This window comes from Canis lupus, chromosome 33 (assembly GCF_003254725.2).
Source record: "Canis lupus dingo isolate Sandy chromosome 33, ASM325472v2, whole genome shotgun sequence".
NCBI classification, from domain to species: Eukaryota; Metazoa; Chordata; class Mammalia; order Carnivora; family Canidae; genus Canis; species Canis lupus.
Genome location: NC_064275.1, coordinates 1,545,716 through 1,617,804, shown reverse-complemented (window position 1 = coordinate 1,617,804; position 72,089 = coordinate 1,545,716). Strand labels below are relative to the sequence as shown.

Genomic DNA, 72,089 nt, shown 5'->3' with positions numbered 1-72,089 from the left:
TCAGAAGTTGATTTCTCCTCCGCCACTGCCTTCCAGCCCTCACATATAGTTTCTGCATCTTTGGCAGGAAAAAGGCAAGGGAAGATGACAAAATGACATGCCAACTTAGTCTCGCATTTTCATTTTCATTTTTATTTTATTTTCTTATTTTTCTCACTAAACTTTTGTTTTAATGGGTCTCAAAATTCTGTGGTAGATTTTTGGTCAAGTTGTTGCCATTAAAAAGTTCTTATTTTAAAAACTAATAACTTAAAACTGCCACACGCACATACAAAAAACAAATGGCCCACAAAACCTCCTCCTTTCCTTCTGAAGGTTTTCCGGTGCATCGTTATCAGGAACAGTCTTTTACTATCAGACTGAAATGGCCAATTGACACAAGCCGTTCCGGGACCTGCTGCCTCCGCGGATTAAGCCTGCGGTGCCCCGGCTCGCGGATAACATGCGCTCGGCCTCCGAGCTCCCGGGCAGCCCCGCGGACCTTGCGGCTCCAGCTGCCTCTTGTCCACTGCTTTGATGACACCCACAGCCACCGTCTGTCTCATGTCACGAGCAGCAAAACGGCCCGGAGGAGGATGGTCAGAGAGGCTCTCAACACACGGAGGCTTGCCAGGGACCGTTTCAACAATGGCAGCATCCCCAGATTGCAAGAACTTGGGACCATCTTCCAGCTTCCAGATAGAATGACGATCTATCTTCTCTTCAGCTCAGCAAACTTGCGAGCACTGTGAGCCGTGTGACAGCCCAGCCCAGGTGCATACCCAGCCCTGACTTGGCCTGGACGGGCCAGGATGATCACCTGAGCCGCGAAGCCAGCTGCTTCCATGGGTGGCTCATTTTTGCCGTCACCAGCCACGTTGCCACCACGAACGTCTTTGACAGATACGTTCTAGACATTGAAGCCCCCATTGAGTCTCCAAAAGAGCCTCACTCAAAGCTTCATGGTGGATTCCGACAGGCTTTACTTCAGTTGTAGCACTGACCAGAGCAAAGGCCACCACCATGCCAGGCTTACGAACACCAGTCTCTCCTCGGCCCACTGGGACAGTAGCAATACCACCAACTGTGTAGACGTCCAGGAGGGGCCGACGCAAGGGCTCATCAGTTGGAGGAGCTGGCGGCAGGGTGCAACCCAGAGCTCCAAGCAGTGTGCTTCCACGGGCACTCCCATCGTCACTGGGGACTTTCCATCCCTTGAACCAAGGCGTGTTAGCACTTGGCTCCAGCGTGTTGTCACCATTCCAACCAGAAATTGCCACACATGCTACTGTGTCGTGGTTGTAGCCAGTTTTCTTAATGTAGGTGCTGACTTCCTTAACGATTTCCTCATATCTCTTCTGGCTGTAGGGTGGCTCAGTGGAATCCATTTGGTTAACACCAACATTTAGTTGTTTTACACCCGGTGTGCAAGCCAGAAGGCCATGCTCACTGGTGTGCCCATCCTTGGAGATACCTGCTTCAAATTCACCAACACCAGCAGCAACAATCAGGACGGCACAGTCAGCCTGAGATGTGCCTGTACCCGTGTTTCTGATAAAGTCTCTGTGTCCTGGGGCATCAGTGATGGTCACATAATACTTGCTGCTCTGGAATTTCCACAGGGAGATATCAGTGGTGATACCACGTTCACGTTCAGCTTTCAGTTTATCCAAGACCCAGGCATACTGGAAGGAGCCCCTTCCCATCTCAGCAGCCTCCTCAAATTTTTTGATAGTTCTTTTTTCGATCCCACCATGTTGGTAGATCAGATGGCCAGTAGTGGAGACTTGCCCGAATCTGCGTGTCCAATGACGATGATGGGAGTCTTTTCCTTTCCCATTTTGGTTTAGGTTTAGCGGTGGTTTTCATGACACCTGTGTTCTGGTGGCAAACCCTTTGTGAAAAAGTAGTCTCGCATTTTTAAAGAGTTTTCTGGAATCCATACTTAGAGATTTCTGCTGAACTTTCATTGGTCAGAAATAGAAGACAGGCTGTGAGGTATAATTGTTTTCAGCGATTCTAAACATCTAATTTCTGTTGGTTAACAAAAGAAAGGAAAATAGACATCGGGTAGTATGATGGTTAATTTTTATGTGTCACCTTGGTCAGGCTATGGTGCCCAGGTGTTTGGTCAAATACAAGTGTTGATGTTGCTACAAAGGTATATTTTAGATGTGGCTAACGCTTAAGTCAGTAGACCTGGAGTAAAGCAGATGATCTTCCACGGTGTGAGTGGGCTTCATGCAGTCAGTTGAGGCCTTAGAGAAGACAGGCCTCCTGAGAGGAATACATTCTGCCTCCAAACCCAAGACTGCGAGCAAAGTCAACTCTTACCTGGGTTTTTAGCTTGCTGGCCTGCCCTGCAGATTTTGGATTTGCCAGTCCCCACAGTCATGTGAGCCAACTTCTTAAAATAAATTTTTCTTTATCTACATATACAGCTTATTGATTCCGTTTCTCTGAAAAACTAATTTGGGCACTGAGAGTGGTTCTAGGAGAACCAAATCTTAAAGATAGTTTTCCAAATTGATTTTGACATTTCTGGAATTGGTTCTCTAATCTGATTAGATGTAAAAGCATTAATGGCTATGTTTTCAGTAGTAAATGATAGTTCATGGTGTGATGTGGCAAAAAGACATGCAAAATATCATCTGGGATGCTCCTAGTCAAATACTTAAAGAAGGCAAGCATTTGGGTGGCCACGTATTTGATACCTTACAACATTTTTGTCAAACTAACAAGTACAATCAAACTAACAAGTATAAATCAGCTGGTTGCTCCTAATCGTGCTAGAAAAAGTAGGGAAAGAAAAGGATGAGCTCGAAGATTTGAATTCCCAGGCTAAGCACCACATAAATGATGTGAAACTTTCTATGTCTTCTCTGGCAGAAACCTTTCTCTCCTGCAGCCACAGAGATTGCTGAGATCCAGACCCAGGGTCTCATCCTGCTACTGCCTGAATGACAACACAAACTGAATTCCAAGTCTCATGGAACATGTCTTGGTAAAGCGAGGGCATTGACTGGGAAGGAATGAAATCCTTCAGGAAGGATTTTTTTTTTCCTGCCGCATGAGATTATTTTATTAAAAAACTCAAAGGAGCAGAGTGTGGAACACTGTTTGTCAGTCTCCAGCCGTGGATCTGTGTGCATACATCCGCCCACATGCCCACATGATCTCTTACACCTGGGTTAGCTCAGACTCCGGCTGTGGCTCCATCAGAAAGTGCAAGGCCCAGGCCACGAGCTGGGGAGGAAGCCTGACAGCTTGGACTTGGGCACACAGGGAGGTGCAGGGTGGCTCGTACTCATACTGGAAGGCGGAACCATCACGATGCCTCTTTGGAGGGTCCCAAACGGGACTGGATTCCAGGGCTCCTGTGGCGTTTTTTGTCCTTGGAGAGTGATGCCAGTTCTTGAGGGGCAACCCTAGCTCCTTGAACTCCAGGCTGGGTTTCTGGGCCTTGGTCACAGTGGCCTGATGTGGGCTGGATACATGGCCAAGGGATGACAGACTTGGGGTGCAGCTCAGGAGTGGGGAACTGGGTACAGGGTTAGAGTGTGGGGAGCCAGGGGGCAGGGGGCCATGGGCTGAACAGATGGCTGGTACAGCCTGGGAGCTGCTCTTCTGCACTAGGTCTGAAGCTGCCAAGGACAGGGCAGGCAGAAGGCTGATGCTGGCACCACTTTCCTCTGAGGACACGTGGCTGGGTAAAGCTGGGGTTCCTGAGGAAGTAGGTGAGGAAGGAGAGATGATAGTCAGCGATAGGTCCTGCAAAGCTGGGTCTGGTGGGGGCAGCTCTGGAGCCTGGGCCCTGGGGCCTGGGCCCAGAGAGCTCAGAACTCGCTGGTCATTCTCCGAGATGTGCAGCCAGGAGCTGGGGACAGTGTACACAGCTTCTCCCGCAGCCCTATAGCGGGTGGAGGCCCAGCGGGTGAGTGGGGGGCGCTGTGCAAGGGCCTGTCAACATCAGAATGGAGCCATCTGGGAAGATCCTGATGAGGCTTCGGACAATGAACCTCTAATAATCCTGAGTCTTTTTTGCCTATAGATCCGGCCGTTCCACCTCCACCTGGGGAGGCTAATGCTGATGTGCCCGAGGAACCCCCAATGGCCTCCTGTAAAGCAGTTGCCCTGCAAAACATTGCAGATTCTCCTTACGACCCACCCGTCACAGCCCCTTTTTGCTTCTAGACTAAACACTTCCCAGCAGGCACTGAAAGGTGAGGTACAAAGTATGACCCCAAGGAGGTGCTCTCAAAGAACTAGAAGATGTTTCCAGTTTATACAGACAGAAAGCCAGGGAATATGTGTGAGAATGGACACTAAGGGTTTTGAATAATGGTGGAAGGAACGTAACATTGGATCAAGCTGAATTTATTGATAAGTATTAATAAGCAGAGATTCTGGATTCAATGTTGCAGCTCAAAGGGTTAGACAGGGCTCTACAGTTTGTTTGGTTGTTTGGCTGAGATACGGGCCAAAAGGTGATCTCTATTCACTCAGTTGAAATACCAGAAGTGCCTTGGAATATAGTAGAGGAAGTAATAAAAAGGCTTACAGAGATGAGAATGGAGTGGAATTATCGTCTAAGATCTGCTCACCTACCCTAGGTGCATCTAAAGAACACACCCGTCAGCACAACTCTGAGAAATAGATTTGTGAGGTGCCATCGACGTCCAGCATTTTCGAAGACCTCTGTGGTCTCTGTTCTCTGTAGGTCAGGAATGATATGAATTGGGAAATCTAAGTTCATGGCGCTTGTTGGATCTTGGGTGGCAACAGCCGGGAAGCAACCGTCAATCATCACAGGCGGGGTGGGTGAGGCTATCATAAGGGACAGCGAGGTCAAACCAGTAATCAGAATCTTCTGACTTGTAAAGATTTATGGCATTGGCTGGTTGAATCATGGTGTTCCTAGAAGTGAAATACATGGGAAATCTACTAAATTCTTACTGGGTCTGTATGCACAAAAGTGTTATAGGCCCAAGTAAATAAAAGTCTTGCATCATAAAAACTTGAATCATAAAAACAGAGAGTTATAGTCCTTCAATTATTTCCAAGACTCGAGCCAGTTTATAGACCCAGAACCCCATAAATGAAAAGGAGGCTGAGTCCCCTTGAGTAAAGACTCAGCTACACCACCCCTTACTCTTTATACCATTACTCTTACTCCCAGTCTTCCCTAAAGGGACCTACAGCCTTTTACTGGGTGACTGTGCATTGGGGAAAAAGTAATAATCAGACTTTTTAGGGATTACTAAATACTGGCTCTGAACTGACATTATTTCCAGGAGACCCAACATGCCACTGTGACCTACCAGGCAGAGTAAGCTTTGGAAGCCCAGTTGTTTTGTTGTTATTTGTTTGTTTGGTTGTTTTTAGCTCAGATCCATTTCAGCAGGTCCAATGGGTCCCTTAGCCCATCCTGTGGTTATTTGTCTAATTCTGGAATGCATAATTGGAATAGACATACTTAACAATTGGCAAAAACCCCATACTGGTTTCATGATATGTGAAATGAGGGTTATAAGTTGGGAAAGGCAAAGTGGGAGACTTTATGTAGGACAATAGGAACTCAAAAGCCATATCTCATTTCTGGAGGGATTGCAGAAATCACAGCTGCCATGAATGACTTGAAAGATGCAAGGGTGGTGATTCCACTATATTCCCATTCAGCTTGCCTTTTGGCTGTGCAGAAAACATGAATTTTAGAGAATGACAGTGGATCATTGTGAGCATAACCAGGTGGTAGCTCCAGTTGCAGCTGCTGTACCAGGTGTAGTTTCATTACTTGAGCAAATTAGCATGTTCCCTGGTACCTGCATGTCTTGATCTGGCAAATAAGGTTTCTTCATCTGTGTTAGTAAAGACTAGCAGAGTAGTTCGATTTCAGCTGCCAGAGCCAACAATATACATTCACTATCCCACCTTAGGGATATATCAACTCTCTAGCTCTATGCCATAATTTAATTTGCAGGAATCTTGATCACTTTCCCTTCCACAAGATATCCCACTGGTCATTAAGTTGATGACATTATGCCATTGAGTGCCATTGAGCAAAAAGCAGCAACTGCTCTACGCTTACTGGTAAGACATCGCATATCAGAGGGTGAGAAATAAATCTGACAAAAATTCAGGGGCCTTCTACATCAGTGAAATACCTAGGGATCAAGTGGTGTGGGCCATGTCAAGATATCTGTTTTAAAGTGAAGGATAAGTTGTTGCATCTGGCCCCTCCAACAATCAAAAAGGAGAAGTAAAATATAATGGGTCTCTTTGGATTTTGGAAGCAACATATTTTTCTCATTTGGGTATGTTATTCCAGCCCATTTACCAAGTGACCAAAAAACTGCTATTTTGATAGGGGTTCAGAGCAAGAGGAGGCTCTGTGACAGGTCCAGTCTGCCATACTAGCTGCTCTGGCACTTGGGCCATGTGATCAGTAGCTCCAATGTGCTTGGTGTGTCAGTTGCAAATAAGGATTTCATTTGGAGCCTTTGCAGGCCCCTATAGATGAACAACAGCTTGTCATCTTCTGTGGATATTACTCTTCTTTTGAGAAACAGCTTTTGGTTTGCTCTTAGGCCTTAGTAGAGACTCAGTGCTAGCCACGAGCCACCATGTTACCAGGCAACCTGAAATGTCATCACGTACTGGATGTTGTTGGACCCACCACACCATAAAGTTGGGTACACACAGCAGCACATCACCATCAAATGCAAGGAGTGCATATGGACTTGGGGTCAAACAGGCTCTGGAGGATCAAATACATTCTGTTAAGAAAAGACCCAAATACCCATGGTGCCCACCCCTGTTATATTGCCTTATTTCTCATGGCCTGCAGCTATGGCTTCATAGGAAGTTCTTTATGATAAATTGACCGAAAAGGAGAAAATTTGGGCCTGGTTTAGAGATGGGTCTGTATGCTAGGCAGACACCACCTGGAAGTGGACAGTTACAGCACTATAGCCCTTCTGTGGGACATCTCTGATGGGCAGCAGTAAAGGGAGATCCTTTCGGTGGGCAGGACTTTAACACCGTATCTGGTTGTTCATTTTTTGTGGAAGGAGAAATAGCTAAATATGCGATTGTTTATCAATCCGTGGGCTGTGGCCAATGGTTTGACAAGATAGTGAAGGACTCGGAAGGAAAATGATTGGAAATGAATAAGAAGGAGATCTAAGGAAGAGGTATGTGGGTAGGCCTCTCAGAATGGGTAAAAAGTGTGAAAGTATTTGTGTCCCATGTGAATGCTTACCAAAGAGTGACCTCAGTAGAGGAGGATTTTAATAATCAAGTGGCTAGGGTGACCCATTCTGTGGATACCAGTTAGCCTCTGTTCCTGGTTGTCCTTGTCGGTGCCCAGTGAGCTCATGAACAAAATGGCCATGGTGGCAGATTATATATGGGCTCAGTAATGTGGACTTCTACTCATGAGGGCCAACCTGGCTACAGCAACTGTTGAGTATCCAGTGTGGCAGCAGCAGAGACCACCATGGAGCTTCTGATGTGCAGACGTTCCCTGGAGTTATCAGCCAGCTACCTGGGGGCAGGTTGATTACACTGGGGCACGTCCATCATGGAAGGTCAGCATGTTGTTCTTCCTGGAATAGACATTTATTCTGGGTACAGATTTGCCTTCCCTACATGCAGTGGTTCTGCCCAAAGAAGCTGGACCCACCGAATGCCTTATTTACGCTCCTGGTATTCCGAATGGAATTGATTCTGATCGAAGAACTCCGCAGCAAATAGGCCCGTACTCATGGAATGTATGGGCCTTACTAAGATCTACCTGGGTGAAGCGGCTGGCTTGATTGAGTGGCGGTGGAATGGTCTTTTGAGGACTCAGTTGTAGTTCTAGCTAGGTGGCAACCCCTCATACGGCCATGGCATGGTTCGCTGGAGTTTGTATATACTCTAGATCGGTGTTCAACATATGGGGCTGCTTCTCCCACAGTCAGGAGTCATGGATCCAGAAATTAAGGGGCAGAAATTGGGAGCAGAACCACTCCTTATTACCTCTAATGATCTGATAGTAAAACTTTTTCTTCCTGTCCACATGCTCTTTATACCCTTCTGGTCAAGAAATCTTAATTCCAAAGGTAGAAATGCTTCCACCAGGAGACACAAAAATGTTTTTTTCACTGAACTAAAGTTAAAATGGCCACTTAACCACTTTGAACTTCTTATGCCTTTGAATCAACAAATAAAGAGATATTTACCATAGATGATTGATTCTGATTATCAAAGAGGAAATTGCACTACTGCTCTTCTATGCGGTTAGGAAGAGCGTATCTGGAATATAGGAGCTTCCTTAGGGCATCTTATAGTACTACCGTGCCTTGTGGTTAAAGTCAGTAAAAAACTACAGCTTGGTTTAAGCAGGACTCATAATGGGCCAGACCCTCAGGAATGAAGATTTACAAGTACTTCTACCTGCTAAAGAACCATGACCAGCTGACATGCATGCTGATTGCAAAAGGAATACAGAATAGCTATTGAAGAAAGTAGTTATAAATTCCACCTATGGCCTTGTGACCAGGTATGGAAACAAGGACAATAATTGTTATAAATATGCGTGTGTATAGCAATATATTTGTTTTTTTCCCTTTTCTTATCTTCTCATAATACCATAAGATGTATTAAGTTTACATCGTAATAATTAAATTGCAGGTTATAGAACAGAAGAGTGAACATCACCTAAGGACTTCACATATTCTCCTGGAAAGTTTTTGTGTATTTTCAGATGTACACAGGGGAATGAAAGGTATAAATATGGCCTCATTATTGTCTTTACTTTGAGAATGAGTATATTTAAAGAGATGTATGTGGGTGCCTAAGTGGACCAAGAGTGGACACTCATGATTAATTGTATGTGTCAACTTGGCTAAGCTATAGTGCCCAGTTGTTTGGTCAAATACTACTCTAGATGTTGCTGTGAAGGTATTTTTTAGATGTGATTAACATTTAAATCAGTAGCCTTTGATAAAGACAATTACCTCCCATGATATGGGTGAGTCTCTTCCAGTCAGTTGAAGATCTTAAGAGTAAAAAACTGAAGTCCCCAGAAGAAGAAGGAATTTTGTTTCTGGAGTGCCTTTGGACTCAAGACAACAACAACAACAACTCTTCCCTGGATTTGCAGCCTGCCAAACTGCCCTGCAGATTTTGGACTTGCCAAGTTCTACATTCACATGAGCCAATTCCTTAAAATAATCTCTCTATATATATATACATCCTATTGGTTCTGTTACTTTGGAGAATCCTGACTAATATAACTAGCAGTGTCTGCCAGAGTAGACTTCAGAAGTGTTTGGAATTTTTTTCTTTATGTTATAGCTTTACATTTTATATTATACGTTTTTCAACTATGATGCACTTAAAAATAAAAGCTATTTACATGGAATAATGTTACTATTTTATGAGTGAAGGAATTAAGACTCTTGAGTGGCCAAGTGAATTTCTACAGATGATATAAACCATAAGTAGCAGGCTCAGGATTGACACTCATATTCTAGAGCCACAAATAGCAGAGGGGCTTCGCAAGGGGCAGTATTCACTTACACCTATTAGTTTCGACTTGGGCAACATTATTGCTAATTTATAAAATGGACATAATTGAATCTAAGATCAAAAGATTGAAAACTGATTAATTGTATGTTCTAGTCATCTGGGTAGTACCGTATATTTAATAATTTATGTTGCTATTTCTTATGAAAATGAAAATGCTTTTTATAGTAAATCCATTACTTTTATAAAGAAATCATCTTTATTTTGCTTAAAGTTAAAATGCTTTTATAATAAAAGTAATGGTTTGGAAAATTTTTGCATTTTTTAAAGGGTTTTTAAATGATTAGGTTTAATTAAGAAATCTTTAAAATAAACCTTAGAAACACTTTTTAAAAATCTAGATATGTAATCTTTACTGATAAGGCAAAATGATGTCTAGGCACCCTGGGTTTAGGATGCTTCAGGTTTGAGAAAATCAGTGAAGGGTGATACCAAGTATGAATTCATGCTTCAAAAAAATCTAAGAATGCCTTTAGGTTTTTCTTGAAAAACTCCAGTATTAATGTTTAGAAAGCACTTATAAAGAGTTTTATCTGTAATTTCCCCCAAAGAGCCTTTTGGAAAATGATTGATTGGCATTTGGCAGACATACTTTATTGCGTTATAGTTTTGTTATGGTCTTTTAAGCTTCAATATTAGGGAAAAAAAATTTCAAAGTATGCACTTCTGTATTATTCCCAAAGGTAATAATAAGAGGATTAAATACAATCAGTTTTCTGAGTCAGGCACAGCCATAAATATGGTATTGAACATATGTTGAAACAGTCTATAAGCTTTCAGAGAATGAAGAATGAGCTAAAGATTTTTTTACTCCTAAATTCCTTCTATTCAAGAGCGAAAAGCAATTAGAGGATGCCAAAAACTGTAGATTCAGGTTCAGTAGCCACCGCTATCATGGCAACTTTGGTGCTGAAATCCAATTCAGATACATCCCATGTATGGAATAATAATGTCTTTACTAAAATCAAGAGTTTCTTTTATTTTTTTAAGATTTTATTTATTTATTCATGAGAGACCCAGAGAAAGAGGCAGAGACACAGGAAGAGGGAGAGGCAGGCTCCACGCAGGAAGCCCAGTGCAGGACTCGATCCCGGGAGCCAGGGATCATGACCTGAGCCGAAGGCAGACGCTCAACCACTGAGCCCCTGAGATGCCCCTAAAATCAAGAGTTTCAACAGACAGCAGAGAGGTGCTAAAAGCAGCTCTGTAATTTTTGATAGATTTTTTAAGTTTAAAAGTCATGCTGGTTGGTAATTTGATCACCAATTTTTGGAACAAAAATGTAATTCTGACTATATATTTGAATTCTAACGCTATAAGGGTCATTTTTACTGGAAGTCTAGAACTTAGCAGCAGCGTTGGTGTGGCTGACCACTTCTTCTACATTGCCTTTTAAAATTTTATTTCCAAATCACCGCACTTGATTGGTTTTCTTCCCAGCTCACCAGTTGTTCAGTTGCCTTTGTCAATTCCTTCTCTTCTTAACAGACCCATTCATGCGGGCATGGCTGAGGTCCTCGTTTGTGGGCTTCTCTTTTTTAGCTAGATTCATGGTGATTTCATCTAGTCTTATAACTTTGAAAGCTTTATTCTGATGACTCCTCAATCTTTATACCTCTTGGCCAGATCATGCTCCGACACTACAGACCACATGGCCGTTTGCCTACTCAGCATCTTCACTAGATTATCCGGTAGGCATCACAAATGTAACACGTATAGAACGTTTAACATTCCAAATAATGTGTCCCCTGGACGTCTGCTTCACTTGCATTCTTCTTCGTGTGCACGCTGAAACCCCTAGGGTCTCCTTTCTTCCTCTCACATTCTAGAGCAAATCTCCTAGGCAATGACGGTGGCTCTATCTTCAAAAAGTGTCCTCTGCTGTCACCTCCCTGGTCTGCATTGCCCTCATCGCTTGCCTGGTCCTGAGTTATCCCTGCAAAATGTAATTTGGTCAAACTACGTCGTGTCTCCATTTCACTCAGATTAGAAGCCTGAGTCCAGAGAATGGCCAACATGTTCTCTGGCGTCCTGGGACCCGGCCCCACTGGGCCAGCTCAGCACCCCATCCCGGGCCTCGAGCCTGCTGGATATGTTCTTGTCTTAAGGCTTTTGTTCTATCTGTTCTACCAGATGTCAATTTTGCTGACCGCACCACCTTGTCAATATCTCCCCATTTTCAGTGGGGCCTAACTGACCGCCATAATTAATACGAAACCCCGACCTCCCCCAACACTTCCTCTCCTGCTCCTCACTTCCCCAAACTTGATCTTTTGATTCCCTTTACCAGGCTTGATTATTTAATTTTTTTCCATAGAATTACTCTTGATGCCTTTCCCCAACTAAAATATAAGCTCCTCAGGAAACTCTGGCGTTGGTCACTGATGTGTCTAAGCATCTAGATCAGTGTTAGGCACTTACGTAGACATTGGAAATAATTTTTGAATGAATACATAAATTAATATGGGAAAAGGTACATATCCTGGCCCAAATTTCATCTGCAGGCAGGAAAAACTAAGTAGACAGTGAGTTTGAAGGAGACAGTAGTTTGGGGGGAAAAAAAGGTTTTCTCTTTGTGCTCTAACAAGTTCAGTTTACTCTATTATCTCTTACACATTTAATAATTTTTATGTAAAAATATTTAACATTTTCGTATTACCTATCATAGATAACAGAGTACATAGTTTTGTATTAAAGGGAAGAAGACCCCATGATTGCTGTAGAGAAACAATAGGGCTGCACAGAACCAATGCAGGCATTGCTGTGATCTGAGGAGGGACCAAAGCTCCAAACCCGGGAGGACTTCAAAGATAACTTCAAAGCACCTGAGTTTTAAACCGGGTATAATGTCTGGCGTGATCTGGCAGGTTTTGAAAGGATAACGTTCTGTCTGAGTTATGATAAAACGTCATAAAGATTTATGTGTTTCTTGAAGCTTATGATTTGTATATTTCCTTCATCTTTCCTTCATTCGTTATTATAAATCCCAGCTGTTATTGCATGCATTTTTAAAGGACTGTGTGCTATATATTTTCCTGCTAGAGACTGTTTGGATGTTTTCAATCCATGAAGTGTATTCACATTTTGAAAACTTCACAACAGAAAGGGACTCCTTAGAGAAGAGAAAAAAAAAATCAAGTCATAGCATATATTGTTAGTATCATTAAGCATTAGGAAAGCATAGCTCAGTGTTAAAAGTGTCTAGTCCAACTGGGAATTAAAAAGAGATGAGGGAATTAAATGGAAAACAGCAGAGATGTCCTGGGACCCCAGGGGGCTAAAAACTCAAAAGAGCGTTGGCAAAAGTAGTTTTTTAAAGTGTTAAATTGTTTACTATTTCTTTGAGAATTGAGTATGTGTATGTCAACAGTAGAGTTTTCAGAGACACCCTTTGGGCTAACGTAAAGCAAATTGCTTAATTAAATTTCTTCAATAATTAAGCATTTTTGGCTCATGTGAAAATATCCATTTTTGATATATGATAGGTTTAATTTATTCTCGTTTCTTAACATACTGAAAGGCAATAGCAATTGCTTTTGAGTCACTATGAGACAATTTTAAGAAACCAGCACAACTGTTAACTTTTGACACTTTGTAGTTGGAGTGGGAACCTCACCCTAAGAGTGATGCAGGGGCAGGTAGGGAGCCAGCATTCGTATGCCATTTTTCTCACCTGAATTATTTTATACTAGCAGTATTACTATGAGATTATGGTGATAAATAAAATCGTTTTGAGATTGTTTCTATGAAAAAAAAAAGAGAACATTGAAAAATGCCATTGTAAAATATGAAATCATTGGCATTAACATGAAATTGGCCTTCTTACAAAACCAAGATTAATAGGACAGTTTTTGTTTTTTAACTGTTCTAATTTCTTTGTGATTTTAGTCATGCATCAATTAAATCAACTATACAATGTGTGCATCTGTATGAAGTCCATTTGAAATCATCGTGCATAAATGTCCAGCCTTTAATAAAATATGCCAAAACAGAAAAAAATATTTAATTGCTTTACAAACAATATGGGATTATATATAATGTATTGAGTATATGGGAAGAAAGTGAAATTTTCATCTTATTCTTTAGATTCAGTATTATTTTGTTTCCTAATACACAATCATATCACAATTATTGTCAATACTATTGAGAATGGTATATAAGTAATTGTGATATTTTACATATTAGGAAGCAAAATAATACCAAGCTTTTTTCATCTTAACAAAATTAATAAAAAGCTTTCTGTTAAAAATATTAATGTTTTCTTATATGAAAAATACAAAGTATTACAAAACAGTTTCAGTGTGCAAAGACTAAGACTGTGGTGTGCTGTCTAAAGTGATTTATGATCTTCCAATGCTTACAGTGCTGTCAAGTTTCAGTTCTGGATCACACTATTATAACGTGTCAAACAATTTTAAAAATACTCCAACAGTTGACTACACCTGTTTCCACTTTGCAAATCCTTTCAAGTTCATAGCACTTTGATCGAAAAGGAAATATTTAACTTCTGTCTTTCTTTTTCGATCTAAAAGTTGAAAATTTTTTCTTACTGTAGTTTTTGTATAATATATTAACTTGGTGGGATAATAAATTGTTGAGATTAGTAAGTCTCTTTTATTTGATTATTTGTAAAGAGATTTTTCACAGAGTTTCATTTGGGTTGTTTCCAATGAAATGAGTAGACCAAAATGTAGTAAAATTTTACTAAATCATATTACCATGTCCTAATGCATAAAATCTTTTAACACATAGTCAAAATATTTTGGGTATGCATCTCTAAATTTGACATATATATTTTATATACATGCTCTCCATTTAAATATTTAACAGCATCTTATGGTTAGGCCGAAAGTAGGACACGTTCAGCATGCAGTTATTATTTAGCATTTTGGCCAGCTTACTTATTTTTGACGGCTTCGAGCAGAACGAGGTTCTTGTTATCTTAACATTTTCATGTGACCTAATTGTCATTGGAAGTCACCATTTCTCTGTCCAGTTACTGCTAGTAGGCTGAAATCATGGAGAAGAAATGAAGCCATCATATTATTAATTCCCTCACAAATAGCACATGCATTTGATTAATGCTGAATTGCATTAGGAAGGGTGTAGGGATACATTTCAACTGTGAAAATAACAACATAAATTTTCCTAAGAAGACACTTCTCAGTGTCTTCTGCAGATAAAAAAAAAAAAATGTAGAATGCTGCAGGTGAATTTGACAATGTTTACTCAGAAGAATATTGTTTTTTTTTTCACTATGTATTAGATTTTATGGATATGGATTCCGTTTTCAGACATTCTCTAGTTTGGTGAGGCACTTTGAGAAGTTTTCTTTTTCAGTTCACTGTGGAATTTTAATAAAGGGCTTGACAGTGTCTTAGCCAGATAAGTTATCAGATAAATATTAAAAAATCAAATGTATCTAAAAAATCTCCCTTGGCAAGAATATTGTAAAGGTGGAGAGAAATTTCAAAATATATTATTAAAATGCCCAAAGATGATTTCTAAGGGTGTAATCTAGTGTGTAACTTAAAAAAAAAAAAAGATTTATTTATTATTTAGGTAACTTCTTAAAGCTATAAAGTACTTTTTTAAAAAAATGAAGACATTCATTAATTTAAAAAAATTCCATCTTGAGAGTAGGAATCATAATTTTTACTGGAGGGATCCCTGGGTGGCGCAGCGGTTTGGCGCCTGCCTTTGGCCCAGGGCGCGATCCTGGAGACCCGGGATCGAATCCCACATCGGGCTCCTGGTGCATGGAGCCTGCTTCTCCCTCTGCCTGTGTCTCTGCCTCTCTCTCTCTCACTGTGTGCCTATCATAAATAAATTTAAAAAAATTAAAAAAAAATAATTTTTACTGGAAAGAACATAATTTTAAAAGGCACTTCAGTATTTCCACAATGGATCACTCAGATATTCACCAAGAATGACTTTTGTGCTAGGCCTTTGTTGAGATGTGTTTATTGTTATTTAGAAGTTAGGCTCTGAATGAAATTTGCAGGCATAAGCAATAGTTGCTTATGCTTTATAGACCCACATAATGAACAAAATAGAGAGTTTTAAATATTTATATATATTAAAGATTATATATTAAATATTTTATTTATTTATTCATGAGAGACAGAGAGAGAGAGAGGCAGAGACACAGGCAGAGGGAGAAGCAGGCTCCCTGCGGGGAGCCCAGTGTGGGACTCAGTCCCAGGACCCCTGGGTCCCAGGATCGTGCCCTCAGCCGAAGGCAGATGCCCAACCACTGAGGCACCCAGGTGCCCCAAAATTATATTTTCTTATTTATGGAAAATGAGACAACCTTTAAAACTCTGAAATATTTTCCAAAGAGAGTAAGACCTGCAACTCTCGGTAGGGCAGAGCTGTTAAATCAATGATTTGCAGGAAGAAGAAAAGATACACATCGCTTCCAATATTGGTAATCTTTCCACTGTCTCGTCTTATGGAATGGTTAATTAAATATTCAGGTAGGCTTAATTACCACAACTTGTTAGTTCTTTCTTTCATTATGATGAACATAAATAGTGCAAGTAATAGCATAAAAACTAGGAAAAGAAACCCGTTTTCAGTAAATCATTTACTAGGATGGAATTTAGCATTTAGTATAATAGCCTATGCTCCCTTTTATATTCAAATTATTTTTTTCAGTTGCTCTTTTGTCAGCCTAGTTTGATTAACTGTTAGGGGTAAGTACATAATGTACTTGTATGTTTAAAAAACATGTTCTAATTCAATTCATTCATTGATTCCAAATGACCTTTCTATCAAAAACTCCAAGTTTTTTTTTTAACTTTACTTAAAAATAGTATTTTAAAAGTAAAATATAATATTCATAGTTATAATTTGGATACCTTGTCCAAGGGTCCATCCCTCAGGGCATCAAAAACATCACTTCTTGCTTCATTTCATACTCTCCCTGCCATTGGCAGCACCAGCTCACAATCTCCATTATCGACCACATACTACATGCTATTCTTTTCTCACCATGTTTTTCCCCTTGTCTCATTTTTCCTGCGTTAAGCCAACCCATTCACAATTTTTCTGACTTGGTCTTTTGGAGTCTTTTTTCCTATTTTGTCATTTCCTTCTTTTTCTTGACCTCAGGCCTATTATGTCTTTTGAATGCTACTTTTTTGACCTTGTCGAAGTGCATTAAATTATATCTGAAATTTTAAACCACATAATATGCTATTAGGCCTAAGGATGGCTTTCCATTCTGGCCCACATGCTGGAAAAAAAAATATAGGAGACCATATTAGTTTGCCAGGCCTGCCCACACAAAGACGGGGTGGCTTGTACAACAGACATTTTTTTTTTCTCACAGTCCTGGAGGCTAGAAACCTGAGATCAACGTCTACAGGGCTGTTGCTTTAGAAACTTTTTTCCTCAGTTTGTAGATGGTGTCTTCCTTTGGTGTCTTCACATGGCCTTCCCTCAGTCTCTGTTTTAACACCGCTTTTCATAAGGACACCAGTCATAATAAATTGGGGCTCACCCGTATGATCTCATATTATCTTAATTACATCTTTAAAGGCCCATCTCCAAATGCAGGCACATTCCGAGGAGCAGGGCTTCAGTCTTCAACATATGACTTTGGAGGGGATACAATGCGGCTGAAAATACCGATGGAGAGCTTGTTCCTTTTCCTAAATAACCTTTGAAAGAAATCTAGGTTTCTCATGAGCTCATCTTCCTGGCTGCCCAAGGGATCTCCCTCTGCACCCCCACCCCAAATTCCATATCTCATTTTATGATGAGGACTCTAGCAACGTGCACACACTCTTCTCAAAAACTACTTATCTTGTTATAGTTCCTAATATTAGTTTAGAGTTATCTAGTTATTAATTCCTAATCTCTGGTGGAAAGCTAAAAAAAAAAAAAAAAATCTTGTTGTGCCACATGAGATCATAAAGGCCAAGCTGGTAAACTGTTCCACATTCTGGATAGTGTATTTCCTCTACACCGGGACACTCTGAAAATGCACACATTTAATATTAAAGCAAGAATAATGGCAGATTATTTGTGGTGCAGGATACATACTTTGGGGGATTACCTAAGTTTCAGGAACCTTTAAGTCATGTCACAAATGTAGTCTTTAACTGCATATTTCTTTGTCATTACATAGGGTCATCTTAGATGACCTTCATTATTTATGGGAAAATGTCCTGTTTGCTGCTTGATTTGCAATTTTCCCTTGTGAAAAACATGGATCTTTAAACTTCAGTGAGTCTCTGTTCTTGAGGGATGTAGAATGATGACAATCAGGCATCCTTGTCCATATGACTTCTATTGTTGAGCCAAATCAAATAAAATTAGTAATACCAAGCACTGACTGTGTCCAAAATAATAATACATTTGTGTCTAACTGATTGTGCTAATATGATAAGAAGAGACCTTTCACAATATGCCCCAGAATCACGGGATTTCTCCCAACCCTCTGGGGGCTGTTTTTCAAACTAATGGAGACACGGAGTAGCATAAACACGGCTTTCCAGGTGTAAGCTGCAGAATGGAATAGGCGTTTTTGAGGTGAAAATATTGAAATATCTGGAATATTTTAATACTTGATGAAAGATACTTGAAAGCTGGTGCATATGGTAAGCATCATACCTACCCAAGTATTTTTCCTTTCTACCCTCACCCTTGGTAATTTTCAAAATGTGTGGGGTTAAGGTGGGAATTATATAAGCATCTGGACCCTGTTTTTCCTGAAGAGAGAGCAAAAGGTACGAAATAGGGAGCACTTCTGTATGTTGGTGTATATTTACAGATCACTTTGGGTATTCCCCATGATTTAGTCACAGCTTGATTGAAGGGTGATGATGTTTACAAATGAGTGTTTCCTTTTCTGTGAAGTTTCAGGCTTGGTGCTTAGGCATCTTCAGGAAGACAGTCCAACAGCTGCTGCCTTCCTGATGAGCTGTAGGGATCAGAGACAGGCAGGTAGAAAAGGAAGCAGAGACACAGCACATGGCCAAGTGCAAGAGGGAGCCCTGACTCACCTTCAGGGCACAAACCTCTAGGCCCTGGCAATTCTTTTCACTCTAGTTCCCACCAAAGACATCATATCTGATTTCTTCTTTTTTTTTTTCCCCCCAAGAGAAGTTTCCCTAAATAGGATGCTCTGATTTTAGCCAAAAGCTGATTCATGTCCTTAGAACTGAAGGAACATCTGCTGGAAGATGTGATTATGGTTTCAAAGCTGGAAAGTAAAGTATGTATTAAAATAAATATCTTGATTTTCTTCAAAAGGAGATTACTCAGATCTCATGTAGGCAGACTGTTCAAATCCTATTTAGACAAATTAGTTATGTCACAACAAAACAGCTTACAAAATTTTAAAAAAATTAGAAATATTCCATCTTTGGGTACCACATACATTTCTATCAGTAGTTGACTTTACAAAACTCCCACTTTCACTTTTCTTAATTTTGAGATGTCAATAAATGTTATATTACAGTATCTTATTGCTTATAATTATCATTTAATGCTATATCTCAAGCACCTGATGAATCATATTCTTTCAGTTTTCTACTTAAATATCTAATGTTGCTGACCTAAATAATTTAATAAAACAATGATTACTTAAAATAAAATGATGCTGCTATTTTTATATTGTGGGAATACTTTAAAAATCTTGCATGAAATTGGCCTACTCCAATGTCTACACTGCACAAAGTATTACACTAATTGACTATAATAACCCAAGTATTTTAGTCATCATAGTCTCTTTAGGATGTAATATTAATAGTTAGCACATTACGTAGCCAGATTTATATAATTCCAGTTAGACAGGCACCCTGATTATAAATTCAGTGTTTTAATTTGCCCTGGGTGTGAAACATACTTATATATTATTTTTAAAACTCAAAAATAATGAGCTTGTTGAGAAGCGTTGGCATTATCCATTCTCAAAACAGTCGACAAGAACCTAGCTGTCTCTCTCTCTCTCTCTCTCTCTTTTTTTAAAGCCCTTCTCCCTTGGGAATGTAAAGTTATTACACAGTTGTCTCAGCTGCTACTTGGCATTCAAACCAGATCCTTGAGCTGCCAGACATTTCTAAATCCCACTCTCTCCACTTTTCCCAAGCAGTCCGCAGCTACAGTGCGGCACCAGGAGCTGCCCCTCTCCAGGGCCCGCCGGGCTGGCAGCAGCAGGGACCCGCAGCCCCGCGTCCAGTCCCCCAGGAGGCCTGCAGCTCAGCCCCACGTCTAACTGCCCGCTCTTCTGAAAGGCCAATTTATATTCCACATTCATTCCTCTAAAGGTCTCCCTTCAGGACAGAAATATTCCAAATCCACAACCCAGGAATTTCACAACCTCATGAAGCTTGTAGCGCTATGTGTGGCAATAAATTAGTTTTTTTCCTACATCAATGAGGAAATGTCCCTCTCATGACCTTAAATGCTTTGCAACGGGTTCAGACGGCCAGGCTTGGCTTTTTGGAGACAGTGGAAGAAGCAGTGATAGCGTCCCCCTTCCCCCCACTTAATCAGACGTGTCTGTGTGCATGTGCGTGCAAACGTCTGAGGCAGGAAACCAAATTTAAAAACCTGCTATGTTGTGTTGAATGTGAAAGTGACCAGGAACTTGTCTTTGAGGTCTATATTAACAGACATTTTATAAGAAGGCAAAGTTAATATGCCCCTGGAGCTACTATTGAAATGACTTTAGCTTTATGGTCTTTTAATGTGGGACCTTTCAGCCTGGAAATGAGGTGGATTTTCCATCCTCTGACTTAAATCTCTCAGCAGGGTAGCTTCCCCACTATCCTCGGAGCAGCTGTTAGTGGCAGGAGGAAAAGTGTCCTGCCATAAAATTGATTGCTTCCAACTACACTGCTCTACAGCCCTCCGCAGCTCCGCTTTTCGTTGGGTCTCTTAGCACCTGCTCCCCAAAGCACCAGATCTTATCTCCAATTGGTCTAAATGCAAATTCCAAAAAGAGAATGGATGCCCAGAAAAACCATAAGGTGGTTCTGTGAGAATTGTGAGGAATCGAGTGGCTGCTCTCGCTGAGGTCTTTATGAAGATAACAGGAAAGGTCTGCCAAGGCAGGGGTTTTATTGTGATTAAGATCTTAGTTCTAAATCAAGACACGGCAGCCGGGCTCCCTAAATCATTCCCCGGTAGACACTGGGGAGAAGGACAGAATGCATTAAGTGAATTTCCAGCAATATTGAGCCTTACAAATTTCCCTGGTCTTCCTGGAAGCCTCACATGTGGATAAGTAACACCTACTTGATATTTCCTTTCAGATTCCTGAGGATCAGTTGTCAACCTTTTGAAATGTCCCTTTCGGTATAAGACAGGAGCTGGTATTGTCATAATTCGGTAATATAAGAGAAGCAGCTCAGCCTTAAGCGTCAAGAGTGATTGGTGTGATGGCAAATTGTTAATCTTCATTTTAAAATGCCACAATACTTCATTTTGGCAATTAATAACTGTCACCGAGTCCTCATACATGGGATTCTGGTTGTAACTTACTCCGATCTAAAGTTAAAGTAATATTCAAATCAACTTGCAGACAACTTTTCCTGATGAAATACTTTGAATTATTAATTCTTATCTTAATAGAGTCTGTGTGTTGCTGTATCATTCTCAAAGATGTGTAATGTGATTTGCACATACTTTTATTTCATTTTTTTTTCTGGCTGGATTACACTTAGAATATTATAAAATCGTGAAAGCTAGTTAGACATAGCCATTATATGTGACTTTTAAAGTATCCTACCAATAACGTGGAAATTTGAAACCACTTATCCCTTCCCGAGCCATTTTACTGAAATGTAGTTTTTGATTTTTTTTTTTTTTTAGAAAAATACCTTCCAAGTTTGGAGTTAAAGCAATTTATTCTAGAAAAAGGCATTATGAAATACATAGTAATTGGCTAAGCCAGAAAACAGCAATGCAATAATTAGTGGGAGAGAAATATGTGTCCAGTTTAGAATAAAGACACAGAGTTTATTTCTCCTTCAAGGAAAACTATCTAAGACAGTACAACAATTTTGCTATTTTGTAAGGATCGAAAGACATATGAATGGTTAGATGGAAAAAATACAGGAACTGGATTTGACCAGGGTTGTTAATATTACTCTTAGGGCATTCTGTTTGGGAGTTCCTTGCACATAGCAGTGGGATTTCAGAGAAGATAATTTGACCATTGACAGAATTATGTCACTCCTAAGACTGTCTGGTTTAGGAAGTCATTATTTGCCTCACAGTTCTTGCTTACCAGTGGACTCAGCAGGTTTCCTTGATACAGATAATTTCACATTAATTTTCACTGAAGATTTTGTATTAAAAGGTGAATGTGCTGATATAGTCAAACATGGAATTTTAACATACAAATCATTCTCCATTTTAACGTGATATTAAATTAGTTTATGTAAGAAGATGGCAGGTAAATGCAATTTCATGTTTGGATCAGAACAAGAATATTCAGGGGCATGGGAATAAAACAAATAGGTGTTTGTGAACAAAAATCTAATGGTCTAATTTCTGAGGAACAGACAATGTGGCTACAGAATCTCCTCATTGAAAATCGTAAAATGGAATATGAGAAGTAAGACTGACTTAAGTCTACCTAAACAAAAATGTACTAGGTTGGGTTGCCTGAGTGGCTCAGTGGTTGAGCATCTGCCTTCAGCTCAGATCATGGTCCTGGGGTCCTGGGATTGAGTCCTATATTGGGCTCCCTGCAAGGAGCCTGCTTCTCCCTCTGCCTGTGTCTCTGCCTCTCTCTCTCTCTCTCTGTGTCTCTCATGAATAAATAAATAAAATCTAAAAAAAACCAACCGTCCCCAAAAATGTACTAGGTCTATTATTCTAATATGCCAGTTTCAATGGGAGAGGAATCCTATGATGTAGTGGATTAGAGCTGGAATATTGGTAAGGTGAAACGGATAGGAAGAGTTGGGTGCATCAGAATATGTTTCCCTAGAATGTTTTAAAAAATTAGCATGTGTCAGACCATGTTTACTTCTGGACATTGAAAGATAAGACCCTTTGTCAAGGTCTATAAGGGAAGTTATTTCTAATAGTTATCTATTGCTATATTACAAATTATCTTGAGACTTAGGGACTGAAAACAATAAGCATTTATTCTCTCATAGTTTCTAGGGTCAAAGATTTGAAGATGGCTTAGCTTCATGGTTCTGTGTCAGAGACCAGTCAAGTTTTTAGCTGGGGCAACTATCATCTGAAAATTTAGTCACGGCCGAAGGATTTACTTTCAAAATGGCTCAATTCCATGACTTTTGGTAGAAGGTCACGCACAATTCCTTGATGGTTTTTTTTTTTCGCTGGAGGTTTCAGTTCCTGGCCACATGGACTTTCACATAAAGTTGCTTGAATGTCCTCATGAGATGGCATCCAGCTTCCACCAGAGCCACTAATTCAAAAGAGAGTAAAGAGAAATTGCAAAGTCTTTAATTATCTAATCTTGAAAGTCACAGACCATCACTTTTCCAGAGTCTGTTTGATAAAAGCAAGTCCCTAATCTGGCCCACTCAAAGGGAAAGGAATTAAACTCTACCTCTCAAAGAGAGGCATATCAAAGCATTTGTGGATGTATTTTAAAACCGCCACTCTCTTTTGCTCTCATTTCACTTAAAATTTTCTAAATGACACTTTGTTCTATCTCAATGTATTCTTCAAGATTGTTATCTTTAGTCATTGCTTCCAAAGCTTGGATACAATGCTGTCTTCAAATGAGCTGAAAAGCACAATTTCACAATGACAGCTTTCTTATCTAAAGAAATAAAAATTCCTAATTAAAATATTAAAATGTCAAAGAAAGTTTACATTGAAAACATATCAGGTAACACATCTGATTCACTAGATATATGGATTTTATAAGCCATGGAGTGGATTGTGAGCCCTCAGAAACATAACGGTCTTTTATAAAAAAAAAAAAATCGCTGTGAAACATGGTTTTCTATAGACCACAGACACAAAATAACATATTAAACTTTTTAAGTTTTATTATTTGATAAACTGTATTTTAATGTTAGAATTATTTGAATACAATTATCTCAGAAATTCAGTATATATCCAATTTTGCTTAGGACTCAGTCTTGCATAAAATCACTCAATGTAAGAGTATTCAAAAGTATTGAAAATGAATAATTCTAAAAATTTTTTCTCACCAATTTAAAGGTTAGTAATTAATCCTTTTCTTAAATGCTGTTTAAGGATAGACTCGCCTTTAAAAACACTAGATTTTCACATAGTCTTTTTGTCACTCGATAATCAATATGGTATCGCTGTCCTCCAAAATTTTAGAATCATGTAATGTTATTTAAATTATATGTAATGCATTTAAAGATGTGATTAATAAGCATTTTTGTAAAATTGCAATTTAAAAAAGCAAAAAATTGCTTTTTAAAAGTGTTTCTATAGATAACCCAATTCTATATGTATGTGAATAATTTCACCAATTTTATATAGGACAAAATTTTAAGTTCCTAAATGGAATTTCTATATTTTTCATATCTATATAAGAATCAAAGTTATGCTAAAAATCAATGAAAAAGATATTAAGTCATAAGATCACAGATTATGTTTGTTGATTTATGTGTGTGTGTGTGTGTGTGTGTGTGTGTGTGTGTAGAGGGGGAGCAAATGAGAAGTGAGAAAAGGTGAAATATTACAAATAATATTGAAATTTGTTTTTAAATGTACTGCTGGGCTTAAGGTCCAGACAAGATGGCATTGGACCAGTTTCTCCCCACTAAGTCCAACTATTAACCTCAGACATAGTTCTATTTGTTTTTTTAAGATTTTATTTATTTATTCATGAGAGACACAGAGAGAGAGAGAGAGAGGCAGAGACATAGGCAGAGGGAGAAGCGGTTTCCCTGCAAGAAGCCTGATGATCTCAGACCCTGGGATCACACCCTGAGCCACAGGCAGATGCTCAACTGCTGAGCCACCCAGGCATCCCAACCTTGGACATAATTCAAGGGACAACTCAAGGAGAATTCTAAAATGTGGCAAGAAAAAGACAAACTGGCTTGAAACTTCAAGACCAGAGGAAACACATAGTGTCAGGGCATCTGCCTTTCCAAGGGAGAAGGTCACCCACACCTAGTGTGTTTTGACTCCAACTCAGCAACAGAAGCTGCCCAAGTGTACTCATCCTCCATATCTAAAGGGAGTTCTGAGAGCATCAGGTGAGCAAAGGTGATCGATGAAGAGCTCTCCCCTACCAATAAGTGGTCCAGAGACTCTTTTCTTCACCAAGAGATACTGAGGCAGTGGGAAAAGTTGGCAATAACACAGATATAGCAAGTGGTCTAGCCTGGGAAGCCACTTTATTCCCCTGGATCTATTTCACCCAGAGATAGATTTATTTCACTAAAGCATGTGGACAGAATGGAGAGGAAAAGACCTGGTCAAAATAAGTAGCTGGGTGATAGATCCTCCTTGTCTTCAAGAACGTGAGACTCTTTTTCCCTCACATACAGACATGGGACAGTTGGGTAGGACTGGCAAGAAGGACCCACTCACAGCAAGTAGCCTGACCCCAGAAGCCTCTTTGACTCTATGGACATAAGACTCGTTCCATGTGCAAGAGGAGGCCAAGACCTGGCTTAACCTAAACAAGATGATCACCTCTTAAAATAGAATACTTAAAAAAGACCTAGAATCTCTTAACATAGTAGATTAAGTTAAAATGTTAACTGATGCCAAAATCAAGATGAATCAGTTGCTCAAATTATATGACAAAGATTCTAAAGCAGCATTTATAAAAATGCTTTATTGGTCAATTACACATTCTTTTGAAGCAAATGAGAAATAGAAAAATTTCAACAAAGAAATAGAAATTGCAAAAGAGGACCAAATTGAAAATAAAAGATAAAAAAATATAATAATCATAATAATAATTTAAAAAACCCTCACTGGACAGGTAAACAGTAGATTGAAGGGACAGAGGATAAAAATCAGCATCTTTGAAGAAAAATGAATATAATATACCCTATCTGAAAAATAGAGATAGAATAGACTGTGGATCTCTGAGACCATAACAAAAGATCCAATGTTTATATCATTGGATTCCCAGAATAGAAGAAAAGAAGTGAGGCTGAAAGAATATTTGAAGAAATAATGTCTGAAAAATCTCACATTTTGGCAATATATAGAAATCTACAGATTCAAGAAGCTGAGTAAACCCCCAAATAAGACACACCTCCTCCCCACAAAAATCTACACCAGACACACCATTATTTATTTTTGAAAACTGAAAACAAAACAAAAAAATTCTTGAAAGCAGTCAAAGAGAAAGAACACTTCTTATAGGAAAAGACCAATTTATACAATGAATTTTTCATCTGAAAACATGGAGGTCCAAAGGAAGTGGAACATTTTCAAGTACTGAGCAAAAGGATAAGTCATAAATTTCGTATGCAGTGAAACATTTCTTTGGGAATAAGAAAAAATAAAGATTTTAAAGATGAAGGGAAACCAAGGAAATTTGTCACTATCAAACCTACTCTTAAAATTTCAAACAGAAAGAAATGATAACAGAATCTTGGAGCATTAGTAAAGAAGAAAAAGCAAAGAAAGTATAAAATTATGGATCTATACAATACACTTTTTTATCTCATAAATCTTATAAATAGTGTTTGGTGATTAAAATAAAATTATAACAACATCTGTTACTCTAAACAATGATGTTTAAAGATGGGGAGAGTGAAGACCTACCTAAATGGAAATGAGGTTTCCAGTTTTCATTCAACAGGATAAGATGTTGCTATCAGCACACTGTTTTAAGTCACATTTGTATCAAATTAAGTCACATAACAATAACTACCTAAAATGTAGTTATTAAATGTGGTCCAAATACATCAGTCAGAAATCAGAGATTGACATGAGTGAATTAAAAGAATGACACAACTATATGCTGTTTACATAAAACTCACTTCAAATTCAGTGACAAAAATCAGTTGAGAATAAAATGCTGAAAAAAGATATACTACACAAATGTGAATAAAAAATATGGTTGGTTACATTAATATTAAAGTATATTTCAGAACAAGGAAATTACTATAGACAAAGAGGGTCCACATATAATGTTAAAAAATTAGTCTATCAAGAAGACATAATAATCTCAAATATGTATGCACAAAATAACAGGACCTCAAAATACATAAAACAAAACTGATAGAACTGAAAGGAGAAACATACAAATTTACAGTTATCATTGGGATTTTCAAAATCCTCTTCTCAGCTACTGATAGGAATACTAAACAAAAATCAAGAAAAGTGAAGATGGAAACAGTCAACCAATAAGATCTAATATATATGTTACATATATTTTTATATTATATATAAATGTTTTATATTATATATATATATAAATTTAATGTGGGCCACAAAATAACCTTAACAAATTTTGAAAAATTGAAATAATGTAGAATGCTTTATGAATGCAATGTAATCAAACTAGAAATCAGTAACAGGAAAAACCCAGGAAATTTCCTAAACAGATAAAAATTAAACAGCACTTCTAAAGAATCCATAAGTATAAGAAAACATAAAAAGAGGTACCTGGGTGGCTCAATCAGTTAAGCAACTGACTCTTGATTTCAGCCCAGGTCATGATCTCAGGGCTCTGGGATTGAACCCTGCATTGAACCCACCATGGGTCTCCACTGTCAGTGAGGCATCTGTTTCTCCCTCTCCCTTTGCCTCTCTCCCCATTCATGCTCTGTCTCTGTCAAATAAATAAATAAAATATTTAAAATGTTTTTTTAAAAAAGAAAATGTAAAAAATACATAGAACTGAAAACAAAAACATAATTCATAAAAATATATAGGATGCAGCTAAAGCAGTGCTAAAGGAAAAGCTTATGTAATAAGTATTTGTATTAGAAATGAGGAAAGGCTTCAAATAAATAACCTAAGTTCTTATTTCAAGAAACCTGAAAAAGAAAAGTAAATCCAAAGCAAGCAGAAGGAAGAAGATAATAAAGATAGAAATATAAATCAATGAAATTGAAAATAGTAAAATAATAAAGCTAATGAAACAAAAGTTTGTTCTTTTAAAAAAAATCAATAACATTAATAGAACTGGCCTACCACCCAGCAATTGCACTGCTGGGGATTTACCCCAAAGATACAGATGCAGTGAAACCCCGAGACACCTGCACCCCAATGTTTATAGCAGCAATGTTCACAATAGCCAAATTGTGGAAGGAGCCTCGGTGTCCATCGAAAGATGAATGGATAAAAAAGATGTGGTCTATGTATACAATGGAATATTACTCAGTCATTAGAAATGACAAATACGGGCAGCTCCAGTGGCTCAGCGGTTTAGCCTTCAGCTCGAGGTGTGATCTAGGAGACCTGGGATTGAGTCCCACGTTGGGCTCCCTGCATGGAGCCTGCGTCTCTCTCTGCCTGCGTCTCCCTCTGCCTGTGTCTCTGCCTCTCTCTCTCTCTCTCTCTCTCTCTCTCTCTCTCTCTCTGTGTGTATGTCTGTCATGAATAAATAAATTAAAAACCTTAAAAAAAAGAAATGACAAATACCCACCATTGGCTTCAATGTGGTTGGAACTGGATGGTATTATGCTGAGTGAAGTAAGTCAATTGGAGAAGAACAAACATTATATGGTCTCATTCATTTAGGGAATATAAAAAATAGTGAAAGGGAATAAAGGGGAAAGGAGAGAAAATGAGTGGGAAATATCAGAGAGGGAGACAGAACTTGAAAGACTCCTAACTCTGGCAAACGAACAAGGGGTGGTAGAAAGGGAGATGGGTGGGGGGTGGGGGTGACTGGGTGATGGGCACTGAGGGGGGCACTTGACGGGATGAGCACTGGGTGTTATGCTATATGTTGGCAAATTGAGCTCCAAAAAATAAAAAAAGTAAATTAAAAAAAAATAAAAATAGAAAGTGAAAAAGCCAAAAATCATCAACATCATGAAACATGGATTATCACTACAGATCCTGCAGCTTCTAATAAATTAACAAGGGAATACTATGATCAACTGTATGCTAAAAAATTAAGCAACTTAGAATAGAACACTCAGCAATAAAAGAATAAAGTATTGATATATGCAACAATTTAGATGACTCTCCAGAGAATTATATGTAGTGAAAAAAGCCAATCCTGAAAGGTTACATACTTTATAATTTCATATATATAACATTTTTGAAATGACAAAATTCAGAAGTGGAGGGCTCAGTAGTTGTTTAGGAATAAGAATAGCGAGAGGTAGGTAGGGATGATTCTAATAGTAAATCAGGAAGAACACTTTGGTGATGAAATAGTTCAGTTTCTTGACTGTTGGTCGTAGATACATAAATCTACACATGTGAAGTAATATATGGAACTAAATACATAAATGAGCAAAGTGAAATTGGGAAAATCTGAGTAAGACTGGTGTATTATATCAATGTCCATAACATGATTCAAAATCTTACCATTGGAGGAAACTGAGTAAAGGATACTTATATTTTACAATAGCAAATCAATCTACAATTTTCTCAAAATTTCAATTAAAAAAGTACTGTTGTTAAGGTCTTTAAAATAGCCATTATCTTTAGATATGCCATTTTACCCATTTTTTCATTCTGATGCCATGATTTTCTACTTCTTTTTCCACCCATTTTATCTCTCCTTCCTTTTTTTTAACTCACTCCTATTATTGGTTGTATATTATAATTTTTCTTCTTCTTCCAGGATTATAAAGACTATGTATGAAACATAATTTTTTAAGCTTAAAAAAATTTTTAGATGAAACTTCTGAATATAGTCATTGCAAAATATGTAACCTTAATATGTGGCTAATATTTCAAAATTAATAATTCTTATTACTTTTTGACTTCAGATCCCTTTATACTGCCAAGAAAATTTTGTAAAACAGTCCAAGCCAAGTTTTATAACAGTGAGTATCAGTTCATATTACCTATGCATTTAATCTCTTTGGGAATAATTATCATTAATGTAATTTCATTTTCAAGTTACTATTATTTATTGTTTATCTTAATGGAAAAGAAAAAAATAACATTTATACAAGTTAAAACAGCCAGCATGGAAAGTCTGGCTTAGCAAAAATCCAATTATGACCATTTTATTGTCATGTGATCCATGATAAAATGTTGTATTTTTATTTAATAGTTTAGTCAATGAAGGGCTACTGATGGCTCTGGAACAGTGATGTATCATAATTCACATTTGTGGGCTCAATGTGAATGCAGAGAGAGAGAAAGTCCACTTAGGCATCTGTTACTAAAATGCTAACATAAAGGTTGCCAACATAAAAAGGATATTCCATAGGCAGGACAACCTTTTCTTTCTTTCTTTTCTTTCCTTCTTTCTTTCTTTCTTTCTTTCTTTCTTTCTTTCTTTCTTTCTTTCTTTCTTTCTTTCTTCTTTCTTTCTTTCTTCTTTCTTTTTCTTCTTTTTTTTTTTTGTAAAATCAAATTTATTTCCAAATTCTCATTTAAAATATTTTATTGTTGTTTGTTTAGGCTTTATGCAGTAGTTTGGTTGAAAATTAATATTTACATTCATATTGATATGTAGGTTAAACAATAATATAAATGCTAAAATGCATATTTCCTCAAGAGTATTAGTGTGGTTTAACCCAGGCTGGATATGAAATGCTGATTTATATTAAAAGAGTTATAAGTATTCCTTAAAAGAGCAAGAATTTTATACCTTGTAATTCTTCTCTTGTTAATGTTTAGGGAGCTCAAAAATACTGTGAAATTTCTATCCTTTGTTTATAATGCTTGTTTCCAAGAGAACCACGAAAACTTTAGGGAGGAAAACCCATGATTTTCCTGGGAAGATTTTACCATCATGGGAGGAAAGAGAGTCTAACTTATTTCCCATCATAACCCAGATGTTTCTTGTTGTTTCCCCTCTTCTCTGAAATCCAGGCAAATTAGACTTAAACTCTACATACCTATATTTAGTAGTTCAAAACCATCCTCAAATTCCCAGACTTCACTTCCTTGTAAAGTTTCACCTTCTAATCTAATTACCATGGTCATGGTCTTGGCAAAGGCTCCTTTGATGCAAGATTCTCCCTGTCGCTGGTCACCCCTGCAAGTGTAGCCCAGTCACATATTTTTACTTTTTTCTCATGGATTGTTGCCTCCTTAGAAAGCTTTTGCACCTTTATCAAATAGAGGTAAAAATAGGTTCTTGTTGATCGCCTGGTGTGTAGAAGGCATTAAATCCGATAGTCCTGCACGGATCATGCACCATTTTCCTGATGCTGCTTAAGAAGGGCAGAGGATTTAACACCAGACATTTAACTTTGTTTTTGTATTTTGATGGGAACATAGTTCCTCACAGACTTTACCAAGTCTCTAAATGATGTACTAAATGGTATAGACATGAAGTTATTGACTCTGAATCGATCTAAAACACATATGTTCTTAGACATGGACACATATTTGTGGTCTGTGGTGTTGAAAGTTTGAGAAAGCTTTTTGGTGCAGCCAGGACCCCAATGCAGCAGAAAAGGGATTATGCTACTGTGGGGCAGTGAGCAATTATTTGCTTAACCTCAGGGCTGCATAGGCTGAACTGACCAACCACCCTGATCTCTTAGCCCAAAAGAGGTTGATATTAGCAACCAAATGTTAGCGCCATGGGCTCCTCTAACATGGCGGATGGCGAAGATCACCAAATGTCAGGCTTGCCGCCCCAGTTGTGACCGTTAACTGGAGGGAAAATAACTTTACAGAGATGGAGTATTGGATGTGAACCTACCTAGGTGGTGTGATCAAGGATATAGGATCAAATGTGAAGGAGAGTATATGATGGTCTAGAAGAGACCAGGAACTTTGCAGCTAGGCCGTAAGTTCAAATCCTAGTTCTGTCAATATCTGTGTTGCTTGCACAAATTATTTCCCTTCGTTATGCTTCTTTGTTTTTAAATAATAGCAAGCACGTCCCATGATTATTATGAAGATTAAATGAGTTCACATATGTAAATGACTCAGGACATTTGCCTGGCGTGTTTTAAGCCCTAGATATTCTACTATTATTTAACAGAATGTACAACATATCTTTTCACTTTTCTATTGCAGGACAGAGCACATCGTTCAAACTTACTATTTCATGATAATTCAAGCATCATTTACAGTTTTGCAACAGATTTTTTTTTTAAGTCAAGGAACCTGTCACATTGAATACAATTTCTCGACATCTCAAAATTATTCTTTTATTAGGAAATCATAGACTGTTATAAAGCATGTTAACCAAGACGGCAGCGCCTGTGGGGCACAAATAACTTTTGCAGGTGATGGTGAAGCTGAAAGAAAAGTAAATGCAGACCGTCTCAATATTGTAAATTTTAAATTTAGTTAGCTACCAAATGTCTTTTTCCTATCCTTTTTCCTAGACCCTGGAATCTGTGCTGACTGAGCCCATCTGGGAAAGCAAACCAACCAGATGGCCATTGTGAACTGTTGGGGAGACCCCCGCGGCAGTGAGAGCTAGTTTCAGAAAAGAAAGCTCTTTGGGACACAATGAATACAGGCCTAATTTATATTTTAGGGCTTTAGGAGATTAAGGCCAACGGTGGCATGATTTTAAACCACAGTTGGGAGGGTTTTTTGTCTTTATGCCAGTGAAGCTGAATTATAAGTTTGGGGAGCTTTGCAAGTGTGAAAAGAGATGCCATAAAAAGAAAGGGAGGCTGAATAATTGTACGGCTGTGCAAATTACAAACAGTATGTAAAAGGATTGAGGTTAAAGAGCCTCATCAAAGCAATGCCCTCTTCAATCGATTTTTGTCATAAGGATTATGACTTTAGGAGAGGTACAACCAGCAGGGGATAAAGGAGTGGCCATCCCCCCTCCTTTTAATGCCAAAGTACTCGAACAATTGATAACAAGGGATTAGAAATTGAAAATACATTGTGGCCTTGCTCTATTCACACTAGTGTCAAGGTTGAAAGGACATGGTTCATGAACTTGAGAAACATTAGTGCACCAGTTATGGGGCATCCACAGACCCCATGTGTCTAGAGTCCTAGCAAATACCATGATGATAAAAATTAGTTCTGGCCTAAGTTAATCAGTCAAGCAGATACAGATACTCATCTGGCATTTCAGACATGATCTTAATCCTCCCTTCATCTTTTCTTTATTAGATGGCATATTTTAGATTTAGCTATTTCATCGAAGATCCTTTTCCTGTGGGAGACGTTTCATAAACACTCATGAAGGATTCTGGAACAATAAACTGAAGCTCAATCAACGCTGGCGTAAATGAAAAATGCAATTATGTTTGTCGTATTTTTCCATGCTTGCTGACTCTAATTACTATTAAATCACATTTTGCAATTCATAGTTGCCTTAGACAGTTTGTGACTGACTCTATCATGACTATTCATTAATTATCCATTCATTATTTAATAGCAATGTGTGGAGGATCCATACGTGCTAGGTCCAAAGGGGATGCAAAGATGAACGATCTTCCTACCTTCAGGCATTTCACTGTCTAGTAGTTTGGAAGGACATATTAGAAGTTATACAAAGTGCTATATGCAATGACATATACATTCAGGACAGTAAGCTACCACCAACCCCTCTGCTATAGGTAGAGTTGGGTTACAGAGAGGCAGAAACTGTAGTGGACAGGTAGGACGAACGGAAAGCATCACAATGTATGAAAGCTTATCTGAGATTTCTGGACGAGTGATATAAATTTAAGAAGGATCCAAGTAGGCACGTGAAATTCTCTAACGAATGGCTTTGAGTTAGGATATACCACATCCTTCTAGGATGTAGAAATCTTGGACGTAGAAGGCTTTGAAAAGTCTTCAGTCCTGTTGCATTAATTATCTTTTGCTGTATGACAGGTTACTCCCAATCTTAGCAGCTTAACACATTATTATCCCATTATTGTCCCACACACTTCGTGTGGCTCAGGAATCCAAGAGTGGTTTAGCTCAGTAGTTCTGAGTCTGGGTTTCCCATGATCTTGCAGATGAGTCCCTTGGGCCCACACTCATCTAAGGCTTCAGTGGTAGAGGGTCCATTTCCAAGAAAACGCACAAGCACAGCCATTGGCTGGAGTCTGCAGTTCCTGAACATTCTCTACACAGACTCCCTGAACACTCTTACACCACGGAAACCGATTCCCACGAAACTGATCTGATCAAGAGAATGAGCTAGAGGGAGCATCTTCCTCAAGCTGGAAGCTGCAGTCTTTGGGAACATGCTAACACTTTTCCATATTTTATTCCAAAGTGTGTCCCTAAAACCAGCTGACACTCAAGTGGAGGGGAATGAAGTTTCATCTCTTGAAGGGAGAAGAATTTTAAAGTAATTATAGAAATATTTTTAAAACTACCAAACTGCTGTGATAAGAAACCTGGATAAACAAACAAACAAAAAAATCATGATTTTCTTTAAACCACAAGAGACTCTTAACTCTAGGAAACAAGCTGAAGGTTGCTGGAAGGGAGAGGGGTGTGAGGACAGGGTCCCTAGGTGATGGACATTATGGAGGGCATGTGATGGGATGAGCATTGGGTGTTCTATCAGTGAGCTCTACCTCTGAAACTAATAATAGACAATTTGTTAGTTGAGTTTAAATAAAATAAAATTAAAAAAAATAAAGTCATTGGAGAGCTGTGGATTCATTGAAATTTGAAGAAACTAACTTCCAGAGGGATAGTCTTCTAAAAAGATTGAGGCCCAAAAGATGTTTCTATACCTGGAATCAGTTGGTAAAATTGGGTAACGATGGTGCTGACATTTTTTAAAGTACTTCCCCATTTTCTTTTTCTTGAATTGATTAATCATAGCAAACCTTCATTATCTTCAACAAATTAACACAGTTCAGGAGTATCCACATATATCCAGGCCCTTATTTTTATAATGTCCCTAGTTTCTTTCTCGTATGAGATATGTGATAGCAACCAGTGGGGCCCGTCTACCAGTGTGCATCCGCACTTGCCACCCGTGAAATTGGTAACCGTTGTGCTATCATGGGACGCCAGGGCTATCCACATCCTGTAGGCTTCCAGTGGTAAGATTCTGACTGCCGGAGTGGCCGTCATCTGGGATGCGCGTGGTGCTCAGACGGCTCAGGAATGCGGGCCACCCCACCAAAAATTCCGCCCAAACCAGGGGAGTTGTTAGGGGAAGGAATGGGGTTACAGAGAGAGTCTGATGAGGTGACACTGAAGGGGAATAACGTGGGGCCCCCGGGGGGCTCAGTGGTTGAGCATCTGCCTTCAGCTCAGGGCTTGACCCTGGGGTCCCGGGATTGAGTCCCCTGTTGGGCTCCCCGCAGGGAGCCTGCTTCTCCCTCTGCCTGTGTCTCTGTGTCTCTAATGAATAAATAAATACAATCTTTAAAAAAAAAAGAAAAGAAAAGAAGGAGGCATAACAGTTCTTTGCTTGTTAATTGGCTGTACTTTTTCAGAAAGTTTCATCATGTTCTTAATGCTGCATGTCAATGTATTGTTAGATTAGGTCATATTGAACTGTCCTGAATTAAAATAATATTAAAATGATAAACATTTTTGTCTTTGAATAATCCAAATTAACAGAAATGATGCAAGCCACTGACTATTGATGACAACGATTAAAAAAAAAATAGAGTAGGTTTGATTGGTGAAGGAGAGAGCTCTTTGAGGAGGTGGTGAGGAAAGAAAAACATCAGTTGTCGCTCTATCCAAAAAGAAGAGATGACTATTTCTTTTGATTAACATTTCATGGACCTGTCAGGCAAACCCAAATAATTTAGATGTGGGCGAATGTGGGCTGTGTGAGATTTATTTGGGGTGATAAGCATGGGAAGGAGATTTGGCAGGAAGGTTCTAAAGATAGAGAACAGATAATTTTTAAAAGAAAACTCTTGCATGACCCTGCTGCAACTAGTGAGAGCAGAAATGGTTTAACCCAGCTGCTGCTTCGTGTGTGCGTGTGTGTGTGTGTGGGGGGGGGTCGCATTTTTATGTGAGTGATGACTTAAGTGTATCACACTGACTGAAGAGCAGTTGTCTGTTCTGGGGGTTTCCGCGGGGGTTCCGGGGCCACGGGCACCGACAGCGCCAGGAGGCCTTCCTCAGCCCACGTCCGAGGGAAGGGCTCTCCTCCTCCTCGCGCGTGTCCTGGGTCCCAGGCGAGGCGGACCGGCTGGGTGGTCCAGGGACCCAAGGGCGCCGCTGGGCTCCCGTGGTGCGGCCCCCAGGGACCACCTCCTGGGTCCGGTTCATCTCTGGCGCCCTGATGGAATATTCTCGAGGTCGCTGCAAGCACTGAGTCGCAGTTCCGAGTGGCTCATTGTGCAAGAGGACCCTCCCCGCGGGGAGGTGCAGGTAGACAGCAGCGTGTCCCCGCCAGGGGCACACCCGGGCCCCGGGCGCAGGGCCCTCCCTCGCCGTCGCGGCTGCTGTGTCCCGCACGTGTGCTCGCGGCGGGGACGGCCGTGGGCCCTGACCGACCCCCGCGGTCCCCCCAGCGGGCCTGGGACGGGGGCCACACGGCAGGGCAGGGGCAGGGGCAGGGGCAGGGCCGCGCCCCCGCCCTCGGGTCCCCGCTGCCGCCGTCCGGGGCTGCGAGCCACGTGGGTGCTCCCGCAGGGCTCGGGGTCCGCAGGGTCCACGGCGCTGGACCCGAGCAGGTGCACACGCGGCCCCCGGGGGGGGGGCACCCGCCTCCAGGACGGCCCTGGGCCTGCACGGTGTAGACAGCCCCGAGGAAGCCGGCGGGGCGGGGACCGCGGGGGTGGCCGAGCCGGCCGGTGACCAGCCAGCAAGGCCGCAGCCGCCTGTGTCCCACGTGAGGCGATCAGGGTGTTGGCCGGGTCCTCCCGCGTCCTCGCGTCTGAATAATACGGGGTGTGGACACTTCTCATAACCCGGTACTTGATCCGTTGGCTCCCAGGCGCTTGGGGATGTGGCCCAGGTGAGGGGCAGGCGCGGGGGTGGCAGGTGCGCGGGGCTGCGCTAGGCTCCAGGTGCGGAGCGAGGAGCCCCGCGAAGCCCCGGAACCCATCCCTGCGGCCGCGCCTCGGCCCGCACCCCCACAGCTCCCGCGGGCCTCGGGCGCGGCCGTCGGGCTGCTCAGGCCCAGTCCCCGTGGGGGACTCGCACACCACCTGTCCCACCACACCCACCTCGCCCACCCCTCCAGGCACACCCATCTGTCCCACGTCAGGCACACCGACAGGGCCTTCATCCTTGGGACACACCTAGAAGACTCTGCACCCTGGAAAGACCTCTTGATTTGGGTGCTTAGCCCCTTCAAGCCTTCTCGCCCGGGTGCCACCCCTTCGGTGATACGCCCCCGCCAGCCTGGCCCAAGTGCCCCACTCTGGGCCTCTTGTCCCCACAGGGTACTTTGCACCGACAGAATGTATCCTCTTATCTACTGGTTATCGGGGGGCTTCCCGTTGGAGTGTCGTCCTGGCAAGGAAGCTGCCCCGACCTCTGTGACTGCCGCTGTCTCTCGGGTACCGGAGCACTGCCCGGAGCACCCCCTGAAGCACCTCCTGGAGCACTGCTGGAGCATGGCCCGGAGCACGGCCTGGAGCACCTCCTGGAGCACCGTCCAGAGCACAGCCTGGAGCACCTCCTGGAACACCCCCTGGAGTACTGCTGCAGCATGGCCTGGAGCACGGCCTGGAGCACTGCTGGAGCATGGCCTGGAGCAACGCCCGGGGCACCCCCTGGAGCACCACCCGGAGCACCGCCCTGAGCATTGCATCCTCCATAAGCATTGGTTCATAGGTAAGTAGCTGACGTTCACGCCTTCCCCGCGGTCTTCCTGCTGTCTCCGGGCGTCACCTCTTATTCGCCAGAACATAGGGCAGTGGGTCCGCGCCCTTCCGGTCACTGAAGGGAAAGTAACGCAGACTGGGCAATACTTGGAGATCGCAGCCCTCCGAGGCAGGGGACAGGTGTAGACGCCAGTAGCCCGACTCTCACCGAGCAGACTCGCCCGACTTCACTCCGTTCATCACAGTAGTGTCACCTACCTGAAATCTCTATTTTATTAAGATTTGGAGGGGAGGGGTTAAATTTGTTTCTTAAGGTTAATTTTTAAAAGATTCTCATAACCTCGTAATCATGTCTCAAGCAAAATTTACTTTGGGTGCGAGTACTTGCAAGTGGCAGTCACATTCCCTCCAACAGCAGAATACACAAGCCCTGGAAAACCTCCGAACCCTGTAGATACCCTAAAACCAATGAAGTCAATATTTTTCCGGGGAGAGGAAACAGTACCTCTGAACCACAACACTATGTATAATCTCATCGTTTTGTTTGTAGGTGTTAACTATAGAAACTTTATTTATAAATTTCTTTTTTTATTTTTAAAGGAAAGTAATGAGTCCTTAAGACATTGTTATAAATATGTTATTCGGGATCCCTGGGTGGCGCAGCGGTTTGGCGCCTGCCTTTGGCCCAGGGCGCGATCCTGGAGACCTGGGATCGAATCCCGCGTCGGGCTCCTGGTGCATGGAGCCTGCTTCTCCCTCTGCCTGTGTCTCTGCCTCTCTCTCTCTCTGTGTGACTATCATAAATAAATAAAAGAAAAAAAAAAGAAATATGTTATTCGTGTAGTCCTTTCAGAATGCAGATAAGAAAATTAAAGCTCACAGTGACCCCTTAGCCCAAATAACTGGTTAGCAATAAAACTGGGGCCAGGATAGTTACGCGATAATTACACATGTTGTTTGCTGACTAAAGAAGTACCTGTTGCCTCCTATAAACTGAAGTCAGTTATTTGTACTTGTTTATCTTGCAAATAAGAAATGCATAAAATGTTTTAGAAAATATGTATGTATATTGTTTAAAATATACTTAGCCGTCACTTCAGTCATCCTTCCAGGCCTCTCAGTTATTGTCATTGGTCTTAATCCTCTGGTTATCTTTAGACAGGCCAACGGACTGTCCAACGCTGTGCGGTGTGCAGAATAAGGCCATAAATGTGTGGGATTTGCCAAAGTGGGTGTAAATGAAACAAATTAAGTTCTACACACTTTTCCCCCAAAAGCTTTCAGAAAACCTACCATGGGAGCATCAGTAGGTGCTTTAAAGTTTTTATATTCAAGATTAAAATTTCTAAATAGTCTAAACTCCCCCTCTGCCGGCGTATGCTTGTCCTCATCGCGTTTTGGGTTCAGAACGGATTGCTTTAGGGGATATATATTTTTAAAGATTTTATTTATTCATTCATGAGAGACAGAGAGGAGGGCAGAGACCCAGGCAGAGGGAGAAGCAGGCTCCGTGCGGGCAGCCCGAGGCGGGACTCGATCCCGGGACCCGGGGTCACGGCCTGGGCCCAAGGCAGACTCATTTTGCCAAGAAAATGGACCATTTCGAGAGCGTTCCCTTCACACCTCGGGCAGGTGACTTTGGAACGGCCTCCTTCTAGAGCAGCCACACTTCGGCTCCGGGAAGCAGAGGAGTGTGCGTTCGGGGATACGGTCCTCAAAACAATAAATGAAGCCCCCCATCAGGTGATGGCAGGGTCGCCGTCCCATCTGGCAGGCGCGGTGCTGCCAGGGTTCCCGCGGCTCCGGCTCAGCACCTGGGGCCCGGCTGAGCGCCCCCCCGCCCCCAGCACCCTCTCCCCCGGGGGGGCTTCGCGCGGTTGGAGCCCGCAGCGCCCCAAACTAGAGCTTTTTCCTCCCCCCCCACCCCGTGCTCCTCGTGCCCCCGTTTCCCGCTCCCAGCGGCATCTGGCGGCTGCGGTGCTTCCTCTCACTGTAGTTCGCCCCCTTTTTAAGAATACGAGTTAATAGAATCTCAGGGAGCGTGTAGGTCACCTTTACTGCTTGGCTTCTTTCCTTTAGCTTCCCGATCTAAAATCCACCCACGTTCTAATGTCATGTACATCAGCTGGGTTCTTCTTCTTTTTTGTCCCCGACTATTCATTTTCCAACTGATGCACTTTTAGCCTGTGTGATTTAAGGTCCTGTAAATGTTGGTGGACAAGCCTTCCTGGAAACATAAACTCGTATTTTCTGGGCTAACAATGAGGAGTGTAATCAAAGGGTTGGATGAGCCTAAGTGTAAGCTGATTAGAAGGCATCATCCTAAATTTCAAATTGTGTATCATTTTGAATTTCCTCCAACAATGTATGAGTTTCAGTTGCTCTATATCTTCACCAACATTTGTCAGTTTTTAAAAATTTTAGCGATCCTGGGGCACCTGGGTGGCTCAGTCGGCTAAGTTCCTGACTCTTAATTTCAGCTCAGGTCAAGCCTGGGGTCAAGCCCAAGCCCCACATGGGGCTCTGTGATCAGCAGAGAGTCGGCTTGAGGATTTTCTCTCTTTCCCTCTGCCCTTCTTCCCACTCATGTTTCTCTGTCTCTAAATAAATACATAAATCTTAAAAAAAATGTAACCATCTTAGTGGGTTTGCAGTAGTATGATGTTTTATTATGCATTTCCATATTGACTAATGATACTAAAGATCTTTTCATGTGCTTATTTGCTCTTTTTATATCCTTATTTGGTAAATTTTCCATTTAAATATTTTATCCATATCTTATTTGAATAATTTATCTTACTGTTGTAAGAGTTCTTTGTATTTTAGGTTCACCTGTCCTTGATTAGACCTATGCTATGCAAATATTTTTTCCCAGTCTGTGGTTTGTCTTTTCATTTTTCTTAACAGTATCTTTGAAAGGGGAGAAAAAAACCTTTACTTTTTGATAGTTCATCAATATTTTAGTTTATGGTAATGTTTTTTCTGTCCTACCTAAGGCATCTTTGCTAACCTAAGGTCACATAAATTTTTTTTGAATTTTCTTCTCGAAATTCTATAGTTTTAGGTCTTCGTTTAGGTTAATTATTCATCTACATCTAGTTCATATTTTATATGATATGCGGTAGAGGCTCATTATTTGGATTTGGACATTCAAATGTTCTAGTGCCATTTGGTGACTCCAGTCCCTGTTATCTTAAGATGCCCAAAAGCAGAAATCTCTCTTTTTTAAAAAAGACTTTGTTTATTCATTTGAGAGAGAGAAAGGGAGAGAAAGAGAGAGAGCACACAAGCTGGCGGGGAGAAAGGGAGAAGCAGACTTCTCGCTGAGCAGCGAGCTCCCAGTGGGGCTGGATCCCAGGACCCCGGGATCATGACCTGAGCCAAAGGCCGATGCTCAACCACTGAGCCACCCAGGTGCCCCAAGCAGAAATCTCTTAAGCAAGGCTTTGATAGATCATAGATATAACTTGCATGATGTAGTTTTAATTTAATATAATTCTATTTGTCCAAACAAAAAATGAGTTGATATGTTTCACTTTTATGACTTCTCATTTAGAATAATCACAAGCACAAACCACAAGTAAGATAGTTATTTTAAATCTCTGAATTACTAGTTCAGAAAATATGGTCAACATATTTTCTCGTTGGGTTTTTGTATTGATTTCTCTCCAAATTGTAGAGATAAGCATATTGTGACTTCAAAAGTACTTCTGTAAATAATAACTGCCTTTTCATTGTAGGGCTTTACCTAATAATTTTCCACAAATACTTATTAGAATATAAGGTCCTACTGGTTCAAAAGATATAATTGCCCATTCTTTCAGAATAGAGATACTTATAGTCTTTATCCAAATGGAAGCGGTGCTATTACTAAATTATGTTGGTTGCTCAATTAGGTTATTATAGAAAATAATGATAGGAGGGTTCTATGTTTTCCATAACCATGAAATGGACCCATCATTTATTTTCATGGTGTGCATTTGTAGCTTGCCATTGTTGCAAAAGTCTTTTCACTTTGTCCCCATCATAGGCTATTTATATATTAAATTCATACATTAAGCTTTCTGCCTTTCTGTTGCAGGACTCTAACTTGATTTGTCATGGTTTTAAAGTGGGTAAACTCCATGCACATGCCACAGTAATCAGATGGCCTATTCTTGAACACTGTAGGATGACCCGACAAGAAATATCACAGCTGAACACACAAATTTAGTTCTGTTCTTTAAATAACCAAAGAGTGTGACAGACCTGGGGAGTTCACTTAGGTCTTTCTTGTGTGATAGAAATGTAATGTACCCTAAATCTATTTTTAATTCTGCCTTATGCAGCCTCGCAGCAAGATTTCACACATGCAAATAAGTTTGTTAAAAAAAAACAAAACACAAAAGCCTCCTGAAAAAAATCTGTTAGTTTAAGTGGTGTTGAGATGTGAAAGCCAATTTTGCATTTTAATGCCTAATTAACCAAATAATTACTCTAAGCTCATGCCAAATTTTCCTTTGCATTAGGATATGTGTTCTAAATGGTTAAGACATGTACAATTAAATTATCGGGGCTACACCAAAAGAAAAAATGTTGCACAGCGAAGGGAACCATCAAAACAAAAAGGCAACCTACTGAATGGGAAAAGATATTTGCAAATCTGATAAGGGGTTAATATCCAAACTATATAGGGAACTTATACACCTCAACACCAAAACCTAACAATTAGATTAAAAGTGGGCAGAGGACCTGAATAGCCATTTTTCCAAAGAAGACAAACAAATGGCCAATAAATAAATGAAAAGATGCTCAACATCACTGATCATCAGGCAAATGCAAATCAAAACCACAATGAGATACTATCTTATATCTGTCAGAATAATGTACCCTAAATCTATTTTTAATTCTGCCTTATGCAATGTCTGAAATGAACTATAAAAAATAGAGAAATAACAAGTGGTGGCAAGGATGTGGAGAAAAAGGAACCACCTTGCACTGTTGGTGGGAATGCAAATTGGTGCACCATTGTGGAAAATAGTAGGGTGGTTCCTCAAAAAATTGAAAATTGAATTAGCATATGATTGCGTAATTGTACTACTGAATATTTACCCTCCAAAAATGGAAACACTAATCTGAAAAGATATATGCACTCCTATGTTTATTGCTGCATTATTTACAATAACCAAGATATGTAAGCAACCCAAATATCCATCCATAGATGAAGAAGTCATATATATACACAATATATATACAACATATATACAATACAAATACACACACACACAATGGAATATTACTCAGCCATCAAAAACAATGAAATCCCACCATTTGCAACAACATAGATGGATCTAGAAGGTATAATGCTAAGTAAAATAAATCAGAGAAAAATAAATACCATATGATTCACTTATATGTGGAATTTAAGAAACAAAACAAATGAGCACACAAAGGAAAGAAAAGGACAAAAACAAGACCCCAAAACAGACTCTTAACTATAGAAAACAAACTGATAATTGACAGGGGAGAAATAGGAGAAGGGATGTAGATAAAGGGAATTAAGAGTACACTTATCATGAAGAGCACTGAGTAATGTGTTGAATCATTATATTGTACACTTGGAATTAATAAAACACCATGTAATTTGCACTTTGATTAAAAAAATACATCCGATACTTAGAACAGTGCCTAGTACACAGGAAATATTCAATAGATGTCGTTATCATTGCCGTCATCAGTGGAAGGAGGAAGAAACTGAGGAATGTATGTTTTAGCATTGCCCAGTGCAGAGAAGATACGTGGTACCTGGAATAGTTGATTAGTATCAACATTAACTATTAAATGGGAATATTAATCAGTTGCAACTAGGAAAATAAAAGAACAAGAGTACAAAGCTAAAATTATTTAGATGAAGAAAACCGAATCTGATCTTTGCATAATGTATACTTAATAAAATGTCTATGCTTAGTTCTATGTATTTAAAAATTTGTTAATAATCCAGATCTTTTATCAAACTCATTTAAATTAGTTGATATAGTGTCCAGAACTATTTCCTTTCTTTTTTCTCTTCTTATTGTATAAAAACACCTCTTTATTTTGGGGAACCCATTTCCTGCTGCTTCAGTGAATTGTGTCCTTCTGCCTTCTCTGAATTGGGCATCTTATAAGGAATGGCAAATGGCCACCCAGGATATCCAGTTTTCACTGGCAACAGTCATTGATTCAACATTTGGCCTATCAATTCCACTTTCTCTAAAATATATGCAGTTTGAGAGTTCTTCTACTTCAGTAGGTTGCAATGACCACCTGCTATTTCTAGTGAGGTGGGGCTTGGGGGGTATGTCCTTTGGAGATGGTTAGCAGCCGGTGTCTTAAATAATAGGAAGACAAATTATTCTACTCAAACAGTGAAAATGACTGATGACTGTGTTTTTCAAGCACAGATAGTGAGGATTTTAGACACATTGCAGAGCATGTACCTAAGGAACATGTGTTCCTTCATATGTTAGCCTTAAGCTAACATATGAAGGCTAGGCATAGCCTAGGCATAGCCTGTTTTTTTTTTATTAAAGATTTTATTTATTTATTCATGAGAGACACACACAGAGAGAGAGGCAGAGACACAGGCAGAAGGAGAAGCAGGCTTCCTGCGAGGAGCCTGATGCAGGACTTGATCCCAGGACCCCAGGATCATGCCCTGAGCTAAAGGCAGACTCTCAACCACAGAGCCACCCAGATGCCCCTAGCCTTAACCTTCTGTTATAGTCACTGCTTTTGGGAACCTAATGCCCCTCACAATATCCTTTTCCTGGTCAAGTTAGTTCCAAATTAGAATACTTGTCTTAAGCTAACTACCTTTTCATCTTGTTTTGTTTTCAAGTCCCTACTCCATCTCTGATCAAACAAAAGAACTGGTTCTAAATTTTATCCCGTGGAAACTCTTATATGACATATTGGACCATTTTAGAGAGTGTGTGTGTGCGTTTGTGTGCGTGTGTGTGTGTGTGTAGCTATCTGGAAGATGAACACCTTTGATTACCATTGAGAAATGAAGTAGCAGGATCTAATCTATGTCTTAGGTCAGTAATCTGGAAGCAGCATGAAAGTGGAATAGAAAGTGTACACATTGGAGGGCCAGTGACAAAGGACTACTTAGGAAAGGACAAAAGTGAAAGATATTTTGAAGCACAGAAATGAAATGTTTGAAATGCTTAGTGGGAATGAATCCAGATTTGTGGATGTTATAATGTTGAGTTTTTATTTTCTACATTGATTACCTATGATTATTATAGTAGAAAAATCTAAATGACGACATTGGTTTTACAATTCACATGGTTGGTTTTATGTACTTTTACTAGTTTCTCACATTTTTGACAATTACATAATATAAATAAATCTTGAGGTTGGAAAACATTGGTTTTGCAATGAAGAACTCATAAAACGTGGTTGCTGACTGGAAGTAGGTCAAGAGTGAGAAAGAGAGTAGTATTAAAGTGCTCCTTGAGATTTCTAGTGGAACTTGCCTAGAAGTCATGGAATGGTGTAGAGATTAACAGTCTGAAGAAATAGATCTATAGAGCTTCTAACTTTAATAACCTCTAGTGTATTAGCTTTCTAAATCTTAGTTTCTTGTTTAAACTGGACATTATGAACCAGAACTCTCTACATCCTTTCCTCCTATTCTGTGCTTCTATGTGATTTTGCTAAATATCACAGCTTGGTTTGCTATTTTTCCTGGATTCTGTATCTTTGCTGCATTACTTACATTTCTTGTAGGTTTTTTTTTCCTTATTGGGGTCTAACTGACAGAAAAAATATATATAAAGTGTACAACATAATGATTTGATATACCTATACTTTGTGAAATAATTTCCACAGCCAGGTTAATCAGCACATTCATCACCTCGCATTGTTATATTTGTGTGCATGTGGGGAGAATGTGTAAGGTCTACTCTTTTAGCAAATTTCAACCATACGGTTCAGCGTCATTAACTATAGTCATCCCGCTGAACAGTAGAAACCCAGAACTTGCTCATCTTATAACTGAAGATCTTCGCTGTTTGCGGAGCATCTCCCTACTTCTCCCACCCACTGTCTTCTAGTGATCACCATTCTACTGTGAACCACTATGAGATATTACTTCACACCTGTTAGGATGGCATTTATCAAAAAGATAAGAAATAACAAGTGTTGGTGATGATGTGGAGGATAGGGACCCCTGATGTACTGTTGGCAGAAATGCAAACTGGTGCAGCCACAATGGGAAACAGTATGGAGGTTCCTGAAAAAAAAAAAAAAAACAAAACATAAATAGAACTACCAGATGATCCTTCAGTCCCACTTCTGGGAACAAAATCAGTATCTTAAAGAGATCTCTTCACCTCTCTGTTCATTGCAGCATGATTTAAAATAGCCAAGATATAGAAACAACCTAAATGTCTGTCATTAGGAAATAGTAAAAAAAATGTGGTTTATTTATATACATAATTGGATATTATTCCACTATGTGAAAGCGAGAAATCTTGCTACTGATGACAACATGGATGGAACTACAGGACATTATGCTAAGTGAAGTAAGCTCGAGAGAGAAAGATAAATCCTGTATATTAGAATTTCCAAGTGTAATCTTTAGAAAAATTACATTTATAAGAATTTTGGATGGAAAATAACACAAGACCCTGCTTCTTTATACACCTATACATGAATATACCCTTCATGGTGGAGATCTTTGGGGATTCTACGAAGCCTTCGTATATTTTTCAATATTTTACCAGTAATCTTGTGATTGGATCCGCCAGCTTTCCTATCAGACAAGGTGAATACCTGACAGCAAGTAGAACACTAGGTCATTAATAATTTCTTTAAAAATAATATTAATTTCTTCATGGTTTTTGTAAGTTTTACTTTATTACCCCCCCTTATTCTGGCTGAGTTGTAATCACTACATTTTCCCCTTTATATCATTTGTTGCTACACTGGTTAGAGTGATGTATAACTACTACATTTTTTAATTTTGAAAAATTAACAAAAAACATGGAAAATTACAAATGCTAGAATGGTATTATTGACTCTTCAGAAATAATAATTGTTAATATTATGTCATAGTTGTTTTATATTCCTTCTTTCTTTGTTTTCAAAGAAATTGAGCTTTAGATAAACATAAAATCTCTAATATTTCTTATATGAATGCTATTCTTCCTTTTTCTTTCTAGTGATAACCCACTCTAATATATTTACACATCTCTGGAGAAACTCCAAGTTTAAATGTATTCGCACAAACTGCACAGGCAATGAGTGACAGGGCATGTTTCAGAGCATAGGCCTCTAGATTCTTGATATACTGTTCCATCTGCAAGACTAGGGATTTAATTATTGGCTGAATTAAAAATAAAATCATGTCAGTGGATGTCATAACACTATGACTTTTAAAATGAAATAAAACCATATGGCACTTTTGATTTTGGTTCAGATTTATAAAATGGCAAGAGATCTACCCTAACAACCAAATAATCCAGATATCTTACAGAATCTAGTTTTATAAACCCATCAGAGAGCTTTTGTGTATTCAAAGAAACAAAAAGAACTAAACTCCAAAAGTGTTGTGTGCTTAACGGGGGAGAAATCGAGGGTTACTTTTACCTCTGGCAGAATGGCAAAAGGAAGAGCCATCTGCTGTAGAAAAGAATGGAAATATTAGAATGAAGAAAACATTACAGAAATGAAAAATTCTGTGCACCTGGGTGGCTCAGTTGGTTAAGTGTCTGCCTTCGGATCAGGTAGGAAATAGATATGTCTCCCTGTTCAAGGAGGAGTCTGGAAAAAAAAAAAAAAAAAAAAAGGAGGAGTCTGTTTATCCGTCTCTCTTTGCTCCTCTTCCCACTCCTGCTCAATCTCTCTCTCTCAAATGAATAAATTAAATCTTAAAAAAAAAAAAAAAAGAAACGAAAAAGTCCTTAAACAGACTTCGCAGGAGCATGGAAACAGTAGAAAAAAGGATAAGTGAGCCTAAAGACAAGTTGATAGAATGTATCCATACTGAAACAAAAGGAAGAGATGGAAATGAAAGAGATTTAAAACAATTCCCAATTTGTTTATTAATGAATTCTTAGGAAGAAAGCAGAGGGAGAACAGAGAAGAAAGAATATTTGAAGAGATGAAGACCAAGAAATTTCCAAAATTGATGAACTCCAATAGACTATAGTACTAGAAAGCTTACTGACCTCTAAACAGGATAACAGGATTTTAGAAAAGACATTGAGAGCCACAGTTCCTTTTCTAATCTCTGCAATCATAATTGACTAAATTAAAAAAACAACAACATAGTAACCCAATGTCAATTGGTTAAAAGGAAAATTGAAGTGAAATCTTTGAATAAAGACAGCAGGAATTTCAAAGGCAACTAGCAATGAATACTTTGCCTGAAGAGACATAAAAGTGACAAATTATTATCTAGAGAGAAAGGAAAATAAATACTATTCAGATTTATAGGATCTTCCAGTTAACTCGTCTGCATTCTAATACGAGTGAAAGTGGAGCTCACCAACAAATTTTGAATGAAGATGGAAGAAGCTATCTCAGGAGGTATGAGTTTTCTGTCACTGGAAGTAACCTAGAGTTGGTTAATGACCAATTGGAATAAAATTCAAGTCACAGATGTATTGTTCAACTAAATGATCATTGTGATCTTATTCTCATGTTAACATTCTTTGATTATAGAAAAAGCAGGTAAAAGAAGCTAATCAACCAAATATGTGATTTAATATACAGTATCCTTTGCTTTTAACTTTTTAAGAAAATTAATAGAAAAATATTTTCTCTTATTTGTTCCCCAAATAATTTAAGATAATGTAACTAAACTGTAAAAACATGAGGCACAATACTTCTAGCTACAGAAATATTTGTTAGACTTTGATTTAAGGAGAGATATAGTTAAGTCTATTTAACTTGTTATGTAAAAAATTATCTTGAAATGATTTTGGTTATAAAGGGACTTATTTGCATTGTTTAAAAGTTTCAGAGAAATAACCTGTCTAGATATGATTTGATCAAGTCTGGCTTAGATGTGTTTTAGTTGTATCTTCAAATTAGTGTCCTTCAGGGTGGCAGGCTGATGGCGCATTCACCAACCACATCATTAGGAGAAGATGGGCGTCTGGTTCCAGTTTTCTTCATTATTACCAACTTTAGTGATGACTGGGCTAATCATCAGCTAATTTCAGTGGCCAAGAATATGTTGCACATTAACTGAGTTTGGTTTAGATTGCCAGACCATCTGCTGTGTGGGTTGCTGTGACAATGGTTGTAGTAGGGAATGTGTCATTAACCCAAAGATGTGGACCTCTCAAGGTTCACCCAATCCCACCCAACTCTCACAGCTGCTTCATGATGAAGAATGTTTAGAGATTGTTTGAGGAGATTACCATAATATCCATTATTGAAGAAATGCTCTAAAAAGTTTGAAAAATATAGAAAAAAATCACATGCCTTTACGACCTCAACTGCAAGATACTTTCATTATCAAATGGCTGAAAGCCATAAATTGTGTCCTGTGATGAAAAAGTTATTAGAGGAGATTTCGATCTTTCTTTACAGTATATATATCTGTGTTGGTCTAATGGTTTGAATTTAGAAACATGTAGTTGTATCATTTCAGAATATTTTTGCTCTTTTCTCAATATTTTAAAAGTTATTTAGGGGATAAAGATACTAAAGATACTAAAGGCTCAGAAATTGAAATTGTCAGTTTCACAAATGGAATTGCCAACCGCCTTATAATTATTTCAGTGCTTAGGTAACTGACAGATTTATTGAGTGTTGGAGAACAGATTACAAAGTCCATTGTGCCTTCAAAATAAATTGTAGTTACCAAAGACTCAGTCCAACATTCACATACCTCAGAAAAAATAGATTCAAATGTCTACTGCCATCTATGGCTACAATGGCTGTCAAATGAGCTACTAAAGGAAGCAAAAAAAACCCAACAACACAACAGCCGTATTTTTTTTTTATCAAGAATAATCCTCGGATAAAACTCTATTAATCCTTAAAGATAGATATCTTCTTTGGGATTTCTGTCACTGCAGACCATGAGTTTAATCTAAAATGAATGATTTTAAGTGACACATGCTTTCAGTACCATTGGTCTTTTCCACATATCTTGAAGAAATAACTACCATCAGTTCTCACTCTATCTTCTTGAGTCTCACACAAATTGCTGCCAAACGACAAAAGAGAAATACAGGAACTCAATCATCTCAGTATTGAATATGTTTTCTATATAAATTGGTTTTGGAGAATGAGTTATTGTGCCCAATTCCAGTAATAGCACGGAAAACTTAACTTTCATTATCAAATGGCTGAAAGCCATAAATTGTGTCCTGTGATGAAAAAGTTATTAGAGGAGATTTCGATCTTTCTTTACAGTATATATATCTGTGTTGGTCTAATGGTTTGAATTTAGAAACATGTAGTTGTATCATTTCAGAATATTTTTGCTCTTTTCTCAATATTTTAAAAGTTATTTAGGGGATCCGTGGGTGGCTCAGCGGTTTGGCACCTGCCTTTGGCCCGGGGCGCGATCTTGGAGTCCCGGGATCGAGTCCCGTGTCCGGCTCCCTGCGTGGAGCCTGCTTCTCCCTCCTCCTGGGTCTCTGCCTCTCTCTCTCTCTCTGTCTCTCATGAATAAATAAATAAAATCTTAAAAAAAAAAAAAAAAAAAGAACCTACGAAGCAAACCTTCCTTCCTCAAAGTCATGCTGGTAAGATTCTGAAGCTTAGATTACTCCCCAGAAAAGGAGAATGGAGAGGGCGAGAACTCTGGATTTGATCGGCTATCTGAAAAGAGACTTTTATATTAACAGGAAGTGAACATATTTCTTATCTAGATCGTTGCCTCCTGTTTTCAAGAAATGAGCACTTTGAGGATTATGATGGATTTACTCAAAGAAAAACAAAGTTCTAGTTTTGAATATCTGAGTTGTTTGAACTATTGCTATGGCAAATTTTAAGGCTGCTGAGAAAATTTTTTATATTCATTAAACTGTATTTATTAAATAATTATTTTTCAGTTTTAATAAGTAAACGTGTATTAAAGTTAACAGAGCTTCAGATCACCATGAACTCATCAGAATTTTTGTCAATCTATAATGTATTAATTTTTAAAATTCAAAAATAGTAAAAATAACTTATTTGTTTTATTGAATTCATTAATGACTCTCATTTATTACTCTCGGTTGAACAATATGAAACTGTTGATGTTTAGCTATTTTTGAGCTACAAAAATGGCAAGTTCATGTGGTGGGTCTTAATACCTTCCAGAATATCTAGACCTTTGGGCACTCCAGGTTGGAAACATCTAGAATGGATTGTAAGCAATGGTTGAAAAGATTTACAGAAAGATGTATTTAGCAAGAAACCTGTTTATGATGAACATAACTTGAAAATAATTTTTGAAAATCATTAAATCTGCAAGCTTATATATTTGTGTTTCTCAAAATTTTAATCCAATTTTCCAGCATGTTCTGTCCAACAAAGAATACACAAAAAATTTTTTCTGATATTGATGCTTTGATTGAAGCAGACTATTAAATTATTCTGCAAAGTCTTACTTTTGCAATACTTTTGACTGATCAAACCATTCTGGTGATTTTTCTGACTCTTATCTATGTAAATGTTGAAAGCAATGTCCAAATAAGTCTCAGACTTGGTATATGCGTGTATTCTGAACCGTAAGTATTAGACTCATCAACTGGAAATAAGTGTTCATTATGCAAATATGGTGGAAGTTTAGGCAGCACACTTATGAAAGTGACAATTCAGGTAAAAAGAGGATGTTTTAGGCGAGTGGGCCAGCTCTGTCTTCTTATATCATCCTGGGCAGTTCTGCTTTTTTGTATTTAATTCCAAAATCAAAGGATTACATTTTATATGGGGGGGAAAAAGGTTGCCTTTCTGAGGTGTATAGTAATGTAAATTGTTGGGATCATTCATTTCTTATCCTGTGTTCACTCACAAAGCTTCAGTAGAGCAAATGATAGGAAAGGTTATCATCACAAATATAAACTTACACGTATGGACAGCAAGTTAGAAAAAGATTGTTTTCTTTAATGGGGATTTTTGAAGTATATGGGAATTTGGCAGCTGAAAAAATTTTTTTTCTTTCTCTTTTTTCTTGAGCTCCCTTCTGCAAAGACCTCTTTTATCCCCATAGAGGTACAGATCAAAACCTCTTTTGGAGCAGCCACAGCACTGATGTAGGATGACTCTCCTCCGTGTGAGAAAGCTTCAGAAAACCCCGGGACCAGTTGCCTCTTGAATCTGGAAAAGGGAATGACGTTCCATATATTCTTTCCATCTGTGATATGTTAAGGCCAGAAATGTGTATGATCAGTCTTGGAAACATTCCAGGAAAGTCATTGGTGATGCAGTATTCATGATCTGTTGACATCTAAGATGAATTTGAGATTCCACCGTGATTCTAAATGCCAAATTTATTAATATCCATCTACTGGGATAATTTAATATTTAAATCTTTATCATTCTCATCTCTGTTTCTGTGCAGGAGACCGTTCATTCTCTTGCTTAGAAAACATTCCTAAATATTGCATCAAGATTCTGTTAACAATCCAAAGAAACAACTTTTCATGTTCACCCAAAACCACACTACCTCAGCATTGAATTATTTAGAAATAATAAGCAATGGCAACAACATTTTCCCTGAATCTATGGGTTGGTAGAGATGTTGCTGAGATGTGAAAGTTGGGTTTAGGGGCACATGGGTGGCTCAGCAGTTCAAGGGTCTTCCTTCAGCTCAGGTCGTGATCCCAGGGTCCCGGGATCCAGTTCCAGATCGGGCTCCCTGCTTAGCGAGGAGTCCTTTTCTCCCCCTTCCTCTGCCGCTTCCCCTGCTTAAGCTCTCTCATTCTCTCTCTCTCAAATAAATAAATAAAATCTTAAAAAAAAAAAAAGAAGGAAAGTCTGGTTCATTTGAAAAAAAATTCAATTTTTAAAATACTGTATTAGTTTGGTCTTCATGTGAGTTTTCATGGGAAGTATGTTTGTCATGTGAAACAAAATTTTTAAAGTATTCTCATGGCAAAACATCTTCCTTAAATTATCGTGGATTCTATTTATTATGGGTTTTGTCACAGACAAGATTATCAAACGTAAAAAAAAAAAAAAAGAATGTTTTAAATGCTAATGTCAGACATGGTAAACTGGAGAGAAACACAACAGGCCAAAGCAATTTCCTTCCAATTCATGATAAAGGCCAGAGTCTAAGAAGAACCAGCGTTTCTTTTAGACTTATTTCCTATTTTGAGTATATGGAGTTCTCTCTCATTTAATCCTGAGCATACATGCAACGGCCTTGTCTTATTGTTTCCTTGAGAATGAAGGGGAAGGCCTTGTGTGGGACACAGTGACCAAAAAGAGGACAGCAAGTGTCAGCTGTTGTAATTCATGGCAAGAGGTGATGGAGACCATGACTGTAATTCCCCAAGGGAATCGTGAAAAATCCTGGAATTCTGAAATGCCCCTTAGCATAGAAGACAAGGACTTGATACTTAGGAAAATGAACCCAGAAGAATAGGGGACTTAGGAGAAAACACATTAAATGTATTTCTCCCTCATAATTCTACTTTAAATCGATCTTTTTCCTTTTGGAAGATTGAAAATAGAGGTTTATAAATAGTATGATGAGGAGGGTGAAATTTTGTATTTATAAGAGAAGTCTTGAAACGCATTAGTTGTCTATACTGTAATGTGCAATTGAAGTGATAATTACAGTAGATTGTGTTCATTAGGCAGTTTCAGCTGAGGGTGCACGTAGCTTATGGTAACAGGGAACAGCTTCGACCGCAAGGGCTACATAGAAACCATAAACATAGTACATTTGCTCTGCACAGTGTTTTAAAACATTTTTAAAAATTAGTTTCCAATATTTAAAAATGGGGAGATTTCACAGAATAATCAGGAATTTTGGCCTTTTCCTGAAAAATGGCAAACATTAGCAAAGGGTGTTCAAATTCAGAGGGCAACGAGCAGCTGGGACTGATGATCCAGACCCTGACTCTTCTAGGTGGGGTGCAGAAGCTCCAGGCCTCTGTGACCCACTCATCTGTGTGCCCGTTTGCCTCCTGTAGACATTCGGATTATTTAGGAGGGACTTCTCTGTGTTTGGAGATTCTATTTATTTACTCATGAGAGACGCACAGAGAGAAAGAGAGAGAGAGAGAGGCCGAGACCCAGGCCGAGCGAGAAGCAGGCTCCACGCAGGGAGCCCGACGCGGGACTCGATCCCGGGACCCCGGGGTCACGCCCTGGGCCGAAGGCGGCCGTAAACCGCTGCCACCCGGGCTGCTCCAAAATCCTTAAAATATGTATATAATGTGATTCCCGAAAACCAGAGGGAGCACCGATGTCCAGGAATCCGACAAAGGAGTCACAATAGTTAAAACCTGTTGTCAGGGCCTAAAACCCGAGGCGCCTCTTTAACGTGAGACTTTGTTTAAAGACTTGCTATTTTCCAAATCGTAACGCTCGGCCTTTTGTCCAAAACAGTTTCTGTCAGTTGCGGCGGTTCCTGCGGGCGTGAGAATTGCGTCGGGGTCCTTCAAGGTCAGCGCCTGAGAGGGCCGACGCCCGCCCGGGGAGAAAGCCCGATTCTGCAGGAAGGACAGCGCGCAAAACACCTGCGGCTTAGTAAGTGTAAGATTCTCCGTGAAAGCCTCGGTCTGCGTGAGGTCCCGGGGGGGGGCGGGGGGCTCTGCCCTCTGTCTGGAGCCTCATCCCCGGCAAGGCCGGAGGCAGGTCAAAGGGCCTGTCCCCGCCCCTCCCCCACCGCCCTCCGCGGACAGCCCCAGGGGGTGAAGCACCCCAAGTGTGTGGATGCCACCCCTTCCGTCCCAAATACGCGGATTTTGAGACAAGGATGGCGGGGAGTTTGGTACTCTTGTGAAAGTGCCCTCGAGTTTTGACTTGTTTTCATCACACTGTTTCTAAAATTTATTTATTTATTTTTAAGGATTTTCTTTTCTTTTTTTTTTTTTAATTTGACAGAAAGCGAGTGCATGAGCGGTGGGCGCAGAGGGAGGAGGAGGAGCCCGCCTGAGCCGGGAGCCCCGAGCGGGGTTGAGCCCAGGACCCCGGGGTCATGACCTGAGCCCACGGCAGGCGCTTCACCGGCTGAGCCCCCAGGCGCCCCCGTTTCTAAAATTTAAGTGAAAGAAGAGTTTGGGGGCAGCCCCAGGGGCCCAGCGGTTGAGCGCCGCCTTCAGCCCAGGGCGTGACCCCGGGGCCCGGGATCGAGTCCCGCGACCGGCTCCCGCGTGGGGCCTGCTCCTCCTCCTGCCTGTGTCCCTGCCTCGCTCTCTCTCTGTCTCATGAATAAATAAATAAAATCGAAAGAAAGAAAGAAGAAAGAAAGAAAGAAAGAAAGAAAGAAAGAAAGAAAGAAAGAAAGAAAGAGAAAGAAAGAAAGAAAGAAAAGAAAGAAAGAAAGAAAGAAAGAAGAAAGAAAGAAAGAAAGAAAGAAAGAAAAGAAGGAAAGAGAAAGAAAGAAAGAAAGAAAGAAAGAAAAGAAAGAAAGAAAGAAAGAGAAAGAAAGAAAGAAGAAAGAAAGAAAGAAAGAAGAAAGAAAGAAAGAAAGAAAGAAAAGAGTTTTGTACGGCAATGAATGAAGACGTTGACTTTACAGTGTCATCGCTCTGGGTGACTGTGAACTTCTCTGGGAGGGACAAGCTGGGTTGCGTGTGAATCGGGACGGCCAACGGCGTGCTCCCCTTGTACGTGGGTGTGTGCATGCGTGTACGAGGCCCGCTGAAATAGGCCGCGTGGCCCCGATTCTCTTTCCAAGCCTCTTTTTTTTTTAATTTTTTTTTTTATTTATTCATGAGAGACACAGAGAGAGGCAGAGACCCAGGCAGAGGGAGAAGCAGGCTCCCTGCAGGGAACCCGACGTGGGACTCGATCCCCGGGCCCCAGGGTCGAGGCCTGGGCTGAAGGCGGCGCTCAACCGCTGAGCCACCGGGCTGCCCCTCCAAGCCTGCTTTTAAAGGAGACTGAATCTCTCTAAAGGAGAATTAATCAACCTGATTGCTGTCTTTTTATTTTATTTTATTTTATTTTATTTTATTTTATTTTATTATTATTTTATTTATTATTTTATTTTATTTTATTTTATTTTATTTTATTTTTTTAACCTGATTGCTGTCTACACATTAGTACATGTCTCTTCCAAGTTCGGGAGATCCCAGTAGTTCTCTTGCCTTTACAACCACACAAGGCAGCTGTTTTCCCACACTTCTTAACAGTGTTGAGCAAAGGACGGGAGAAAGGCATGTGGCTGGAAAAGTTTTATGACTTGAAAAAAATTAAGGTTGACCTGATTCTAAGACCTGTAACTTCCTTTTACATTCTATTCTCACATAGACTCACATTTCTCTCCTTATAATCCATACATACTTCTTATCTGCGGCCTTGTTGACATTAAGTAAATCAAACAAATATCTAGGATTTAACTAAAACATTATTGTTTTCTTTAGGGCCCCGAAACAGAACTTCATAAAGAATTTATAAATGTTTTGAGTAGAGTTAAAATCAACACATCTGTTTTTTGTTTAGTGACAACTTTTAAGGTGTGGTCAGGGACCAGGATTCATCCATCTTTGGGTTCACTCAACTTTGCCAAACTGGAGCTTACATACCAGTGTGTCTGTGTTTCTATAAAACTGACGTAATGTCAGCATGATTCTGGGAAAAAGTTTTTTGTTATTTTTTTCTTCCTCCCAGATTGTATTTTACTACTGCTGCTCCAACAAAGATCGAGCGAAACTGTAAAGGATATGCCTGCAGTACATTTCTGTTGAAAGGAAGGGCTGGGATAAAATTAACCCCAAATAAACTGAATTTTTAAAATATTTTTTTCTCAAGGGTACAATCCTTCCAAAATTAGAATGGGCTTATCTCGTAGCTGAATGCTGTACAGAAAAGCAATGTAAATAAAGGGACGATCCATGCTTATTAAACTTACTATTTGCCAATATACTTTCCACCACCTCTGAAACCTGCGCTACCGACGACTACACGTGGGGACCCAAGGAGCGTCTCAGCGAACTGACCAGGTTGCTGCTGTTCATCAGGATAATTCACGGATAACGTGCAAGCAGCCAGGATAAGTCCGCCAACAGCCTTGCCACCTGCTCATGAGCACTTGCAGTTCTGGATCCCTGGAAAAAATATATTTTAAGTGATTATATTTGCATTTTAGACCAGAAAGCATCACACATAGATGTGCACTGCTTATTATTTTGGCCGTCTCAGAATAAGGAATTCCGACAAAGTGGAGCTTATAAACCACGGTGCAGATGGAGTTCCTGGAGCTGCCAAGAAGCCACATTAAAATATTTTTACATAGATCTATATAGTTACTTCATCATAAATAAAAGCAAAAACTATAACCTGTTCTCTTTACATTTAACTCCAAATGGAAAATTTACTAGAGGCCACGAAACGCCTCCCACGGCACCGATCCGTGTCCCCGGGCCACTCGCTGTCCACGCCGTCGTGTATGATTAAGGCAGGAGGGTCTCTGCTCTGAACTTACGCTCACGAGTACTTCGGGGTCGCGAGTCCTAACTGTGGGCATTTCAATACGGTGCTATTGCAGCTCAGGGCCCAGACCTTAGGCAGCAACTATCCTGCCCTTAGGTTTGGCAGCACGTTTCCCGGGTCCCGAGGAGGAGACGGTGAGCGAAACAGTCACTAGCTGAGCCTCTGCTGAGAGGAGCCGCGCTGCAGGGCGTCCCTGGGCCCCGGTGTGGGCCAGCCGGGGTGCCCGGAGGGGGCCAGCCGGGGTGCTCGGAGAGGGCCAGCCGGGGTGCGGTCCCAGGGGCCTCCTCAGCCAGGGCGGTTGCTTCCATTCGCTTCTGGACACGAGGGCTCTGGGTGCGCGTGCCCGCGGGGCTGCGGAGCTGGCATGGGGCTGACCTCCCGCCGTGGAGGGCTCGCAGCTGCTCCCTGGACGCTTCATTTGGAATTTATTTCTGTCTGATTTCATTGGGGAATCTTTCTACTCCACCGAACTCTTTCATTCTGTAGGAATGTTTCACTTGTCTTCTTTTCCTTTCCATCCTCCCCTGCCCTCCTTCTCTCTCTCTCTCTCTCTCTCTCTCTCTCTCTCTCTCTCACACACACACACACACACTCACACACACACACACACGCCACTTACACGTGACCATAGGACATATGACATATACACACAGAACTTCCTCTTACATGATAAAAACATCCTTTCAAATTATTTCACCGTTGTTACGGAGTTTATCTTTCAAGTCCGAATGGGTGAATTTATGATGGTGAGGAGACGGTTTATGTTAAAACCATTAAAATAAATACGCTGCAGACAGACATGTCTTTGGGCAACAGGAAATGAACCAGATTGTGATTGGGTTTGAAGTTTATATCATTTCCAGGGATGAGGAGACTCTTGGATGAGTAGAAACCGATTTGACTATAGGTTTTTTTGTCAATTCCTCACATCTGCGAGTTATGAAGCTTCATTCTGACAGCAGAAAATTAACTCACTGTGCTGCCCTGATTGCTTTCCCACAGTGCTCCCCCCGTGGCTCTGCACCAGCAATTGCTGCAGCAGCACGGGGAGAGTGGGTTTGCTTCACGGTGGGTTGGCCCCATTCCCCGGGAGGGTGAGGGGAGGGAATCTGAGATGGGAAGGCTCGCCAGGAGGGAAATTTTTCGTATGACTTCAGTAGTCAATGGTAACATTTTACGTAGAGCGTTTTATCCTTATAGAGATGTGGTGGGTTGTTTTCTTTTCCTTTATCCCGCATAAGAGGCACAAGGCTAAGCAGTTTTATGACTGTTTCCTTGCTAATTAATGTGGAGGGTAAAATCATTTCCCCCTTATAGGAGCCAGTGGTGACATCTAATGTAGGATGTGTCTGGCCCCAAGCCCAGTACAAGATGTAGTGCAGAAGTACTCTCCGGCACCGGGGGCATTTGATGGTCACTAAACACACTGGAACACTATCTTGTTTTCAAACTGAAATGCCTGAGAAAGTAGAATTCTCTAAACCCTGAATAATGTGACGTTATTCATACTCTCAGGACAATTACAGGGGGCTCAGACTCACCAGGAGCTGTCTATGAAGAAATGTCCACAAAGAAAAAAAGACAGATTGTGAGTAATGATTTTCACACTCTTTACGATTTCTTGAAAGCTTGATTGCTTTGATAAATTTGACATCAATTCATAGTGACCATGCCCAGGATAAGTAAGTAAACAAGGATTTGAGTTTCCTTTGAAAGCTTTACGATGTCAAGTATCACTCCGTGGGTCCCTTCCATTCACCTGATGGATAACATGCACAGTGTTGATTTGGGGCCTAGCAAAGAGGACCTGATTATTGACATAAGAACATTCATAGAGTATAGATCATTATCTCTAATATATATTCATAGTTTCCTATCTGACTCCCTCTGGTACGGGGTGGGTGGGTTAAGGAATGGCCTTTTTCAGGAATCTGGGCACATCATCTGAAGAACTTAGTTCTAACCACACAACGTCTTAGAAATATCTGTTATCCTAACATTTTATAAAAAATTTTCATTATTTTCTTATATTTCTCAGCTGGCTTTAAATTATAAGTATTAACTTATTACAAGAAATAAAAATTAATTTTGTACTTGTTTCACCAACTTATTTCAATTATTCAATCACTTGCTACGTGTAAACATCCAGTATATATATATTTGTGATCTCTGGCCTTCAACAAAAATATGGTTTTTCTCATGTGAGAAAGTTTGGTTTTGCTTATTTTGCACAATTTTGTTTTAAAAGCAATGTCAAGGCATTAGAAAAGCTACTCCATCAGACCCATGCTAACTGGAAAATGAGTTGAATGTGGAGGATAGAGCAAGGCGATCAGTAAGAAGGTGACAGACGAAATCTAAGTAAGAGAAGGAGGGGCTTGAACTAAAGTGGCGTACTCCGCATGGACACAAATGGGCGCGTTATATTTTCAGAATGAAGCCAGTCTGACTTGCTGATGAACAGGATGTGGAATGTGAAGGAAAGAGAAGAGTCACACATGGCCCCTTGGATTTTGTTCTAAGGAACCGTTTCCATTTACTGAGATGGGAAGTCCAGGAGGAAATGGCTTTTGTGCTGGGAAAAACCAACCACCTTGTTTTTACTATGTTAAATTTGTGGTGCCTATTTTATAATAACCATTAAGGTGGCAGCTAGATTTATAAGTCTGGATCTCAGGGCAGAGATAGGAATCTCAGATGAATTTATATCTATATTTGCATTTTATTGAAAGTCAAGGTATGTGTAAATGGAAAAGAGAAGGACATATGACCAAGCTGTTGGCCACTATAATAATATTTAGGTTGGGGAAAAAAAGAGTCAGCAAACAAGATTGGGAAAGGATGGTCAATGTGCCAGGAGACAAGCTCGGAGAGGCCAAGAGACATGACATTCCGAATAAGCAACTTAACAATCAACTGTGAAAATACTATTTGACGAAGAACGAGTCATTTGAGAAATGAGAAAAGCATTTATCTGATCTTTCAGCATGGTGCTCGCTGTTAACAGGGCAGACTGTGGGCGTGGGTTCAAGAGAGTGAGGGAGAGGAGAAGATACACTACACAGAGGCAACAGGTCTAGGAAAAAGAGGAACAGACAAAAGAGGCAGAAAAGGAAAAGGAATATATGGCCAAACGAGCGATTTCTCAGACGGGAGCTAATTCAACCTGTTTGTCCACTAATGGGCATGATCCGTAGGGCACAGGAGACCACGAGGCAGGCAGGAGGGCGTGATTTCAGGAGAGAAGCCACCGGGGAGGTGAGTAATTGGTGTTGGGAGCACGGAGGAATTCTTGTCTATTCATTTCCATTTTCTCAGTTAATTAAAAAGTGAGATTATCACTAAAGGGAGAAAGCAGGGTTGTTGGAGTTTTGAAGAGAGAGGTGTGAAGTAGTCTGATCAGGAAAAGGGAAATCGAATTGATCAGGAAAGGGGAAATTGAATTAATAGAAGAAAGCATTAACGGTGAGGCCGTTGGGTGTGATAATAGACCTCGGCACTTGACAATTCAACGGTCAGGGTATTAAAGATTTTAAGACGTATTAGACGATATTTGTCATTTTGCAAAGGCATGAATTTGGATCACAGGCCAAAAAAATGAAAGTGTCCCACGTAGGTCGTAAATAAGCTCCCATGATACTTCTTTTAGAGAGTCTTAAAGAAAAACTAGCAAGAAAAGAAAACTTCTTCCTTTTCTATTACACCTAAAAAGAAAGCATTAGTGTTGAGGTTGAAAGTGAAGCAAATATCAAGGCGTCTAAAAGGGTCACGATTCTCATCCAGATTGCTGGAGTTTGAGGTACATTCGAGAATGAAATGTCTGCTTTAGTGAAGACTTGGTCCAGTGATGTGAACAAGCATACCCGGCTGTCCTGGAAACAAGATGAGGTATGATTGGAATGTTCTAGTAAATGCTCAAACCACTCACACGAGGATAGTCTCAGGAAACATGTGTCTTGACTGAAATGTGATTTGAGAGAAAACCAAGAGCCTGGACAAGTATTTCTCGTTAGCAGGTTCACAGAGGTCCTGGGATGCATCCCGGGTTTCCTTCACCCTCTCCTGCTTCCAGGCATGTTTCGGGCTTGCAGATCCTGGTGACAGTCACTAAGTTTCTCTCTCACTACCATTATGAACAAAAAGAGAAATAAGTGTTTTATCTCCATATAATTGAGTGTATTTAAACATAACAACCACAGGCATCTATTTCCTACCTTCCCTTAACAATCACTTTCACATTTATGTCATGGGATCCTCTAACCAATCCCATGAAATAAACATTCTTCTTATTATTAATGAAGTTTGAAAATATTTGGTGGTATAGCTGTGCTCACAGGCCTGGAGAAGAAGCAAAGATCACCAGCAGCCTTCTGAAATAATAAATATTAATGACCCCAAATCCTGCACTTTCTATTACGCTTCTGCTAACCAGGAGGGTTTCTCAGCTTAGTTTTGTGCTTAATTGCAATATTTTCCTCATTTCAAATCTTATTTTTGTGGGTGTGGCAAAATTAGGATTTGTCATTGGGGAAATCTTCAAAAGCACTAAGTTAGGAATAAAATAAGCTCTGAGGGAGCTTCGACGTTATCCGGTTTAAACTCCACCTCTACCTATTAGAAAAGGGGGTCCCAGGAAAACGGAGAGGCTGCCTAAGGCTGTTCAGCTTGCTTTTTTTTTTCCTTAAAGATTTTATTTGTTTATTCATGAGAGACAGAGAGAGAGACAGAGAGCGAGCGAGAGGCAGAGACCCAGGCAGAGGGAGAAGCAGGCTCCGTGCAGGGAGCCCGACGCGGGACTCGATCCGCGGCCTCCAGGACCACACCCTGGGCCGAAGGCGGCGCTAAACCGCTGGGCCGCCCAGGGATCCCCTGTTCAGCTCGTTAATAGGCTCACAGCTGGGGTTCCGTCCCCCACAGCTCTCCCCGCGGGATCCCACCGCCACGCGGCGGCCGCGGACACTCAGCGCGGGAAGGGCCCGGAGGCGGGGCTGCCTCCTTCCCGTTTCAGGAAAGAGGAAATACAGACCCAGAGCCACAGGCCGAGCGTGCGGGCAGTTAGGGGGCTGTGCCCGCCTCGGTGTCCACGGAGGGGCGGGGCGGGGGGGGGCCGGGGGGGCGGGGGGGGCTGTGCCGGCCTCGGTGTCCACGGAGGGGCGGGGCGGGGGGGGCCGGGGGGTCCGTGCTGGCCTCGGTGTCCACGGAGGGGCGGGGGGCCCAGGGGCGCTGTCCCCTCCGCCGCACGGGCGGACCCCGCCAGGCAACGGCCCAGGGACAGCGGCCGCCGCGCCCCGGCCCGAACGAGGGGCCCCAGGGGCAGTGGAAACGGGGAAAGCCCCGCGCGGGGAACAGTTCTTTGGACAAAGCTCACGTTTTGCTTTGAGCCCCCAGGCGCTGGGGGACACTGGGGACCCGCGAGCGTCCCAGGCTGAGCTGAGGGAGCAGGCCCTTGACAGACCGCGGGCCCCGGGGGGGGGGGGATGCAGATGGGGGGGCGGGGGGTGCTCCGGGGCGTGCACAGGGCGGGCGGTGCTTGCGGTCGGGGCGCAGGGAGCCCGGGGCCTTGCTCGCGCGCCAAAGGCCGGGCCGCAGGAGCCCTCCTTCCTGTCCCCTCGGGACCACCAGCCGGGCCAGGGAAGCCTCAGCTGGCTCCAGCAGACGCCCCAGATCAGCAGCCCTGGCTCGTACCCCGTCACCACACTGCGGCCAAGACGGGGCCGCCTCTGACTCCCTGCAGTTAGGGCGCTGCCTCCAGACTCTGTGTGCAGTTCCGGCACCTCCACTAACCCAAGGGACCCAACGATGGAAACGGATGACTCTCCGCAGAAGTCCAGGTGTGGCCGGCATGTTCAGTCTCACCGGTTGGAGGAAGACTCTGGTAAAAGGCAGGCTTTCACTTTTAGGCCCATGTCAGCATCCTGAAGACACAGGCAGCGTGAATGCTCCATCCTTAGTCATGCCCTGGTCTTTCTTAAATACAAAATAGAGAGAAACACATAGAGAACATATGGTGAGTAAGCATTCCCAAGGCAGCTGACCATACTGTTGGAGTTTTAGTGAGGGGCACTAGAAAGGGAAACTTTTCTTCAGAAACTGATAAATTAGGATGTTTGATGTCATAGTACAAGATCTTACGTCTGAAAAACAGAGGAGCCTAAAGAATAGGTTTTAAATGATCTCGTTTAGATTTTGCTAAAAACTCTCCAATCACATGCATTGTCTTATGAATGTAATATTTTTGTTTTTTCCATGATCACTTCAGACACCCTGTAACTATATTTCAAGTATGCTCCTGGCTCATCTAGCAGCCAACACCCCGCCCCTACACTTCAGCTGTTTGGACTACCAGAAGGCACATGAGATTAAAAATGATAAATATGGGACTCCTGGGTGGCTCCGTGGTTGAGCGTCTGCCTTTGGCTCAGGTCGTGATCCAGGATCGAGTCCCATATCAGGCTCCCTGCATGGAGCCTGCTTCTCCCTCTGCCTGTGTCTCTGCCCCTCTCTCTATGTCTCATAAATAAATAAATAAAATCTTAAAATAAAATAAAAATAAAAAAAGAAAAATTTGAAGATCCATAGTGCTATTTTTAGAATATGTTCTTATTCCTCTGCTGTGGTAGCTTGCAAACAATGAACACAATTCTCCACCTAGTCCTGGATCTAGGGCCTGGGCAATGGGATTTTACAGTAACATCTCCCCACGTTTTAAATCTGGGCTGCCATGTGCTTCTGGTGGATAGGATGCAAAGAGAGTACTGTGCCTGTCCCGTCTGCCCTGGGTCTCAAAGGTGTCTTCACCATCTTTGAACTGCTCTCTGACCAGGATGGCCTGTTGGGCGGTGATAGTCCTTTCTGTCACCTTGGCCAAAAGTACCAACTGGCATTCTGCGGAGTACGTCCACCCTCAATCTGCAAGCTAACCAGCTAACGGAAGAAGCATAGGTGAGCCCAGCGGAGATCAGCGAACTCCCCAGCCGACCTACAGAATTGTAAGCTAAGAAAAAAAGAAAGGGGGGAGGGAATTGTATTAAACCACTAAGTGCAGAGTAGTTTATTACACTGCAATGATTAATTGACGTGCCTGTTTATATAATTTACAGAATTCTCTTCTTTTTCTCATTCTTACAGGTCCTCATGCCATGGAGGGAAAACTTTAAAATTGTCTAAAGGCTTATAGTTGGAAGAGAATCCAGCTAATGGTAGAGACTGTCTTCATCTGTCATTGCTCCGATTACTGTAATCTGGAGAAAACTCTTCTTCATAAATATTATTATTTTCATAAACACAACAGAGAAAAGAAAGAATAGAAAAGATCTCTTGTTCCAGTACTTTCCAGCCACCGTAAAGCTGGCCGTGGGGGGTCAAGTATGAGACCACACCACCCAAACTGGCTTGGGGTCCTGAGACTTGAGGGTAATACTGAGTCTTTTCCCACCCTGTGTTCCTCGTAGCCCATATTAACGCGCACTAGGGACTCAGCTACGATTCCATGGAATTAAATACAATTCCTCTGAACCCCTCGCTGTCGCAGGGAGGACGCCACATGCAGCAGTTGCATTTAGGTTTCACACACATTACACGGCTTTCTGAGTAGGCTTGAGATGCTTAGCAACGCCTTCAGTATTTGGTCAGGATGGTGCAAACTCCATCAGTGTCATGGGATGTTCAATCTAAATTTAGGAAAATTTCAAAGACCCAAAGGAATTATATGAGCAGGTACTCTGAAGAGACCCCAAATGCCGGGGTCCCGGAAAGTTCTGGACTGAGAGGAAACCTCTCAGCCACCATCTGAATTCTTAAATCCCACATGCATGAATTAGAATTCTTGCAGGTGCAGAATTCAGGGGTGTAGGCTGTGAGCTGAGAACGGGTTACTCAACGGGCCTTCCGTGTCCTACCTAGAAAGTAGACACCTTTCCCGGGCGGCGCACAAGAGCTACTCCAGATGGAAGCCACCGTGTCATCGTCACTGTCTTCTCAGGAAGTTTCCCACGAGATGCCCTCCGCCGGCCCCGCTCCCCTCCCTGCTGCCCGCTGCCCGGCCGCTCCCCTGAGCACGTCCTTCGTCCTTCCATCTCCTGCATCCGCCCGAACCGGACTGCTCTGCGCTCCGGGGCCGCCTTCCAGGTACAGAGCCCAGCCCACGGCCGACCTCTGCCGCCAAGTCCTTCCCAACTGCCTCCTGTCATTCTTCTCCAAGTAGACTTCTTTAGTCCATCACTGTTTCTTTTGTGAGTGTGTGGAAGTGTGTGCGTGTGCACACAGGAGTCTCTTGTCTCTATGGGGCCTTTTCACCAGATTTTATTATCAGATTTTCACCTTTTTAAAGGCAGGAACCAGTATTCATTTAATTTTTTTATATGGAATTTCCAGCTTATTGACCAACATAAATGAACATTTACTAAAAAATGTATACCTGAATATTATTATATTGTCTCACATTCTCCTTTTTAGAAGAAACACTTAGGAAATGATTTTAAACATATGAGTTTTCCAGTGCAGTAGGTTTAAATGAGTATTATATCATTATGGCTTGTTACTTAATATCTCCATGGTGGAAGGACAGACTCTCCTGAGCAGCAGTATTTTATAGTATCTAAGGGAAATATATTTTCTTTGTTAGTCAGAAGTTTGTGCTTTAAGCCAGTAATAAAGCAGAAGATCACTTACATTGCTGATTCATGCTTTATTCACTTAGAATTTTTATTAATGGAGTGTAATTCTATATATAAGTAATTGTGAGCAATATGCAAGTAATGCATATAATTATGCATATATATAAAACTAATAAGTAGTCATAAGTAATTCTTTTTCTACTTAACTTATGTAGAAAAAGAATTTATTTAAAAAAGCACATTGAATTGGGGAAAAATACCATATGGATTATATTAGCAAGTGACTAAATCACTGTGATCAGATTTAAATTCTCTTCATTTTTTTTTTCTTTTTAAGGTTAAAAAATAAAGGGTGATATACAACTCTACTCTTCCCGAGATTGTAGATTGGAATGAGAAACAAAAATAGAGTAAGCATTTTGATCATTTTAGGAAAGTAGCAAGCAACGCATATAGGAAAGAAATTGGTAGCCATCAGAGCATAAATATTTTAACTCAGAAATCAGTGTGCGATAAGTTGAGCTGACGTGATGTTAATATGTCAGGATATCTCAAAGTCTCTCATGAATGTGATCATGTAATATAAGCTGATTCATTCTCGATTGTTGGCCAACTTGAAGATTGGGCCAGTATCTTCATTTGAGAGTGAAGAACGCTGCCCAAATATATTAGGAATAAAAGCCTGCTCATGAGAAAAAAGAAAAATCCTTCGATCTAAATTATGTAGGTTGGCTTTTAGCATTGGTCAGGTTTCCTGAGTACCTTCTAAATCCTAACATTTCTGTGAATATATAAGTCAACATCTAGGATTGGCCCCAAAAAAGCACAGGGGGAAGAATGAAGAGCAGGAAGACTGGGAGAAGCCACCTTGTTCTTTCACTTTCCCAGTTTTCAGATGCTACTTCTCAGGGTCTACAGTATAGGTTTGCCCCACTATCCAAAAGTAGAGTTTTCCAATGAAAACCTTTATAAACTAAAATGGCATAAAGAAGCAATTAGCATTAACTTATACGGACAATCATTTTAGGATTCTCAGGCCCAGACCCAAAAAATAACCTGTCGTAGGCTTTTCCGATACCTTAGGTCATATCTTGCTGTAAGATGTAAGAAGTAAGTTGAGGGAAAGTACAGGTGTCATGGACACAGTTCAAAGCTGCGGTGGCCTGATACTGAGATGCTGAGTGTGGTTCCCCGGGAAGGAGCTTGGAGCTGTCCCCTCACTGCTCCCCGTGCCAGCTGCTGCTGTAAGGCTTCTTGCAGAACAAGCAATGAACGCTATCTTCGCTTTTCATCTTTTCTCATAAAAGCAAAAATCCTCTCCAGATATCTTTGGTTTTCAAAGATAGGTGTTAAGATCTTCTGCAAAAGCAAAGAGGCTGAAAGCGGACTTTCAAAAAACAAGGGATACCTGTGCCTACTTTGTAGGCACCTCCCCTGGGACCAAATCAGAGACGCACTTTAAAGTTCCTCTGCTCACTGAATACATCAGTGGATTTGTAATCACCTGTGAGAGTTGTTTGTCTGTCAGTCAGTCACTGGGGTCAAATGAAAAAACAAATGGTCTCTCTTGCTACCCAAGTGGGTTTCAGTTCTATGAACTGGCAATAATTCTACCTGCATTTGACTTCCTGGCCACAAATTTTAAGATATAAAACCAACTTATTGCTGAATTCTTACATGATAAGAGATGTTCCCCTATAATTTCAAGACCTAAGGAATACATCCTTTTGTCTTTTTCTGAATTGAGGTAAAGGAAACAAACACCCCATTGATACTATCACAGCAGTACATCCCTGAATTTTAAATATAGCAGTACGAAAAAGAGGACTGATTGCCACTCAAGGAGGGAGAAGATATTCTGAGGTTGAAAAACTAATAAAGTTAGAAATGATTGCAATTAAAAGAATGGCATAATGGTATAATTTAATCTTACAATTCTGTTGGCCTTTTTAATTGATTATATATGGTCCCTACAAAAGAAGAAGAAAGATACTGTCATCAGATTCCCTAAGAGCCTCCATTCACCCTGACTCTGAAGTAAGAAGATCCAATAAGGATTCAAGACGGTTAAGTTTTGAGAGTGTTGATTATGACAATTTGAGACATTCAGGAGAAATCATTAACAATTTCTGACTTTTGCCTGTACACAATAAATCACATATACATCAGTACGGTTGCTTTAAAAAAAATTAAGTGTCTGCTATGCCATTTTAAAGAACATTTCTTATTTAATTACTAAGATTCCACAAACTCTTGAATGCTATCTTTTAGACGTATGTAAAGGATCCTCAATCCCACTAAGACATTTTGTCCTGTGATGACTTTCCTGTGAAAATAGTGTTTCAATAACGAAAATTTTCGTAATCTCTTTAGACATTTCTTCTTCAGTGCTTGTGCGAGATTGGGTGGTCCATCTAGGCACTCTTCTCTCTTAGAGGATGGCATTGTCAGAAGATGAAAAATGTGCTCCAGATCTACTGAGCATTAAATCTACATTATCACTTAATCTACAACACAGAAACACTAGTAGGTACCAAAGAGGATCATCTCAAATTCAGTGCCACTAAATACTTGTCAATGGATCAATAGAAGGAAATATTATTCTCAATGGGCTGCCTGACGCCTACCGTGTGTCTTATCTCTAGAGCTACATTGCGCTGCATGTAGCCACTAGCTACGTGTGGCTATGGGGCAGTTGAAACGTGGCAAGTCTGAACTGAAATGTACTGCAGGTGTTAAGTACACCCCAGATTTTTAAAGACTTGGTATCAACAACAAAATGCCAAATAGCTTATAAATAATTTCTATATATATTACATGTTGAAATGAGAATACTTGGGCTATATTAGATTGACTAGAATATATCTTTTTTTAAAAATGTGGCTATAAATAAATAAATAAATAAATAAATAAATAATTTTTTTTAAAATGTGGCTACTACAAAATTTAAAACAACATATATGGCTCACTTTTATGGCTTACGTTACATGTCTATGGATATCACTGTTCTGGAACAGATTCTTTAGGGTCTCAGACACCTTCTAAAATTAAATAATAATATGCATGCAGAATGAGTTAATATTTCTGTGAATTCTGTCCATGAACTACAGGTTAAGATTTCATGCTCCAGATAATTTGCAATCTGTTTATGGATTAAATAAATACCAAATGCCATACTTGCAGTATTTTTGTCTATTAACTCATCCCCCAAAATTTGCTTCTGTGAACTGCATTTGGAGGTACTAACCATAGGCATTGGTTTCAAAATGATATAAGAAAATGGCCCAAGTTCTTTATTGTATTTAGCAAGGGTGTTGTTAAGATGTTGGTCATTGTATAATGAGGCTCCGGAGACATACTGCATTTTATATTACAGATGCATTCCTGAAAAGTTATGGGCAAATAGTCTTGTAAATTTAAGTAGGTTTTCACTTGACAAGCTCATATTTAAAAGTAACCTTTTAATAAATCTTTTAATAAATTAAATTATAAAATTAATTACTTTTGTTGATCACAGTTTGACCAAGACCTTCATTTCACCTCTAGACAAAAAAATTAAAATAATCCTCAAATACCTGAAATACAACATGCCATTTGAAAAAAAACGCATAAACCTTGATTAATGTCTCCCCCAAATTCCTTTCCGCTGACTCACAGCTCTCCAACTCTGCCGAAGCCAGAATGCTGCAACAAATAAACAGTCCTCAGATTTCTCTGGTTTCCATGTCTTTATCTATACAAGCAGCAGATTGTACTCAATGATCTTTGAAGTCCCTCTTGTCTCTAATTTTCTGTCATATTTTCTTCTAAATCCAGATATTTAATGTATTGAATATCTGTAAAGCAGAATATATAATATTTATTTATTTTTTCCAGAATATATACAATTTAATATGGTTTGTGATTCAAGGCTAAACTATAATCCTAAGTGTTGTTTGCTGCATTACAATAATTTTGTGACCCTCTTCATCGTTGAGTTGAGGAGTGTTTGGCTTTAAGTTTATATTCAACAATGACATTTGCACAATATCTGTCAGGCTGGTAGAAGCTGCTCAAAGTTGAAAAGTGGGGAATCTGGAACTACTGATCAACAACTTTCTACATTTTCCACTTCTATTTTTTGTTGTTATTTCTTCTTTTCTTTTTTCTCTTTCCCCTTTTATCAATTCTGAATTTATCAAAGGATTTTACTTAAAATGCTAGAGATGATTCCGGGCTATTTATTGCTTTCAAAAGAAGACTGAGTAAAATTCTTTTCAATAGCAGAGTGAACATTGTAAGAATCATATTATAAAGCTTTTTAAACATCCTCTATCTGGGACAAAATACACCTAGCTCTGAGTTCTCTGCAGTAAAGGGAACACACGGATACGTTTTTTTTTTCTTTTTTCAGTTTTTATTTAAATTCCAGTTAGTTAACACATGGTGTAATGTTAGTTTCTGTAGTAGAATTTAGTGATTCATCATTAAATGCAATACCCAGCACTGATCACCAGGCCCTCCTCATCCCTTCCTCCCCAGAGCCCATCTCTACCCCATCCCCTCCAGTCACCCTCAGTTAGTTCTTTATACTTAAGAGTCAGTTTTATGGTTTGCCTCTCTTTTACCTCCCCAATGTTCATCTGTTTATTTCTTATATTCCACATATGAATGAAAGTGTATGGTACCTATTAATAATGGACAATGTCTTCTGTTTGTCTCAAATCATCAGGTTTTTGCTCGTTGTCTCATTTACCTTAGTTCGAATGTGTAGTGACCTCTGGAATTGCTGGGAGGGCGGTGGTGGTGGTGGTGACAGCAATTCTTCTGATTTCACAAGAACATCAATGTTTGCCCAGCTGTGATGAGACTGTCCCTGAGTGCTTGGTGGACTATGGACTTGGCCATGGGTTAGCATGTAGGGTGCAAGGGCAATGATTGCTTTTTCATTGAGAAACTTGCCCGTGAAGGCTCCCCAGAACCAGTGATGAACCACGAGCATACTCCTTTACAATTTAACTTTTTAAAAGGTAAATCATTCTTAAAGTCTGGCAGGTGTTAAAAATTCTATCTGTTGTTCGTTAATTGGGGGAAGTGAGTTTAACCTAAGGAGCTCTTCCAGTGTATCTGAGAGTTTACAACTATGGTTGAAAACAATCTGATTATAAATGCCAAGGGGAGAGGACATTCCAAGTCAGAATCCTGGGAGCATGGGCCAAGGCGGGGCATCAGTATGGTGGTGTGCCACCAGGGGCCATCACAAAACTCTTGAACTAGAGCTGCTCTTGCCTTTACCAAGAGTCTCATTTTAAATATGGTTCATATTAGCAATGGGTTTCAACCTGTCCTCTAGCCTGAACGGACCTTCTAACTCCTGGCAAGAATCAGGCAAAGTGTATGATACTTCTGCACAGTCAACAGAGGAGGAAAATTTTATTGCCATTGTGATGAAAAAGAAACAGCAACAATTCCCTGCTCTCGGACTTGAGGAGGCCAAACAGAAATACCAGTCTGTGGTTTCACTTGGCATTCCAGCACAGTGAAAGTGACCTCACTTGCATGTTTGAGAAACCAAGTCACACTGCTTTTACTGATATTAATTGGCACCTGGTATGGTGAATGACCTGGGGATTCGATGTAGTTTTGCATCAATTATTGTATAAATCATACAGCTGTTCCATATTGCTTTCCTTCCAGGGAAGAAAGTAAAAGAAAAATTAGCTGGGGAAGGAAAAAAAGGAAGAAGAAACAACGCTGTGTAGCAATGTTTTTCCCTGATGACTTCTGAAATGTATTGGTTTCAAAGAGCTCTTGAAACCACAAGCAAGATGATTTTCTTCTTAGAAATACATACCAAAGATTGTGATCTAAAAACAGTTTCAGAATGTGGTTCCCTGATCCCTCCTTCCTCCCAACATCATAATATCTTTCTTATATATAACCTTCTGGTTTGGGGAAGAACACTGGAATATGTCAACAATAAAGAACAATTCTTGTCATAACTAATAGGCTGTGTTGAGGCAGGATGGAATTATTCCCTCCTGAGCCTGCCCATCCTGAAACTAATCTCTGTGATTGAAGTGGATTGAAGTTGTAAGAAGTGCAGTATATGAAAATGGCAAACAGCCTGCATATTATGCCTTTAGGGAATGCTCAGGTATGCTTTCTTCCAACGAATTCTATTCCCAATACTAAGACTTCAAATTTTATGAGGAGATAATTCTTTTTCCCATTTGGGAGAGTTAGCAATATAATGAGGTATATAGATTTCATTGGCATCGATTCATGGCTGTTTATACCCCCTCCCCCCAAAAAATCATGCTTTAAAAAAACGTACCTGAGTTACTATTAAACTGATGATTATCAGCAGCAACAGTTCAGTGTTAAAATATTTACCAGTAATGTGAGGAATCTGTGACGTCACCATGCAGGTGGCTTCGTCTTCATCGAGATCAAACATTTTTGTCAAAGAAAGACTTTGCAAGTAAATATGAGGTAGCATCAATTTGGATTTCAAGTGTCCATTTCACAATATAAGGTTTTCAAAGTGAACATGCATTGTAGATAGGGGTTTACCAGCATGAGTAGTCATCGAAATCATAGTAATGCAGTCAAAATTTAGTCCTGC

At 40.3% G+C, this 72,089-nt stretch overlaps 1 protein-coding gene, 1 long non-coding RNA gene and 1 pseudogene across 3 annotated transcripts; all 3 read right to left on the bottom strand.

Moving 5' to 3' along the window:
• LOC112640949 (elongation factor 1-alpha 1-like) overlaps positions 1-1,819 on the bottom strand; it is a 1,883-nt pseudogene extending 64 nt beyond the window's left edge.
• A 1,218-nt stretch (positions 1,820-3,037) lies between these two features.
• On the bottom strand, positions 3,038-7,372 carry LOC112641101 (adrenocortical dysplasia protein homolog). The gene is given in 4 exon segments (XM_035709945.2): positions 3,038-3,924; positions 3,926-3,939; positions 4,612-4,806; positions 7,309-7,372. Coding segments are annotated over 4 exon segments (1,038 nt in total). The 3' UTR covers positions 3,038-3,159.
• Positions 7,373-37,897: 30,525 nt separating this feature from the next.
• Positions 37,898-57,404, bottom strand: LOC112641417 (uncharacterized). 2 transcript variants are annotated; one of them, XR_003124625.3, is made up of 3 exons: positions 56,860-57,404; positions 56,375-56,482; positions 37,898-38,071 (listed from the first exon to the last, which is right to left on the bottom strand). It is a non-coding gene; the product is annotated as an uncharacterized LOC112641417 (long non-coding RNA). The 2 variants fall into 2 exon arrangements; XR_003124624.3 differs by lacking the exon at positions 37,898-38,071 and adding an exon at positions 43,864-45,537 and having other exon boundaries at positions 56,287-56,482.
• Positions 57,405-72,089: the final 14,685 nt, after the last annotated feature.